This window comes from Ranitomeya imitator, chromosome 2 (genome assembly GCF_032444005.1).
Source record: "Ranitomeya imitator isolate aRanImi1 chromosome 2, aRanImi1.pri, whole genome shotgun sequence".
In the NCBI taxonomy this organism is placed as follows: Eukaryota; Metazoa; Chordata; class Amphibia; order Anura; family Dendrobatidae; genus Ranitomeya; species Ranitomeya imitator.
This window is the reverse complement of record NC_091283.1, coordinates 728,950,972-729,023,060: the sequence shown is the minus strand read 5'-3', so window position 1 is coordinate 729,023,060 and position 72,089 is coordinate 728,950,972.

Here is a 72,089-nt window from a genome sequence, read left to right as displayed (position 1 = left end):
TAGCAGAATATAGCAGGCCATATGGCACCAGCAATGTAGTAAAGTCCAATGGAGTAGTAAATGGTGGAACCACGACAAACTACCTGAATACTAATGTGCCATCACCTGAATCAGCCTGTAAACCTGAGTGCATATGTGTTGGTTTGCAAAAGAACCAAGATAGTCGGATGACAAGGTGGAAAGATGGAGATCCAAAAGTTAAAGCCCAAGTAGGTGAGTAATACTTTAAATAGCCCTTAAATAAATGACTTAGCCTACATGTGATACAAGTATAGATGAGCACATTTTTTGGAGTCCAATTGATTTCGCCACAAAAAAATCTGATTCTGCTGAATCAGTGGGATTATTAGTATAAGTAGGTACTTGGACATTATTACTATAGGGGGCTATATAACTATAATGAGGAATAGGAGAAGATTATTACTATGCGGAGTTATGGATTTGTGCATATAATACACACAATTAGGTTTTGTCATGCTGCACTGCTTACATAAAATCTACTAAGTTGTGCACAGCCTCCTTAGGAAACCTGTCACATAATATAATGCTATTAACCACCAGAAATGGCATTAATCCACAGGTTAATAGTGTATTGATATCAAGAAACGCTTGTACTGAGAGCCTCACTACAGGTAGTAATTGAACGTTATTCCTCCCTGCAGGCTTACCCTTTCAGTCACAGTGTATAGAGCATGGTAGCTGTTACCATGCTCCAGTACTGACTGACAGCAGGCTCAGCATTAGGGTGTGCTCACACTAGCATATATTCTCTCATGCGAGAGAATAGGGAGAAATTTGCTAATGACATTCAGCACAAATTCTGCACAGATTAAGCAACTGTGACCTGACCCCAATTATTATTATTATTATAATTTATTCCAACACATCAGACTCTCGCCTACCATGGAAACCTTCAAAAAGAACCTAAAAACCTACCTATTCTGACAAGCCTACAACCTGCAGTAACCACCAATGGACCAAACCGCTGCACGACCAGCTCTACCCTCGCCTACTATATTCTCACCCATCCCTTGTAGATTGTGAGCCCTCACGGGCAGGGTCCTCTCTCCTCCTGTACCAGTCATGACTTGTATTGATTAAGATTATTGTACTTGTTTTTTATTATGTATACCGCTCCTCGCATGTAAAGCGCTATGGAATAAATGGCACTATAACAATAAATAATAATAATAATATGCCACAGTAGAAACATATATATATATACCCTTGAAAATGTTTAATAAAATGAAGTATTACTCCAGAAAATGAATTCAAAATTTAAATTACAAGTTTTGTTATACACATATTTTTTTCCTTTGTGTGCATTGGAACAACAAATTGAAAAAAGGCAAATTGGACAGAATTTCACACAATACCATACGAAAGGTCTGGACAAAATTGTTGAAACATTTCCAAAATTGTGGGTAAACCACTTTTTTCTCAAGCATGTGATGCTCATTCAAACCCACCTGTGGCTAGCGATGAAGTTGGGGCAATGGAGGCAGGGCCACTGCTGCAGAAGGCCAGCAGTGGTGCTGGGAGTGGGACAATGCTGCTAGACCCAGCAGGGAGGAGCGGGTGTTCCGGTGGTGAGACTGTGAGCTGTGTTTTTTTTTAAATGTCAGCGGTGAGCTTAGTCCCCTTTTCATTGATGTCCCTGCCATAGGTTTCGGGTAAATGGCCACTGGGTGACGAGATGTCAGTTCCCAAGATGTCAATCTGTGCATGCGTCACCTCTGCCGGCCGTTCCCAAAGCCCACAACAGGGAAATCAAAGGGAAGGAGCTATGTTGACCATAAACATTTTATGAAAGCCTTGGGCTCGCTGCCTTGCACTACCTGTACAGCCTTCCTCCCAGCATAGGGCCCACAGCATCACCCCACTCCTGCCACCACTAACTTCTTGTGACCACGCTCCACCACAGATGCCACCTCCCCCTGTAAGTTCCTGCAATCAGACTATAATGCACACCACTATTTTATTTTTTAAAATGTTTTTCATATTTTTCTCCCCCAAATTTGGGGTGTGTCTTTTGGTTTGTTGAGTTTTATAGTCTGCAAAATATGGTACACATTTACAGGCTAGCCTGGCCTTCCTTCACTTGTGCTGATCCCAGGACAGCCATGGAGGGATCAGACATAATGATGAGAAGGGGAACACATGACAGGGCTGTGGGCAGCATTATACACTATAAGTAATGCTGTCTGTCCACTTTCATGTTGGAGTTCCAGAAGCAGGGAGCTCACTTTGTGGATAGTGATCCTGGGCAATTGCCTGCTTTTTCTACCTCTAATGCTGGTCCTGAGTGGTAGATGGGGCAGCATGGGCCTGAGCGCTCTTTAATGCCATGCCTAATTTTTTGCCTTAGTCCAGCTCTGCCTTTAATGACGATTTTTTACTTCTACTTGTATTTAATCAGCAGTAATTGGCAATAAATTACAAACCTTTGAGACCGTGCGGCAATACTGTAGTGGTTTAAACACTGTTCACTCTTGTTTTTCAATTACTATTGTTTAAACCTTATGGTTATTTTTAATAGCTAATTCTAAACATGCTTTTGAGATTAGCAAAATATCTCTGATTTCTCTGGAAAAAGCAGATTTTTTCTAAATTTGACGTCTTTCCTTAGTTTTAAAATACCATGAGATTTAAAATAATGTAGATTTTTAATGTCACACATACAGAAAAACATTTTACTAAACTTGTAAAGCTAATTTCATAATGTTTGTAATATCTGTCCTTGTGGATATTTTTCTATTGGGAAAAAGATACAATGCTTGCAATTATGTTTCAGTTAACATTTTAAGTCTACTGCAACTGAGGAGGAATCAATATGCTTCATTCATCATATGAAATATGTGCAAAAAGGGGATTCTACTATAATTAGATTTCCGGTAATTGAACATGTTGCCCAGGAAGGTAATCAACATAAGGTGTTATTACTACAAGACGTGAAATGGATGCTGTGCAATGGGTAGGATAGGCTCCAAAGATAGAATTGTCTTTACGTACAGTATACTATATACAGAGTCAAAGACAATATTGTAATTTCTCTTTTTATAGTAAGGAATAATAGTTAATGCTTAATACAGCATGATTGATATGTAAACCTATTAGAAATTTAGCTGCCATGTCAGCATTCTCAGTGTATTCAAATGTAACACCATGACATAGTAGAGCAGACAAAGCAGTTATCCATGAAACAGTCATGGACTGCCAAGTTTCTTGATTTTTATCCTCAGTTGTATGTGATCCTCATGTTTGAAAACTAATAAAGTAAAATATTTAACCCACAGTTGAGACAAATGAAAAAATCTATTTCAAATTCACTTTAGAACTGATATTTGTAGAATGTAAGCTCGCAAGGGCAGGGTCCTCGCCCCTCTGTATCAGTCTGTCATTGTTAGTTTGTTTACTGTAAGTGATATCTGTAACTTGTATGTAACCCCTTCTCATGTACCGCACCATGGAATCAATGGTGCTATATTAATAAATAAATAAATAATAATAATAATAATACCTTGTGGCAAGAGTAACATTGTGTACTCAAACGTTCTTGTCGTCAAAAACACAGAAAGGCTGACTTTAAAATCTTATCGTGTTTCAGTATCAGGAGGGGAGAGGCGCTGATGTTGCTGCATAAACATGTCACTAAAACAACACTTGCATGATTGACAGGTATCACCATACATTTCAACAGTCCTATTCATCAGAATGCCTAAGAGAATAACAGAGTATTATTCAATTCTCTAAACTGTCCCTTGATGCCTGTGCTACAGAATTGGTGTATTGTGAAATTGTGTTTCCATCGCTGGTCAATTACCAAAGTAAATTAATCATTTTTTAAAATTAATTACATGTTAGTGTAATGCACTTATAAACGGTATACAGTAGTACGAGTATATAGAGAAATGTCATTATTTCACATCTACTTCCTTAATTTTTCTGACGTATTAAAAAATGTAAAAAAAAATAGAAGTACAAGTCAGACACTTTCTTCAATTTACAGAAGAAATGCGAAAAGTCACATTTCATGCAGATTACTTTTCTGAACATAGTAAAATGAAAACTGCTGAGTGCACTTGAACAGACCTGCATTTTTATGGCGTGTTTGACAATTCACCTCTAATGTTAACTAAAATACTTCTTAGTAATCTCCAAAATCTATTTCTATTTATTGGGATATGACAAGTTTTAGTGACTATGGGCAGGATAAGCAAACATTTTCTTTTTTTTTTATATCTGCTGAGAAGGTTAAAACATCCTTCTCTTAGGTAACAAAATTATATAACAATGTTTTACATTTCATTATTTCTACAGTCAACTTATGACAACCATTAACCCCTTATTTTCCATGCTCTTAAGGGACCAAAGGCAATGTACTGTAATATTTCCTTCAGTCAGCTAAGTTAGATTATTTTGCATACATTGTTTTCTAAAACATTTTTTTCTCATTGAGGTTTCTCATAATAAAATAGTCCACGCTTTCTGAACCAGCATTTCTGCACATAGGATTTTTATGAACAAGCTAAAATTGTCCTTTTTAAAAGTGGAAGGTGCTTGAGAAATCTTTTCTTTGCAGCTTTTTTTTTGCCCTTAGCATCTTATGTTAGTTTTTTTTATCAATTAATTTTTTTATGAGGATTTCTACTGCCAGCAGTTTATCTTGAGCTTTTTGAGTGCTTTTTTGTGCATTTTATGGTCATTTTTTGGAAGTTTTTTAAAATCTCGATCAATGAAAAAGACACTTGTGTTTTTAAGTAAAAAGGACATTTGGTCATCTTCCAGCTACATTTTAGACTTTTTACTGACTTCTATAATAAATGATTGAGCATCTTCCGAGTTGTTTTTGAAGTGATTTTAAAGCAGACCTTTTCCAAGTCCACCTGAAAAATAAAAATAAATGCTTTGTAAAAATGCGCTAAATTTCCCTTCATAACTGCATGAAAGCAGATCTGTACTATTACATTTTCTTTGCCATGCTTCAAAAAGTGTATCAAACATTCCTCTATTTTTTTCAATAGTATTGAAAAGTAACATTAATATGATAAAGTTAAATAATAAACAGAAAATACACAATTCTTTTGCATGCGCCTCAGGAGATCATTCATAACTTGACAGAAAACATCCGAAATTTTATAATACAGAGAAGGAGATAATTTTACTGCTCTCTCTTCAATAGGAAACTATAAATAAGTCTTTTCCCTTTGCTAAATTCAACTCCTCTAGCTGAATGCACTTTAAATATGAAAACGATCACAAGGATAACAATAACTTATACTGTCTCTGAAATTATTGAAATTATTTCAATCACATGCAGAAAATGATGTCTAAAGAATGAGAAAATAGGCACATTTTTCATTTTTTTCATCTTCTGGGTCATCTCGATATGACGAATTTCTGTTTTTATCTTTGGTCTTCTTATTACATATTTTTATTTTGTCTGTCAATATAGTCGCTTGATAACTTGTTTTTTGAGGGACAAGTTGCAGATTTGAATGGTATCTTTAATTTCACCTTTTAATTAGAGACAAGCAGATCAGAGATTCAAATTGTGTAGATCTTACTGGGAAATTCGATTTGCAGCCAATATATTCGCCACTGATTGAATGTCCCTTATTGTACCAGGGATTGTGGAGACCTCATGGAATTATAACTGTAAGATGTAGAAATGAAAACTAATGAAAAGAAACTCCAGTCATCTTCATGATATTCTGGAATTTCTGTCAATGAAAAGGCCTGGGATGTCCCTGCACACGATCAGAGACATCCCAGTTCTAGTCACGGCTCGACATCGTGGCCTAGAGTCGGTGTTGAAAGGTTGTGTGCACGACATGACTATGATCAAATGTGTTTGGAAAACTATCGTCAAACATAAATTTGGCGCAAATATGGCACATTCATGATCGGAAACATGAGCAAATTTTCATAAAACCGAGAATAATTGGTAACATTTGGTAAAAGTGCGGGAAAATATTTCTGTTGTTACCAAAGTATGTTTAGCACTTTGGCTAGGATAGTATATATTTGATGAGAAGAGAGGGTGGGGACAGCTCAGAGGAATGGCATGCGTATTAATTTCTATTTTTCTAACTTTATGCACATTGCGGCTCGCCAATCAGGGCACAGAAAACATCCACACTGTCCAGACACAATGGCTTGTGCCATTGGCTGATGATATCACATGTCCCTCTCTACATAAAGAGTGGACATCTTGTTTTAGCTCGATTTTGTCAGCATAACAGCACAAGGAGGATGCTCCAGATGCTGGTCCTGGGTGCTGATAGATTTTAGCTAGTTAGCTAGGCGGTTGTTGTAAATAAGATAGTTTAGATAGCTATTGGCCTGTGTGGCTGGGAAATTGACCCTCCAGCAAATTTTTTTCTTGTGCCATTAGTTAGGTCCACAGACAAAAACAGCAGTGTAGAATGTATTGTAGTATTATAGAAGTGTGTTGTGCACTGCTTCTGTTGTGCTCCATACACAAGTAGACCTTTCAAAATCATTTTTTTTCAATTGCTAAACGTGATTCAGCAAGGCATATGTGATCTTGTCATTTAGTGGTGGTGAAACTCATTTTTGTGCAGAGCTGTAAATAAAAACTTTGTTTTTCTGTTACAAACATGATACAGCACACCATATCTTACCTTCTAATTTTGTGGAGGTCAAATTCATCAGTATCAATTTGCTGAGGTAATCTGAAGAAATTTCACCCCATGCTTCCCCTCCCACAAGTTGGTTTGGCTTGATGAAGGCTTTTTGCGTGCCATATGGTATTGAGATCTGGTGACTGCGCTGGTCACTCCATTCCAGATAGAATACCAGCTGCCTGCTTCTTCCCTAAATAGTTCTTGCATAATTTGGAGGTGTGCTTTGGGTCATTGTCCTGTTGTAGGATGAAATTGGCTCCAATCAAGCGGCTGTCCCCATGGTATGGCATGACATTGCAAAATGGAGTGACAGCCTTCAAAATTCAAAATCCATTTTACCTTGTACAAATCTCCCACTTTACCAGCACCAAAGCAACCCCAGACATCACATTACCTCTACCATGCTTGACAGATGGTGTCATGCACTCTTCCAGCATCTTTTCAGTTGTTCTTTGTCTCAAAAATGCTCTTCTGTGTGATACAAACACATCAAACTTTGATTTGTCTGTCCATAACCCTTTTTTTCAATCTCCCTCTGTCCAATGTCTGTATTCTTTTGCCAATATTAATCTTTTCCTTTTATTAGCCAGTCTCAGATATGGCTATTTCTTTGCCACTCTGCCCTGAAGGCCAGCTTCCCGGATCGCCTCTTCACTGAAGATGTTGACACTGGCATTTTGCGTGTCCAATTTAATGAAGCTGCCAGTTGAGGACCTGTGAGGCGTCAATTTCTCAAACTACAGACTCTAATGTACTTGTCTTGTTCCTCAGTTGTGCAGCGGGGCCTCCCACTTCCCTTTCTACTCTGGTTAGAGCCTGTTTGTGATCAGTTCTGAATGGAGTTTGTAAACATTGTTGTAGGAAATCTTCAGTTTCTTGACAATTTCTCGCATGGAATAGCCTTCATTTATGTGAACAAGATTAGACTGTCTAGTTTCACATGAAAGTTCTTTTTTTCTGGCCATTTTGAGAGTTTAATTGAACCAACAAATGTAATTATCCAGATTCTCTACTAGCTCAAAGGAAGGTCAGGTTTATAGGTTCTCTAATAGTCATTTACTACATTATTAATATATGCAGTGTATTTCTGAATCATTTAATGTTAGCTTCAGTGGAAAAACTGTGCTTTTCTTTAAAAAATAAGGAAATTTCTAATTGACCATAAACTTTTGAATGGTAGTGTAAAAGTCATTATACAAGACAGAATGTTTCTAAACATTTTTTGCTTGCAAACTCCAATTTTCTGTGGATTTTGAATGTTTTATTGCCAGTCTTTACAGTGGAGAAAAAGTGTGACACCATTGCTCTTAGCAGCATTCTGGGAGTCAGAAATGCTTCTAGGGGTCTTCCACATCCTTTTCTCCTTCCACTCAGCACTTTTTCCATCCATTTAAACATTTTCACTGACCCTTTGTAGGGTCTTCTGGAAAAATGTTCAGATTTTCCATTGACTCCCATTACACTTGTTACTCAAAATAAGCATTCGAGCATCAGGAATTGCTCTTTTGGAGTAATGAGCATCTGAGAGTTTTAGTGCTTGCTCATCTCTAATGGAAAGTTCTGTAAATTTTGTCACAGGTACACTTGCAGCAGGGATTGTGCACACACTGCAGCAGGGATTTTGGCCTCTCCTCCATACAGATCTTCAAATCTTTCAGGTTTTGGGGCTGTAGCTGGGCAATTTAATGTTTCAGCTCACTCCATTGATTTTCTAATGAGTTCAGGTCTGGAGACTGGCTACACCACTCCAGGACCTTCAAATGCTTCTTACAGAGCCACTCCTTAGTTGCCCTGGCTGTTTTTTGAGTCATTGTTATGCTGGAAAACCCAGCCAAAGCCTATTTTCAATGCTATTACTGAGAGATGGAGGTTGTTTGTTGGCCAAAATCTCGCTATACATGATCCCATCCATCCTTCCTTCAAAATGGTGCAGTCTTCCTGTCCCCTTTGCATAAAAACACTCCCAAAGTATGATGTTTCCCCCACCATGCTTCACAGTTCGGATGGTGTTCTTGGGGTTGTACTCATCCTTCTTTTTCATCCAAACACGGCTAGTGGAGTTGACATGAAAAAGTTCTATTTTGGTCTCTGACCACATGCCTTCTATATTTATCCTCTGGATCATCCAGATAGTCATTGGTGAACTTGAAATGGGCCTTTGAACTTTGTTCAAAGTAATCTGAGCACACAAATCTCCGATTTTGCATTGGCCCACTTTCCTTTTTGTTACTTTTAAGATAAAAAAATTATATATACAGTATGTGTGTATATATATATATATATATATATATATATATATATATATATATACACATGCTGTATATATATATATATATATATATATATATTTATTGTTGCCTTAAATACAAAGGAAATGTGCTATCTTTATCTTTAGGCCTTTTGGAAAATATTTCATCTTCAACTTGATAAAACTGTTCACAATTATAGCAATTTTGACCAGGGGTGCTCAAAATTTTGCATGCCACTGTAAATACAGTGGTCACTTGCAGATGTTTTTGAGAAATGATTTTACCTAGGCTTTCTTTTATCATCCAATTTTGTAAATGACACGTAGCTGTTTTATTCTTTTTTTAAAAAGAGAGGTTTCTTTATTTTAGAATACCTGTTTTAATTTTCTACTTTAGATGTTGTCTTGATTACCTTAAATTATGTTTCAGCTTGGTTAAAAATAATAATAATAATAAAAAAAAATATATATATATATATAAGTATAAAAAAATCAATCAATAAATAAACAGAATGTAGAGGTGTGACAATTGTTTTAACAATTACAGCTGTCAGAACATTTCTAATGGCTAATATCGCAAATTGCTTTCAGAGAGTGTACCTACTTAGTGACACATAATTATAGCTTCAAAAGAAAAGAGAAAAAATAATAAACACAGATATGCTTGATTTCTTTTATGCCTACTTATGTTATTATTCCATTTTGGCAAGGGTACACCACATAATAGTAGTGTTCTCTACTGTAGCATTTTTAGGTAATGTTAGTGCTTTTTGGCATTATTTTTATGTGGTCTTTTTAGGGCACAGGAAACATATTGTCCCCAAAATTTGTACATAAATAATTTTATTGAATCGTCATATCTAGAAGGGTGTTTTGGAACCTAAAATTTACACCCTAAACATTTTGTAATGAGCTTTATTACACAATGCCCAACACTTTTTCCTATCTACCTAATCTCTAACCGTTTTTTTTTTTTACTGTGTTTGCTTTGACACTTTCTTTGAGAGGAGTCTCAAACTCAAACTCAAAAATATCACAAGAGGCCAGGGCTGCATTCGTTACTCGCAGCATACATCTTCACTCCTGGAACAGGACATTACAGGGGCAGTGCTGTAGTTACTCACTAGTTTTTTTGCATGGCAACCTTCTCTGAAGACATCCTGGACCCTGAGAGATGTACGCCTTTGTAGATGTGAGTGCAGTGATTTTTGCTTTTGTCTTCAATGCAGTAGCTTTTGTGAAAGAAGATGTTGCCATCAGGGGTGGTGATAGAAACAGTGAGTGACACCAGTGACACCCCCCTGATGACTGTTTATCTGAGGGTGTTGCTAGAAGCTAAAGAGCAACACTGGTGTCACTCACTGCTTCTATCTCCATTCTTGATGGCGACACACTTGCTATCTATGTCCCGTACGCGGCATGTGGATGAAGGTGCTCTGGTCAGATGAGACCAAAGCAGAACTTTTGGAGCTAAATGCAAAACGCTGTATAGAGTGGGAAAAAAATTGCAGATCACCTTAAAAACACAATCTCTATCATCAAACAAGGTGGTCCCAGCATCAGGCTGTGTGGATGCTTTTCTTCAGAAAGGACAGGGAAGTTGGTTAAAGTTGATGTGAAGATGGATGGAGCTAAATGCAGGGTTAATCCTAGAGGAAAATATGTTGTAGGCTGCAAAACCTTTAACACTAGGGTGTAGGTTCACCTTCCAGCAGAAAAACAACCATAAACCTGCAGCCAGAGCCACAATGGAAAGTTTAGATCAAAGCATATTTAGGTCTCTGACTGGTATAGTCAAAGTCCAGACCTAAATCTCATGGAGAATCTGTGGCAAAGACTTAAAAATTGCTGTTCATGGGCACTCACAGTCCAATTTCACTGAGCTTGAGCTAGTTTGCAAAGAAAAATGGACAAGCAATTCCTCCTTTAGATGTCCAAATCTGGTAGAGATATAACCCAAAAGACTTGTAGCAGTAATTGTAGTGAAAGGTGGTCTTACAAAGTATTGACTCAGGTGGGATAATTACAAATGTATGTCACAATTTTAAGATTTAAAATTTTGAAATATATAGAAAACCCAGTATCATTTCCTTTACACTTCACAAATTCTTGCCACATTGTGCTGTTAAAGTACATAAAATTAATTTAAGTTTGTGTGTACAATGTGAAAAAACGTTTAAAAAATTCATGGGGAAGTAATACTTTTTCAAGGCACTGTATGTGATAAGATAGATAGACCTATATTTAATCAGACAATAGATTGATTTGAGATAGACAGATATTTGACAGGATGGATTGATTTGAGATAGACATATCTGTGATAGGTATCAAACAATAGAACCACAACGGAAGCTTAGATGCCAATAAAAAACTAAATTTTATTAATAGTACAATTAAAAATTCTATTAGAGTCCAATTACAGTCAGTGGAGATACATGAGACAGAATTATACTGTCTGCTGAGGAAAATACATACAATACCTAATATAAATCATATGATCCCAAATAAATACATATAAAATCCACAGGAATCAATAAGGCATGAGTGTTACACAGTACATCTATATATAAAGGCCATAAGTGTGCCATAAAAGGAGAAATGCCTAAGGGATATGAGCTGGATTAATATGCCTACAAGAGCAATGGCTGCTGACAAATGTCACAGATACCAAGGGTTAAATCAAATGTATGTTGGCAGACAAAGCTAGCCTAACACATAAGGTGTATGAACCTAAAAAATCCCTGAATAATACTACTGTATCTATTCACATAGTAGCCAAAAAGTGCATGCTGTGCAAAAGTGCAAATATATATCCACAGGGGTCAATAAGGCATGAGTGTTACACAGTACATCTATATTATAAGGACCATAAGTGTGCCATAGAAAAAGAAAAAGAAATGCCTAAGGGGATATGGGCTGAATAAATATGCCTAAGAGAGCAATGGCTACTGAAGAGTGTCACAGATACCAAGGGTTAAATAAAGTGTATATTGGCAGACAAAGCTAGCCTAACACATAAGGTATATGAACCTAAAGGATCTCTGAATGATACAGCTATATCTATTCACATAGTAGCCAAAACATGCATGCTGTGCTAAAGTGCAAAGGCATAAATGGAGGTAGGAATGTATTTACCTATAGCAGCAGACCAGTAGATGGATCCCGACGCGCGTTTCGCGGTTAAGCTTCGTCCAGGCTTCGTCTATAGTGAGACTATCCCCCTGGACGAAGCTTAACCGCGAAACGCGCGTCGGGATCCATCTACTGGTCTGCTGCTATAGGTAAATACATTCCTACCTCCATTTATGCCTTTGCACTTTAGCACAGCATGCATGTTTTGGCTACTATGTGAATAGATATAGCTGTATCATTCAGAGATCCTTTAGGTTCATATACCTTATGTGTTAGGCTAGCTTTGTCTGCCAATATACACTTTATTTAACCCTTGGTATCTGTGACACTCTTCAGTAGCCATTGCTCTCTTAGGCATATTTATTCAGCCCATATCCAATTAGGCATTTCTTTTTCTTTTTCTATGGCACACTTATGGTCCTTATAATATAGATGTACTGTGTAACACTCATGCCTTATTGACCCCTGTGGATATATATTTGCACTTTTGCACAGCATGCACTTTTTGGCTACTATGTGAATAGATACAGTAGTATTATTCAGGGATTTTTTAGGTTTATACACCTTATGTGTTAGGCTAGCTTTGTCTGCCAACATACATTTGATTTAACCCTTGGTATCTGTGACATTTGTCAGCAGCCATTGCTCTTGTAGGCATATTAATCCAGCTCATATCCCTTAGGCATTTTTCCTTTTATGGCACACTTATGGCCTTTATATATAGATGTACTGTGTAACACTCATGCCTTATTGATTCCTGTGGATTTTATATGTATTTATTTGGGATCATATGATTTATATTAGGTATTGTATGTATTTTCCTCAGCAGACAGTATAATTCTGTCTCATGTATCTCCACTGACTGTAATTGGACTCTAATAGAATTTTTAATTGTACTATTAATAAAATTTAGTTTTTTATTGGCATCTAAGCTTCCGTTGTGGTTCTATTTTGTGATATTTGTTGAAATTTGGGAGTGCTTTATTTTTAGGCTATTGCTTTGGATAATATCTGTGATAGGGTAGATTAATAGTTTGATTTTAGATAGACAAATATTTGATAGATAGATATAGATCAATGTCATATAATAGATACATAGACAAATATGTTGATAAATAGATAGATAATATGTGATAATAAAGATAGATATTTATTTTTCACAATTTGTCCAACAAAAGCTCGTAGCTAGTGTTGAGCGATACCGTCCGATACTTGAAAGTATCGGTATCGGATAGTATCGGCCGATACCCGAAAAGTATCGGATATCGCCGATACCGATATCCGATACCAATTCCATTCAATGGGACACCAAGTATCGGAAGGTATCCTGATGGTTCCCAGGGTCTGAAGGAGAGGAAACTCTCCTTCAGGCCCCTGGGATCCATATTAATGTGTAAAATAAAGAATTAAAATAAAAAATATTGATATATTTTCCTCTCCGGCAGCCCCTGGACATCACCGCGGGTAACCGGCAGGCTTCTTTGTTTAAAATGAGCGCGTTTAGGACCTGAGAATGACGTCGCGGCTTCTGATTGGTCGCGTGCCGCTCATGTGACCGCCACACGACCAATCAGAAGCCGCGACGTCATTCGCAGGTCCTAAAATTCCTAGAATGAGGAGTTTAGTGCCTGAGAATGACGTCGCGGCTTGTGATTGGTCGCGTGGCGGTCACATGAGCGGCACGCGACCAATCAGAAGCCGCGATGTCATTCTCTGGTCCTAAAGGCGCTCATTTTAAACAAAGAAGCCTGCCGGTTACCAGCGGTGATGTCCAGGGGCCGCCGGAGAGGTGAATATATCAATATTTTTTATTTTAATTCTTTATTTTACACATCACTATGGATCCGATACCGATTCCCGATACCACAAAAGTATCGGAACTCTGTATCGGAATTCCGATACCGCAAGTATCGGCCGATACCCGATACTTGCGGTATCGGAATGCTCAACACTACTCGTAGCAGATCTCTGGGGGACTAAAAATTATTTTTTCTTTACTGTACATATTTTCCTCTTTAGCTGATGCATCCCTAGGAACACCACCTATAGGGGAAATATCCGGTGATAAGTCGGTGGCAGAGGTGACCTGGGTCTGCTAGGACCCGGCAGCTCTGTGTCAGCCAAGTAAACGCAGAGGGTAACAGTAGCCTTGCTTGTGTGGAAGCTTCTAATTGGCACTTTGTGCCTGAAGAAAAGAAGTCAAAGAAAGGAGATAAACCACTTTTGACATCTCAGGGGACACTCAGCACTGTGCAGTGTGAGCTCAGACGGTCAGTGTTCACGCTGTGCAGCACTATTCTAAGGAGCGCAGAAGGGACATTTAGATCACTGCTCGGGTCAGCAGGACAGAGACCCAAATCCGGCACTGTCCCACTGGATCCAGGACAGTTTGGAGCACTGCTTTTTATGGTTAATAATTGCATGAAATTTAACTCACACTAGCAATTCTTAAACTACTAGCCCCAACAGGTGTTACCATAGCTCCCTTGTTATACAAGATAACGTAGCAGTAAGTTTCCCTACCTAGCTTCCCCAAATAAACAACTAACAATTAATTAAACACTGAATCAGGAGCATGATTATTAATGAGTAATTAAATAGAGATTAAAGATCAATTAACCTGAAGTTCTGTCTTGGAGATTTAGCTGTCAGAAGATGCAGAGGCTGGCTGTTCTGAAGGAGTTGATGAATTCAGGCTCATGGGAGGCCGTCAGAATGATGAAACAAGCAGAAAGCAGGCTAATAGATTTATCTATTTCTACCTGGCAGATTATAATAGGATATGGAGTCATCCTACTGATCTGTGGGTGTCTGCAGAAAGTATATACAAAGCTATACAAAGAATGTCATTAGGCGAGACGAGGAGAAGTCTCAACTGCAAATTTAGACAAGGAGGTTAGTTGACAGAAGTGCAGCTAACTTGGTTGCTAAGAGCAATTTGCTGTGTACTCGGATAGCTGTCAAAATTGCTTCAGGCACCCATATAACTTCATAATAGAAGAAAACTGTTTCTCATTTTATTGGTTACTTTTACTCGTTGACCCCTTAAACACTATATTTAGTAATTAAATGTAAGTCTTTATTAAATTTCAATTATTTTGTTTTGTGATTCATCCTTAAAAGTAATATGTCAAAAGATTTTAATTACCCCATCTGACTCCAATTCCAGAACTTACTGGGCTGCTAGATGAAGTTATGATAAAATATATATTTTTTTACTGTCTGCTGCAGATCTAGCAGTTCTCTAGATGCTGATCTCTTTATAACCCTGCACAGACCGCTGATTGACAGTTTTTTGTGTACACTGAGCATAGGTAGCAGGTTGCAATTCAGTATTAATGGGGCTGGGCCAGTTTTAGACAAAGTGGGGCACTGTTCAAAAATTAAACATACTGTATTGCACCAATACACAGTGATATTGAGACTACACTTACGTCAGCTGAGTTCAGGCCATAAAATAAGCGCAATTGACAATATTCAAGACGTTCGGTGCTTGTTTACTGGCCCCGTTACATGGGCTAACAAAGAATGATGAGCACACAATGATCAGTAGTAGATCAATCTGTCCCATACAGTATCATGTTATTAGTAGTGATGGGCGAGCACTAAAATGCTCGGGTGCTTGTTGCTCAGGTTGAGCAATATGGGATGCTCGGGTGACCCGAGCAAAGAACCAAATATAAGTCTATGGCAAAACTGAGCGTTTTTGCCGCGACCCCCCCCCCCCCCTCCTCGGGGGTCCAATTAGGGTCTGAACGTCTGAAATCGATAGGAACTGTGCTCAAATAACATGGGAACATCATGGGGAAGACCCCTGGAAGCATTTCTGACTCACAGGTCACCGCTGGGAACAAAGTTGTCAGAGTCTTACGTCACTTTTACAGGAGCACAATAACACAAACAAAAGCGAAACCAAAATGGATTTTCCTGGGATTTATGTAAAGGGACATCATTTCCAGGGTAATCAGTAGCATAGCTATCGGGGGGCACCCTGAGGGGGCCAACCTAGAGCTACGCTACTGTAACTGCTGATACAGTTACATTCTGCAGCAGAGCAGGGAGAATCGATCTCCCTTCTCTGCCACCTGGTCACTATGGGGCCCTTGAGCAGGCAGGGGGCCCCGGTGCTAGCTGTGGGCCCCCGCCCGTCATTGCAGGTTCAACTGTATCGGCATCTATCTGATACAGCTGACCACATTGATGAGAGAAGGAGCGTAATGCTCCCTCTCCCATCATCCCCCTCTCAGCTTCTGACATCACAGATGCCAACACTGTCAGGAGGCTGCAATGACGTCAGCGGTCCGGAGACGTGCAGGTGTTCAGAGCAGCAGAGGAACAGGAGGAAGAGAGATGAGCATTGGATTTATTTTTTTATGGAGCTGCATCGTGCTATAGAGGCTGCATATGGGGCCTGCAGTATACTATACAGGCTATCTATGGATGGGGGTGCATGTAGACTTCTAGCTTCAGCTGTACTTAACGTGTGCACATCCACAATAGGGAGAACAGAATTAAAAGGAACCTGTCACACCCCCAGGCATTTTTAACTAATAGAGCCACCTTGTGCAGCAGTAATGCTGCATTCTGACAAGGTGGCTCTTTTTGTTCTGGGTGCTGTAACTGCCGAAATAATCAGTTTTGTAATTTGTCCTAAATACCTTTTCTTCAGTCAAGAAGGCATGCCTTTCCCCCCTGCTGCAGATGCCACATAGCCGTCACTCAAATCTTCTTGGCGCCGGGCACCGCCTCCTCACCGCTGTTTTAAAATGAGACGGCACCTGCGCTCTTTTCTCCTGCCTTGGGCAGGTGCAGTGAGCGCTGCTCGTCTGTCCTCATATGCAGTCCAGCTGACTGCACCTGTGCGGACACCCTGCCTGTGAATCCCAGCCCCATAGTATGAATTAATAAGAAGACACTGCGTGGCTGGGATTCACAGGCAGGGCGTCCGCACAGGCGCAGTCAGCTGGACTGCATGTGAGGACAGACGGACAGCACTCACTGCGCATGCACAAGGCAGGAAAAAAGAGCGCAGGCGCTGACTCATTTCAAAACAGTGGCGAGGAGGTGGCGCCCGGCGCCAAGAAGATCTGAGTGATGGCTGTGTGGCATCTGCAGCAGGGGGGAAAGGTCTGCCTCCTTGACTGAAGAAAAGGTATTTAGGACAAATTACAAAACTGATTATTTCGGCAGTTACAACACCCAGAACTAAAAGAGCCACCTTGTCAGAATGCAGCATTACTGCTGCACAAGGTGGCTCTATTAGTTGAAAACTCCTGGGGGGTGACAGGTTCCCTTTAAGGCGTAGATGTCATGCCTATAGCCTTTGGGTGGATCTTCTCACCATTCTTTAAGCTCATGGCTTATTATTGGTAACTGTTGACTGCTAGTGTAAGGCAGTGAGGTAAAAGAGCTCTGCAAGGCTTGTTTTACTCCATTGGATTATGGGATAGAGCTTTAAAGGGAATCTGTCAGCAGGTTTTTGCTATGTAATCTGACGAGAGGAGGAGATAGAGGCTGAAACACAGAATTCAGGGATGTGTCACTTGTCAAAGTGTATGTTGTTTAATAACTGTAAAGGATTTATCACTAATACATTAACTTTAGTGCAGCAACAACCCTACTTATGATAAGCACCTCTCTGTCTCCAGAGAGCAAAGTATGGGTGGGGTTAGCTTTCTCAGCTCTGCTTCATTCTAAATCTAAAAGCTCTGATTGTGTTAGAATGTTTGCAACCAGTACATCATTGGATTCAGCTTCTCTTTACCTTCATTATACTACTCTTGGAAGAGGTAGCAAAACCTGGTGACAAATTCCCTTTAAACAGTTGCATATTTTAAAAATCCATAGAGAGAGAGCCACAAAGTGAAACAATAGCTTCATTTTAAAGACAGAATAAAAACATATTGAATAGTGATAAAGTGTAGTGAATGTTGTCTTAGGAATCTATTTGAATGGGTGCAAAAAGCCACACCTAGGAGTTAACCTGAGACCAAAACTGTCTATTCAGGCATTTATTTCAATATGATTTGAACATTGTTAGGAAAACTCAGATAATTTAAATGAGTGCAAATTATGTTCCTTATCCCCCAAAAAATCATAACAGTCTTTTATAGTGTAATAAAAAATGTATTCCTCCCATGATAGCATAACTTATTATACTTTCATGCCCTGCTCCCTTGTCATTGCAGAGACTTGCATGTGACGTCTACAATTTAGCTTGTTTTTTGTGTGTCATGGTCTCTTGTTTTCTATCCTGGGAATTGAAAACATTCTGTGTGCTTTACTGAGGAACACAGAATGGAAAGCTTGTCAGTGCTTAGGCAATATATATAGCCTTAATGTGCATAAAAATATGGTAATGCACATGTCAGTTTATCAGCATTTCTATTTAAGTCATCCAGTTCCATCTCTTTTGAGAAGTAGAGGTTTTAGTGTTAACATATTTAGAATATGCATGAATAATAAATGCCTGAAGTGCGGAGGAAAATGAAATCTGCAGTTCAAATATTTGCTTCATTCCTTTTTAGAGAAGAGATAACTTCTTACATAAAGTTAAGCCATCTGCATTGTTATGATGCCTAACCTCTATCATCAAACAATTGATGAGTGTGACTAATGTTCAGTTTATTAAATTTTAGAAAATGTAATATTGGCCATACAGACTTATACCTACTGTATGGATGAATGCAATCAATCAGATATTGATCTATCTACTTCAAGTTATAATCTACAGATGTTTTGTTTGTGCAGCAAAGTCAGTTCTTCACCTCAATGACTTGCGGTCCAAAAAATGTAATAAGAAAGATATACTAGCAGTGTTATAGGATGCATACATTAACATATTGTAGCAAATTATGACAAATTTATCAAAATGGCTATCAGTATGTTCACAGGACATACAGTACAGACCAAAAGTTTGGACACACCTTCTGATTTAAAGATTTTTCTGTATTTTCATGACTATGAAAATTGTTCGTAGTAATAGAGGACACGGCACTCATGGCTTGTTGGAGGTGCACAAGTTAGGTATCCAACCCATCAATCATAAATAATAAATTACTTGGCACTCAGGAGATAGTTTTTGCGAGATAAGAAGTGAACAATTTGTTTATTAGGTGCATCCAGTTCCACATATAAACGTTTTCGGTCTAATCATAAGACCTTCATCAGAAATGGTTATTGAGTACTGTAATACATGCGTAGAAAAACACAAAGGAATGTTTTAGAAAAATGATGCACAGAGTAAATACAAATCTAATACATATTGCTCGACGAAATAAAAAAAAAAATAGACATCAATTGTTGGATGAAAGACAAAAACAGTGGCGGTCTAAACGGATCCGGCCTGGTGCTCCGTGAGTTGTGAGCTTCGTAGAAGAAATGCTAAAGACTGTGGACGTGTATAGGAATAATAAAAAGAAGAATATCAAGGCCTGCTAAGGAACCGGGCGAGTGGACTGCGGATTGACCACCCCCAAAAGGATACAGAGAGTGCGGTGACCTTCATGACTAGTGGTCGATGGGCTAAGGTGCAAAGTGAACAGCCTAAAATATAAAAACACGAGAATGTAAATAATACATTGATGCCATTGTGCAGGGATTGTGCAATATGCCTGGGCAAAAAGCCCCGTGGGACCTTAAGGGCATAAGGACCAGTCCTGAAGTGTGACCACCTAGAGCCTGCAAACATTGATCAAAGAATAGCCAGTAAAATCCACAGAACACCATGTACTCTGGAGGGATAGTCTAAGAGAGTCCCAAAAATAACTACCTGGATGACGTAGAAAATCTGAAAAGGCCCATAAGTTGCCAGCATCAGAGCAGTCCTGGGAGAGGGAAGGCGCCTAGGGAGGACAGGGAGAGACAGAGGAATACATTGCAAGATGCTGCCTATGTAGCCCAGTGTAGGAATACCCCCCTTAAAATAGTCACTGTTACCTGTGAATCTGAGGGTAGGAGAGGTGAGCGCTGTGGGAAGCGAGATAATCGCAGGAGCAGGAGCGCTGTGGAATGAAGGCAGGTAATGGGTAACTAAGTGACTGGGCCGAGGAAAATGCAGAAAAAGGTGAGCGACGCTGGACTGGGAAACTGTAACATACATAGTAACATAGTAACATAGTTAGTAAGGCCGAAAAAAGACATTTGTCCATCCAGTTCAGCCTATATTCCATCATAATAAATCCCCAGATCTACGTCCTTCTACAGAACCTAATTGTATGATACAATATTGTTCTGCTCCAGGAAGACATCCAGGCCTCTCTTGAACCCCTCGACTGAGTTCGCCATCACCACCTCCTCAGGCAAGCAATTCCAGATTCTCACTGCCCTAACAGTAAAGAATCCTCTTCTATGTTGGTGGAAAAACCTTCTCTCCTCCAGACGCAAAGAATGCCCTCTTGTGCCCGTCACCTTCCTTGGTATAAACAGATCCTCAGCGAGATATTTGTATTGTCCCCTTATATACTTATACATGGTTATTAGATCGCCCCTCAGTCATCTTTTTCTAGACTAAATAATCCTAATTTCGCTAATCTATCTGGGTATTGTAGTTCTCCCATCCCCTTTATTAATTTTGTTGCCCTCCTTTGTACTCTCTCTAGTTCCATTGTATCCTTCCTGAGCACTGGTGCCCAAAACTGGACACAGTACTCCATGTGCGGTCTAACTAGGGATTTGTACAGAGGCAGTATAATGCTCTCATCATGTGTATCCAGACCTCTTTTAATGCACCCCATGATCCTGTTTGCCTTGGCAGCTGCTGCCTGGCACTGGCTGCTCCAGGTAAGTTTATCATTAACAAGGATCCCCAAGTCCTTCTCCCTGTCAGATTTACCCAGTGGTTTCCCATTCAGTGTGTAATGGTGACATTGATTCCTTCTTCCCATGTGTATAACCTTACATTTATCATTGTTAAACCTCATCTGCCACCTTTCAGCCCAAGTTTCCAACTTATCCAGATCCATCTGTAGCAGAATACTATCTTCTCTTGTATTAACTGCTTTACATAGTTTTGTATCATCTGCAAATATCGATATTTTACTGTGTAAACCTTCTACCAGATCATTAATGAATATGTTGAAGAGAACAGGTCCCAATACTGACCCCTGCGGTACCCCACTGGTCACAGCGACCCAGTTAGAGACTATACCATTTATAACCACCCTCTGCTTTCTATCACTAAGCCAGTTACTAACCCATTTACACACAATTTCCCCCAGACCAAGCATTCTCATTTTGTGTACCAACCTCTTGTGCGGCACGGTATCAAACGCTTTGGAAAAATCGAGATATACCACGTCCAATGACTCACCGTGGTCCAGCCTATAGCTTACCTCTTCATAAAAACTGATTAGATTGGTTTGACAGGAGCGATTTCTCATAAACCCATGCTGATATGGAGTTAAACAGTTATTCTCATTGAGATAATCCAGAATAACATCCCTCAGAAACCCTTCAAATATTTTACCAACAATAGAGGTTAGACTTACTGGCCTATAATTTCCAGGTTCACTTTTAGAGCCCTTTTTGAATATTGGCACCACATTTGCTATGCGCCAATCCTGCGGAACAGACCCTGTCGCTATAGAGTCCCTAAAAATAAGAAATAATGGTTTATCTATTACATTACTTAGTTCTCTTAGTACTCGTGGGTGTATGCCATCCGGACCCGGAGATTTATCTATTTTAATCTTATTTAGCCGGTTTCGCACCTCTTCTTGGGTTAGATTGGTGACCCTTAATATAGGGTTTTCATTGTTTCTTGGGATTTCACCTAGCATTTCATTTTCCACCGTGAATACCGTGGAGAAGAAGGTGTTTAATATGTTTGCTTTTTCCTCGTCATCTACAACCATTCTTTCCTCACTATTTTTTAAGGGGCCTACATTTTCAGTTTTTATTCTTTTACTATTGATATAGTTGAAGAACAGTTTGGGATTAGTTTTACTCTCCTTAGCAATGTGCTTCTCTGTTTCCTTTTTGGCAGCTTTAATTAGTTTTTTAGATAAAGTATTTTTCTCCCTATAGTTTTTTAGAGCTTCAATGGTGCCATCCTGCTTTAGTAGTGCAAATGCTTTCTTTTTACTGTTAATTGCCTGTCTTACTTCTTTGTTTAGCCACATTGGGTTTTTCCTATTTCTAGTCCTTTTATTCCCACAAGGTATAAACCGCTTACACTGCCTATTTAGGATGTTCTTAAACATTTCCCATTTATTATCTGTATTCTCATTTCTGAGGATATTGTCCCAGTCTACCAGATTAAGGTCATCTCTAAGCTGGTCAAACTTTGCCTTCCTAAAGTTCAGTGTTTTTGTGACTCCCTGACAAGTCCCCCTAGTGAAAGACAGGTGAAACTGTACAATATTGTGGTCGCTATTTCCTAGATGCCCGACCACCTGCAGATTTGTTATTCTGTCAGGTCTATTAGATAGTATTAGGTCTAAAAGTGCTGCTCCTCTGGTTGGATTCTGCACCAATTGTGAAAGATAATTTTTCTTGGTTATTAGCAGAAACCTGTTGCCTTTATGGGTTTCACAGGTTTCTGTTTCCCAGTTAATATCCGGGTAGTTAAAGTCCCCCATAACCAGGACCTCATTATGGGTTGCAGCTTCATCTATCTGCTTTAGAAGTAGACTTTCCATGGTTTCTGTTATATTTGGGGGTTTGTAACAGACCCCAATGAGAATTTTGTTACCATTTTTCCCTCCATGAATTTCGACCCATATGGACTCGACATCCTCATTTCCTTCGCTAATATCCTCCCTTAAAGTGGACTTTAGACAAGACTTTACATAGAGACAAACCCCTCCTCCTCTCCGATTTTTACGATCCTTTCTAAACAGACTGTAACCCTGTAAGTTAACTGCCCAGTCATAGCTTTCATCTAACCATGTCTCGGTTATTCCCACTATGTCAAAGTTACCTGTAGATATTTCTGCTTCTAGTTCTTCCATCTTGTTTGTCAGGCTTCTGGCGTTTGCGAGCATGCAGTTTAGAGGATTTTGTTTTGTTCCAATCTCCTCGCTGTGGATTGTTTTAGAAATGTTCTTACCTCCCTTCTGAGTATGTTTTCCTGGATCTTCTTTGTTCAAGTCTAATGTTTTTCTTCCCGTCCCCTCTTCTTCTAGTTTAACGCCCTCCTGATGAGTGTAGCGAGTCTTCTGGCGAATGTGTGTTTCCCAGGTTTGTTGAGGTGTAGTCCGTCTCTGGCGAGGAGTCCATCGTACAAGTAATTCACACCGTGGTCCAGGAATCCTGTTACACCGGAGGACGCCGATGCCGTGCTGCAGAGGCTGCGAGACTCCCGGGGCTGGTGCCAGGCGGCGGCACTTCCGGGTTTAAGTGCGCGCCGCCCGGCGATCACCTGACCCGTCGCGTCATAGGAGACACGTGACCGGGTCGGCTGCGTGTGTGCAGAAGGGATGAGACGATCAGGGCTGAATGGCGCCTGCGCATGAAAAGCGCAGCAAAAACTATCTCCTGAGTGCCAAGTAATTTATTATTTATGAAAATTGTACATTCACACTTATGGCATCAAAACTATGAAAAAACACATATGGAATTATATACTTAACAAAAAAAGTGTGAAACAACTGAAATTATGTCTTATATTCTAGTTCTTCAAAGTAACCACCTTTTGCTTTGATGATTGCTTTGCACACTCTTGGCATTCTCTTGATGTGCTTCAAGAGGTAGTCACCGGGAATGGTCTTCCAACAATATTGAAGGAGTTCCCAGTGATGCTTAGCACTTGTTGGCCCTTTTGCCTTCACTCTGCGGTCCAGCTCACCCCAAACCATCTCGATTGGGTTCAGGTCTGGTGACTGTGGCGGCCAGGTCATCTGGCGTAGCACCCCATCACTCTCCTTCTTGGTCAAATAGCCCTTACATAGCCTGGAGGTGTGTTTGGGATCATTGTCCTGTTGAAAAATAAATGATGGTCCAACTAAATGCAAACCGGATAGAAGAGCATGGCGCTGCAAGATGCTGCGGTAGCCATGCTGGTTCAGTATGCCTTCAATTTTGAATAAATCCCAACAGTGTAACCAGCAAAGCCCCCCCACACCATCACACCTCCTAATCCATGCTTCATGGTGGGAACCAGGCATGTCCATCCGTTCACCTTTTCTGTGTCACACAAAGACATGGTGGTTGAAACCAAAGATCTCAAATTTGGACTCATCAGACCAAAGCACAGATTTCCACTGGTCTAATGTCCATTCTTGCGTTCTTTAGCCCAAACAAGTCTCTTCTGCTTGTTGCCTGTCCTTAGCAGTAGTATTGAGCCACCTCCCTAGTGTTCGGGTTCGGTTCGTCGAACAGGGACGTGTTCGACGAATGTTCGTCGAACGTTCGACGAACACCGTCGAACCCCATTGAAACCAATGGCAGGCAAACACAAACACATACAAACACAAGGAAAACACATAGAAAACACCTTAAAAGGTGTCCAAAAGCTCACAAACTGCTCAGAAGACACAAAAAACACATGGAAAAGTCACAACTACATATAGTGATGGGAAAAGAAAAGAGGTGGAGGAGTAAAAGGAGGAGGAGACACAGATATAGGCATGTCATGCCCTTCTAAAATCAAGAAAGAATGGATTAAAAATCTAAAATCACTCTACCAACACCCAGACGTCTTGCCAAAAAAAATCAAAAAATAAATATTTTTAGGTAGAATGGTGGCAGGTCCATTCAGAACACTTTCCTTAGAAGACGCAGTGGTACCCCCATTGGGAGTTGTGCCAAAAAATGAACCCAATACATTCAGACTAATCCACCATTTGTCATGTCCAAGGGGCAGGTCAGTAAACGACAACATCGACGCAGAACCAAGTACAGTACTATGTATTGTACCTCCTTTGATGAGGCAATCAGGTGGGTCAAGAAGTTGGTAAGGGGCACCCTAATGGCCAAAACAGATATTGAGGGGGCGTTCTGGTTACTACCTGTGCCTCCGAATAGTGTCCTCCCATTGGGCTGCTTCTGTGAAGGAGCATACTACATATATCGTTGTTTGCCTATGGGGTGCTCCATATCCTGCTCACTATTTGAGGCGTTTAGTTGCTTCCTCTAATGTGTCGTTATGGACGTTTGTAAGGTGGCACATATTATCCATTACCTCAATTACTTCTTATGCCTGGGCCCAAAAGATTCGCCACAGTGTGAAAACACGCGTTAGTCCACCTGTGAGAAGGATAGAGCTGGAGGGAGAGTGGACACCCCAGAGCCGAGGGGTTAGATTGAGAAAGAAAGAAGGCGATGTAGCTTGCTTCATGGGTGGGGTACTCTGCTGAGTAGCAGAAATTGCTACTAGGCCCAAAAGGATTTCCTGGGCCAAATGCCTTTAAAAAATAGTACTTAGGTAAACAGGCATTGTAGCTTGCTTCACGGGTGAAGTACCCTGCTGAGCAGCACCAAATTCTACTAGACCCAAAAGGATTTCCTGGGCTAGATGCCGTTACAAAATAGTAGTTAGGTAAACAGGCGGTGTAGCTTGCTTCATGGGTGGGGTAGGCTGCTGAGCAGCACTAAATTCTACTAGGCCCAAAAGGATTTCCTGGGCTAGATGCAGTTACAAAATAGTAGTTAGGTAAACAGGCGGTATAGCTTGCTTCATGGCTGGGTACGCTGCTGAGTAGCACTAAATTCTACTAGGCCCAAAAGGATTTCCTGGGCTAGATGCCATTACAAAATAGTTAGGTAATCAGGCGGTGTAGCTTGCTTCATGGGTGGGGTACGCTGCTGAGTAGCACTAAATTCATCTAGGCTCAAAAGGATTTCCTGGGCTAGATGCCTTTAAAAAATAGTACTTAGGTAAACAGGTGGTGTAGCTTGCTTCATGGGTGGGGTACTCTGCTGAGTAGCACAAAATGCTATTAGGCACAAAACGATTTCCTGGGCTAGATGCAGTTAAAAATTAGTCATTAGATCAACAGGTGGTGTTGGTTGCTTCATGGGTGGGGTACTCTGCTGAGTAGCACAAAATGCTATTAGTTACAAAACAATTTCCTTGGCTAGATGCAGTTAAAAATTAGTCATTAGATCAACAGGCGGTGTAGCTTGCTTCATGCGTGGGGTACGCTGCTGAGTTGCACCAAATTCTACTAGGCCCAAAAGGATTTCCTGGGCTAGATGCCATTATAAATTACTAGTTAGGTAAACAGGCGGTGTAGCTTGCTTCATGGGTGAAGTACGCTGCTGAGTAGCAATAAATTCTACTAGGTCCAAAAGGATTTCCTAGGCCAGATGCCGTTAAAAATAGTACTTAGGTAAACAGGCGGTGGATGGCTGGGCTACTCTGCTGACTAGCAGACACTGAAGCTTTGGAGCAGACCTCTGAATCCCAGGCCATAGTATGAGTAAACAACTCTGCAGATGACCCCACCCACCTGGAATTGATGATGGCAATGTCATGTAGAACTCAGCAGGGGAGCTAAATAAAAAGTCTCCATTTTTTCCAAAAATTCGGCCACAGACACCACTTAAGTGGCATCAATTTCACCAGAGTTTTTTTTTAAATGGTTGGTGAGGTGATTTTCAAAAATCATCAAGCTTTTAGTCTCCCCAAGATGACACAGGGGTAGAAAAGTCCTTGCGGATCCAGGATTTGTTCATCTTGATGAACGTTAGACTGTCTACATCGTCACTGGACAGCCGCGTGCGCTTATCTGTCAGCATACAACCAGCATCGCTGAACACACAGATAGAATGCTGGCTGCAGGGCACGGCAAGATCTCCAAGGCGTGAGTGGAGTGTTCAGGCCATTTTTCAAGATTGGAAGCCCAAAATGAGCAAGGGTCCAGTTCCACAGTCATGGCATTGATGTTAACTTGGAGATACTCTTGTACCATCATCTCTAGGCGTTGGCTGTGCGTCAGACTTCTTGTCTCCTGTGGCCTTGCAAAGGATGGTCTAAAAAAATCTTGAAACGATTGGAAAAAATTGCTGTTGCCACCAGATACGATGTTACTGTTACGGTTTGAGTGATGACTCGATAGTCCCACGGTTGGCAAGTTAGAACTCAGAGATTCACTACGTTCACCACTGGTGCTTTGTGGAAAAGCAGATGTTAGATTCTGTAACAGTCTCTGCTGATACTCCTGCATGCGTGAATCCCTTTCTATGGCAGGAATTATTTCGCCAAATTTACTTTTGTACCGGGGATCTAAGAGTGTGGCAACCCAGTAGTCGGCATTACTTTGGATTCTGACAATCCGACGGTCATGTTGCAAGTAGTGCAGCAAGAAGGCACTCATGTATCTTGCGCATCCAGAAGGACCAAGTCCTTGTTGTCTTGGTGGTGGCAAGGTGAGAATCATGCTTCCTTTGTCTGCCCTCTCCCCCCAAACTCACACAACAGAAATTTGATCAAGGTCTCCCTCATCTGATGAATCTTCCATGCCCAGCGCCAGTTCGTCCTACACTTCTTCCTCGCCTCCTGCACCTTCCTCAAAAGTTTGGCTGCTACCATGCACTCTCGGTAATCCCTCTGCCCCAGCCTCCAATGCCAGCCGCCTTGGTGCTGCCAACCTTCTTGGCCTTGGAGATATGATCCCTTCGGCATACGACTCCCCCTGTTCCTCCTCCTCCTCCTCTTGTTCCACCACCTGACTCCGAACACAGTTTAAGGTGTGCTCCTGCATGTAAATCACCAGAATGGTCATGCTGATAATGGCATTGTCAGCACTAAACATTTTCGTTGCTATTTCAAAACTGTGCAGAAGGGTGCATAGGTCCCTGATCTGAGACCACTCCTGCAGCGTGATTTGCCCCACCTCTTGATCTTGTTGGCCCAGGCTATACGTCATAACGTATTGCACCAGGGCTCGTCGTTGCTGCCACAGTCGATGCAACATGTGCAGAGTTGAATTCCACCGTGTGGGCACATCGCATTTCAGCTGGTGAACTGACAGTCCCAACGACTTCAATAGAGATGTAAGTCGTTGAGCTGCGGGATGCGAATGGCGGAAGTGAGCACACAGCGACCGTGCCCCCTGCAGAAGCCCATCTAGTCTGGGATAGTGGGATAAAAATTGCTGGACAACCAGGTTCAAAATGTGAGCAATACAAGGCACGTGTGTGACATTGCCCCGGTGAAGGGTCGCACCCAGGTTTGCAGCATTGTTGCACACAGCCTTCCCTGGCTGCAGGTTGAGTGGAGACAACTATTGATGGAACTCGGTCTCCAGAGCTGACCACAACTCCTCAGCTGTGTGACTCACATTTCCCAGACATTTCAATGTAAACACTGCCTGATGCCGTTGAGCCCTGGTGACAGCATAAGAGGTGTGCAGGGTTCCTATGTGCTGTTACAACGCGGGTGGCATTACCAGACAGGCTTTGTTTGCAGGTGGAGGACCGAGAGGAGGTTGAGGAGGCAGAAGCAGTGGAGGAACTTCTAGATACAGAGGAGTGACGAGCAACTCATGGGGACGGCAAGAATTGGACAGCAGCCCCTTCTGATTTCGCCATAGTTACCCAGTGCCCATTCACCGACATGTAACGCCCCTGTCCATGTCTACTCGTCCAAGTTTCTGAGGTATAATGCACCCTGTCACACACAAAGTTTCTCAAGGAAGCGGTAATGTTGTGTGCGACATGCTGGTGTAGCGCAGGCACAGCTTTCTTTGAGAAGTAGTGGCAACTGGGCATCTGGTACTGGGGCACTGCGACGGACATAAGGTTTCAAAAATCCTCTGTGTCCACCAGGTGGAAAGGCAGCATTTCTGTAGCCAACAGCTTGCAGATGGAGAAATTCAACCTCTTAGCTTTGTCATGGCTAGGAGGAAATGGTCATTTACTTGTCCACATCTGAGGGACTGTGGGCTGGCTGCTGTGCTTAGACAGAATTGAGTTGGGTGTCCCTGGCAAACTGCTGGTCTGTGAGGAAGGTGCAGGTGGAGATGTTATGTTGCTTTGATCAAAATGTGGTGTCGATGTTGGAGAGTGCTCAACAACAGCAGGTGTTTCCACTTGCAAATCTCCTGACAACCTGCCAATCACACTGGTTGTTGCGGGTAAAAAGGTGTAAGGTCTCTGTCCAAAACCATGTGCGACTGCTGTCCCCACAGTCACAGAGGATGAAGAGGACGCGGATGCTCTTGATGGGGCAGACAGTGGTTGATCCTGCCCACTAGGCCGCATTGTAGCACAGTGAGCTTCCCACTGCAACTTATGCCTCATATCCATGTGACGGTTCATGCATGAAGTACTCAAGCTAGTGATTTTTTGGCCTCTACTGAGATTTTGCTGACAAATCTTACAGACAACATGAGTTGGGTCATCCTTTGCGATGTCAAAAATTGCCCAGGCTATGCAAGGCTTAGAGCCCGTGCGACCTGAAGAGCCACCACGACTTCTGGTTTGAGGCACAGTTGGGGTTGAGGATTTAGTTGTTGACGTGCTTCCAGTACTCCGTCTCTGTCCAGGAAGGTGCACCGTTACCTTGTCTTCAGACTCATCACTAGCATCCTCCTCCACCTCCTCTGCTGACCTCATGGACTGGCGGACTGGGGGTTGAAAGATAGTGGGGTCTACAACCTCGTCACCATCGTCCTTTGTGTTCTCACACCCGTCGTCCTCAGAGCCAACCTCTTACTTCCCTGTTCGAAAACTCAAGTTTTTGTTCCAATCAGGTATCTCAGTCTCATCATCATCTTCCTAATTGTCTCCACCAACAGGAGTTACAGTTTGGGAACGAGGGTCTACATTATACTCAGAACCTTCTTCATCTGGGCCTGGATCCGACTCACAAAGATTCTGGGCATCAGTGCAGATCATTTCCTCCTCTGGATTCACAGAAGCTCTGGAGCAGACCTCTGATTCCCAGGCTATAGTATGAGTAAACAGCTCTACAGACTCAACCATGTGTGTAACCCCATGCTCAGACAGGCGGCTGGAGACTTGGGAGCTGTGAGGAAGCAAGTGCGATTGGGGTGACAACTCTGAGGAATGGAGTAGTTGTGATGTTGAAGTTGACATGGAGGAGAGCCCACTTGAACGAGCACTTGATATCCGTTCAAGCACATGCTTGTTTTGTGCCTCATCTGGAATTTTTGGCGATGCTTGTAGCGATGGTCGTAAGAAAGGGATCATATCAGATTGTCCACGAAAAGAAGTAGACATCTTACCTTGGCTGGAAGATGGTTTTCCTTCTGCAGATGTTACTGGTGCTTTACCACCTACCCCACGGACACAACATTTTTTCCCTTTCCAACACACCTATTCCCCTTTCCACCATTAGCAGCAGTCCTTTTGTCACTCATTAACTGGGTTAGATGCAGTAAAAATTTTGAAACAAAGGTGGTGTAGTTAGTTTCACAGGCGGGCTACTCTACTGACGCGCCGACACTGCTCCTAGGCCCAAACTATTAACTGGATTAGATGCAGTAAAAATAGAGATACACAGGCGGCATAGTTAGTTTCACAGGCGGGCCACTCTGCTGACGTGCAGACACTGTTCCTAGTCCCAAAAATATTAACTGTATTAGATGCAGCAAAAAATTGAGATACACAGGCGGCGTAGTTAGTTTCACAGGCGGGCTACTCTGCTGACGTGCAGACACTGCTCCTAGGCCCGAAACTATTAACTGGATTAGTTGCAGTAAAAATAGAGATACACAGGCGGTATAGTTAGTTTCACAGGCGGGCTACTGTGCTGACGTGCAGACACTGCTCCTAGGCCCGAAACTATTAACTGGATTGGTTGCAGTAAAAATAGAGATACACAGACAGTATAGTTAGTTTCACAGGTGGGCAACTCTGCTGACGTGCAGACACTGCTTCTAGGCCCCAAACTATTAACTGGATTAGATGCAGTAAAAATAGAGATACACAGGTGGTGTAGTTAGTTTCACAGGCGGGCTACTGTGTTGACGTGCAGACACAGCTCCAAGGCCCAAAATTATTAACTGGATTGGATGCAGTAAAAATTGAGATACACAGGCGGTATAGTTAGTTTCACAGGCGGGCTACACTGCTGACGTGCAGACACTGCTCCTAGGCCCGAAACTATTAACTGAATTAGTTGCAGTAAAAATAGAGATACACAGGCGGTATAGTTAGTTTCACAGATGGGCTACTCTGCTGACGTGCAGACACTGCTCCTAGGCCCAAAACTATTAACTTGATTAGATGCAGTAAAATAGAGATACACAGGCGGTATAGTTAATTTCACAGGCGGGCTACTCTGCTGACATGCAGACACTACTCCTAGGCCCAAAATATTAAGTGGATTAGATGCAGTAAAAATTTAGATACACAGGCGGTATAGTTAGTTTCACAGGCGGGCTACTCTGCTGATGTGCAGACACTGCTCCTAGGCCCAAAATTGTTAACTGTATTAGATGCAGAAAAAATTAAGATACACAGGTGGCGTAGTTAGTTACACAGGCGGGCTACTCTGCTGACGTGCAGGCACAGCTCCTAGGCCCCAAAATACTAACTGGATTAGATGCAGTAAAAATAGAGATACACAGGCGGTGTAGTTAGTTTCACAGTCGGGCTACTGTGCTGAAGTGCAGACACAGCTCCTAGGCCCAAAACTATTAACTGGATTGGATGCAGTAAAAATTTAGATACACAGGCGGTATAGTTAGTTTCACAGGCGGGCTACTCTGCTGATGTGCAGACACTGCTCCTAGGCCCAAAACTATTAACTGGATTAGCTACAGTAAAAATAGAGATACACAGGCGGTATAGTTAGTTTCACAGGCGGGCTACTCTGCTGACGTGCAGACACTGCTCCCAGGCCCAAAACTATTAACTTGATTAGATGCAGTAAAAATAGAGATACACAGGCGGTATAGTTAGTTTCACAGGCGGGCTACTCTGCTGACATGCAGACACTACTCCTAGGCCCAAAACTATTAACTGGTTTGGGTGCAGTAAAAATTTAGATACACAGGAGGTATAGATAGTTTCACAGGCGGGCTACTCTGCTGACATCCATACACTGCTCCTAGGCCCAAAACTTTTAACTGGGTGAGATGCAGTAAAAATAGAGATACACAGGTGGTATAGTTAGTTTCACAGGCGGGCTACTCTACTGACGTGCAGACACTGCTCCTAGGTCCAAAAATATTAACTGGATTAGATGCAGTAAAAATTTAGATACACAGGCGGCATAGTTAGTTTCACAGTCGGGCTACTCTGCTGATGTGCAGACACTGCTCCTAGGCCCAAAAATATTAACTGGATTAGATGCAGTAAAAATTTAGATACACAGGCGGTGTAGTTAGTTTCACATTCGGGCTACTCTGCTGACGTGCAGACACTGCTCCTAGGCCCAAAAATATTAACTGGATTAGATGCAGTAAAAATAGAGATACACAGGCGGTGTAGTTAGTTTCACAGGCGGGCTACTCTGCTGACGTGCAGACACAGCTCCTAGGCCCAAAACTATTAACTGGATTAGATGCAGTAAAAATTGAGATACACAGGTGGTATAGTTAGCTTCACAGGCGGGCTACTCTGCTGACGTGCAGACACTGCTCTTAGGCCCAAAACTAGTAACTGGATTAGATGCATTAAAAATTTAGATACACAGGCGGTATAGTTAGTTTCACAGGCGGGCTACTCTGCTGATGTGCAGACACTGCTCCTAGGCCCAAAACTATTAACTGGATTAGATGCAGTAAAAATTGATTTAAACAGGCGGTATAGTTAGTTTCACAGTCGGGCTACTCTGCTGATGTGCAGACACTGCTCCTAGGCCCAAAAATATTAACTGGATTAGATGCAGTAAAAATTTAGATACACAGGCGGTGTAGTTAGTTTCACATTCGGGCTACTCTGCTGACGTGCAGACACTGCTCCTAGGCCCAAAAATATTAACTGGATTAGATGCAGTAAAAATAGAGATACACAGGCGGTATAGTTAGTTTCACAGGCGGGCTACTGTGCTGAAGTGCAGACACAGCTCCTAGGCCCAAAACTATTAACTGGATTGGATGCAGTAAAAATTTAGATACACAGGCGGTATAGTTAGTTTCACAGGCGGGCTACTCTGCTGATGTGCAGACACTGCTCCTAGGCCCAAAACTATTAACTGGATTAGCTACAGTAAAAATAGAGATACACAGGCGGTATAGTTAGTTTCACAGGCGGGCTACTCTGCTGACGTGCAGACACTGCTCCCAGGCCCAAAACTATTAACTTGATTAGATGCAGTAAAAATAGAGATACACAGGCGGTATAGTTAGTTTCACAGGCGGGCTACTCTGCTGACATGCAGACACTACTCCTAGGCCCAAAACTATTAACTGGTTTGGGTGCAGTAAAAATTTAGATACACAGGAGGTATAGATAGTTTCACAGGCGGGCTACTCTGCTGACATCCATACACTGCTCCTAGGCCCAAAACTTTTAACTGGGTGAGATGCAGTAAAAATAGAGATACACAGGTGGTATAGTTAGTTTCACAGGCGGGCTACTCTACTGACGTGCAGACACTGCTCCTAGGTCCAAAAATATTAACTGGATTAGATGCAGTAAAAATTTAGATACACAGGCGGTGTAGTTAGTTTCACATTCGGGCTACTCTGCTGACGTGCAGACACTGCTCCTAGGCCCAAAAATATTAACTGGATTAGATGCAGTAAAAATAGAGATACACAGGCGGTGTAGTTAGTTTCACAGGCGGGCTACTCTGCTGACGTGCAGACACAGCTCCTAGGCCCAAAACTATTAACTGGATTAGATGCAGTAAAAATTGAGATACACAGGTGGTATAGTTAGCTTCACAGGCGGGCTACTCTGCTGACGTGCAGACACTGCTCTTAGGCCCAAAACTAGTAACTGGATTAGATGCATTAAAAATTTAGATACACAGGCGGTATAGTTAGTTTCACAGGCGGGCTACTCTGCTGATGTGCAGACACTGCTCCTAGGCCCAAAACTATTAACTGGATTAGATGCAGTAAAAATTGATTTAAACAGGCGGTATAGTTAGTTTCACAGTCGGGCTACTCTGCTGATGTGCAGACACTGCTCCTAGGCCCAAAAATATTAACTGGATTAGATGCAGTAAAAATTTAGATACACAGGCGGTGTAGTTAGTTTCACATTCGGGCTACTCTGCTGACGTGCAGACACTGCTCCTAGGCCCAAAAATATTAACTGGATTAGATGCAGTAAAAATAGAGATACACAGGCGGTATAGTTAGTTTCACAGGCGGGCTACTCTGCTGACGTGCAGACACAGCTCCTAGGCCCAAAACTATTAACTGGATTAGATGCAGTAAAAATTGAGATACACAGGTGGTATAGTTAGCTTCATAGGCGGGCTACTCTGCTGACGTGCAGACACTGCTCTTAGGCCCAAAACTAGTAACTGGATTAGATGCATTAAAAATTTAGATACACAGGCGGTATAGTTAGTTTCACAGGCGGGCTACTCTGCTGATGTGCAGACACTGCTCCTAGGCCCAAAACTATTAACTGGATTAGATGCAGTAAAAATTGATTTAAACAGGCGGTATAGTTAGTTTCACAGGCGGGCTACTCTACTGACGTGCAGACACTGCTCATAGGCGCAAAACTATTAACTAGGTTAGATGCAGTAAAAATTGAGATACACAGGCGGTGTAGTTAGTTTCACAGTCGGACTACTCTGCTGAAGTGCAGACACTGCTCCTAGGCCAAAAACTATCAACTGGGCTAGATGCAGTAAAAATTGAGATACACAGGCGGTGTAGCTAGCTTCACAGGCGGGCTACTCAGATGACTATCAGACAATGCCACTTGCCCAAAGGATTGGCTGAGCTAGGTTACACCAAATGCTGTGACAAACACTTGTACAGTACTGGCACAGACCTGCCTGGCAAACCGTGCTATGAACTGCTGTAACCTACCCTGAAAAGGGCTGATATTACAACTAGTCCCAACTCCTCCCGCCTCCCTAAACTTATCTCTCTGACAATTCGCTCCAAAAAAACACTCTTAGTCTGTATAGCACCCACAGCAGCGGTGCCATCTAACACTAAGCTGCAGCAGTGAGGAGATGGTGGTGACGGGGCAAATGGCTGGTTCTTATAGGGCAAGGACATGTGACATACACAGCCAATGACACATGTCCTTGCTTGTGTGCATCACATGCATATTGCTGTGTGTGTGCACTGCTGATAGGCTGAGAGACTGCACCGCCTCACTGTAAATGCGGGTAAGAAAAAAAATGGAGATTGGCGTTATTTCAGCACAGATCTATCCCCCGCCCAACTACACAATGAAACAGTCTATTAACAATGATAAACAGTTTTAATGTGCAAATCAAGCTAGGCTTTTGGTGAATGAACAGTTATCGAACATAAACTCGAACAGCTGAATTTTTAGCTAATTGTTTGGGTTCGTCGAATGACTAGAAGACCGCCAAAAACAGCTCGAATTTGAAATTGGCGAACAGTTCGACTCGAACACCACTCATCTCTAATGTTCACATGACTTTGTTATTACATATTCATTCAATTTGTTTCAGAAATGCTAAAAATTAATTCATGTTATTTAAAACAACTACTGAGAAAGCTTAGAAAAGTAAATGGATGGGCCAAATTCACTTTTATAATTGCTCTAATGCATTTATGTTTTCTTTTAAACTGTTATAGCATACTGATATCTTGGTGCTTTTCAGGCACAGACCAGTCTACCAGTGTGTCTTGGTTTGCAATTTTGCATCACACTGAAATTCGATACTCTATATGTACAGATTCTAGTGATGATGGATTGTATCATGCAGCAAAATAACTAGAGTATAGGTTATTTTAAGGTTTTCCATTAGCAGCTGATGAGGGACACATGTTGCCTAATGAAACCCTTCAAACAGTTGACAAAATTTGTCAGTAGGGACAATTCTTGAATCAAATATATAATCCCCCTAAAATTTATCCTGAAAAAAAACACTTGCTGGTATGGAAGAAGAACAGCAACTTGTACATGTTCATTGCTACTCTGTATCATTTTGAGGACCCTGAAGGTCCATGATAAATGCTGTAGGATGTCAAAAGAAATGGAAGTAGCAGAAGAAGATGGATGTGTGACAGGAAATAGAGTTGGCACAGTCAAGGAAAAAGGCTAATTGAATGAAAATGATGATGACGCTGATACTGACCATGACAACCAAACATCACACTAGGGTGATGAAAGTCAAACAACATGGTCCTTGGTTGTGCTTGTATACAATATCAAACTTTATGCTGATATGCTTGTGGGATTGTGGGATGACAGGTGTATTGCTATGATCAAGCAAAGGAATAAATAATTTATAGTCATGCTTGTCATCTATTGCTATCAAAGGTAAATGGGGGCATTTTCCTATTTTTAAAAGGGAATAATAATTGATTTATTACCAAGATAAGCTGTGTTATTTCTCATTTGAAGATTACATCAATCGCACAACTCCGATTAAACAATTGATTAGGAGACCCCTCTAGCGATCGCGAGAGTTCTGACATTCCCTACCTGGGCCAGAATTAGGGCTACCACAAGTATCTGAGGCAGAAACAGCTATAGCATATTTGACATGATCAACCAGGTGTTTTATCTGTCACTGCACCTACCTGAAACACTTCAGCATACTGGGTTGCACTGACTGAAAATTTAGGTTCACGTGTGCCTAGTGTCACGGACAACTGCGGCCACAGATGCGGCCCAACCCATAGACGCCCCCAAGCCGACCAGCCTCAGAAGGCATGGGGCGCGCATCCCCTGGGGACACAATATGGACCCTTTAAACCACAGAGGGCGACGCAGCCTACCCAAACTAGGGGAGGGCAGAGTCCGGGGTTCTGTGGCAGCTGAGCATGTGGACAAGGAAAGAGACATGTAGGACTTCAGGTATAGATAAAGTAAAGTTTACTAAAGTAAAGTCACACAGTACATAAACACCACATGACGATGCCAGGATCCCGATTCCCCACCTCAGAAGAGAACCACCTAGTGGACCCCAAGGCACCAACGGATCACCGAGGCACACATAGGCGGGAAATCAGGACACAGGCAGGACATCAGGATACACGAGGACATCAGGGCGCAGGCAAGAAATCAGGATACAGACAGGACATCTGGACTCAGGAAAGACCTCAGGACATCAGGACACAGGCAGGGCATCAGGACACAGGAATACTGGACAGACATCTGGGACACTGGCGTGGCAGCCCAGGTCATCAGCTGGGACACTGGTGTGGCAGCCCAGGTAATCAGGTTAAATCAGGACATCAGGGATACCTGATAGACATCTGGGACACTAAGGTGGCAGCCCAGGTCATCAGCTGGGACACTGGCGTGGCAGCCCAGGTAATCAGGTTAAATCAGGACATCAGGGATACCTGATAGACATCTGGGACACTAAGGTGGCAGCCCAGGTCGTCAGCTGGGACACTGGTGTGACAGCCCAGGGCATCAGTTACATCAGGATATCAGACACAGGGAGGACATCAGGGAACAGACAGGATATCAGGGCATCAGGGTCCATGAGGTCATCAAAACACAGGCAGGACATCAGTGTACAGACAGGACATAAGGACATCTGGACCCAGGGTCACGGCAGACATCAGACAGGAGTCGTTCGGTTTCGGATATCTGACACGACCTACAGGCACCACCAGAGTCATCAGGCTCCAAGCTCCAGACAGCGGTCATCAGGTTCCAGACTGTGGTCGTCAGGCTCCGGGCATTGGACCTAGGAAAGAACTCAAGCATGATGGTGTAAGCACCGCCAAACTGGACATGAGCCACACGGGGTTAACACCGCATGGTAGTCAGAGCACAGAGTAGTAGATGCTCAGCAGAAACACCGGTTTCAAGAGACTCAAAGTTACTGGGAATGAGGCTCCAGATGCAGAGGGATTCCAGGAACATAATCACAGCAGACACAGTTCAGACAGGTTCAGGTACAGGACAGGTACAGGATCAAGGATTCGGGCCTGAATATACAACCTCCAGGACAGGCACCAGAACAGGACAAAACAGGAATCAAGGCAAGGACTTTGGTACCAAAACATAGACAGGAGAGGTGCAGGAACACAAACACACATAGCAAAGTTCAGGAGCTTTTTGAGTATCTCAGGCCCCGCCCATAGGGCAAGGGGAACTTTATATAGGAGCTGCCCCTCAGCAATTGGCTGTGGACAGCATTTGAAGTACACACCCTCACCCTGATAAAAGCAGAGGTGTGGCCGGGCACGCCCTAAGCACAAACAGAAACCACTACAGCACAAACAGTGCAGGATCTGAGGCTCAGGGCACCTGACTGAAACTGCATGCACTGACCCACGTGGAAAGACATGCACCAGCTTCAAATGACATCACAACCCGCGGACAGCTTCACAGCAGCAACCAGGGACCGCACATGAGGAAGGTATGCAGCAGGGCAAATACCTAAACACCCTTGTACGACTGCGCAGCAGAGCATGGAACTGAGAAGGCTCCATCCAGGTAACAGCCAACAGTATCCCAGCTCAAATTAGGGGGAAAAGAGTAAAGGGTTAAAGCAAACATATGCATTGTCATGCCGAAAGCCAGAAACAGACAGATATGGATCAGTTCAGAGTTTCATTCACCTATGGCTTATGCCAGTGATTAAATAGGCCATACCATCTGCCTTCCAGAATTTCACTTATGTGTTTTCCACCTTGTTCTGCTACTGCCAGATATAATAGCCCACTATTAGCATCTAATCCTTATTCACTATGTCATCTACACTGTAGTACTACTCCTGCAAGAGCTGGCCATAAACTGCCAGACATATCCTTGCCTCATATCGTTCTACCATGCAGATCGTGTTGTTGATATTGCTCCTAGATTCTATGTAAAAATTCGATAACTTTTGGACAAATTTATAAAATGCCTTTCTAATTGTCTAATCATTTTGAGAATAGCAAACCTTATCTTGCTGATCTTAACAATGGGATATTTTCTCTCCTTGTCGAGAAGCTATTACTTTCTCGCTTTGAAAGCACATATTGTTTTTGATTCTTAGCAATAGTGATTATTTTTGGGCAGCTTATGAAAAAAACTATCCCTACTTTGTTTAGCAAGAAAAAAGGAGCACTATAAACAGGGATAACTTTGCAACGCTCAGTTTGAAAAAGGCTGCACCACCTGTGTGGGAACAGCAAGTCAGGTAGCTTGTCTCAAAAGTAAATATTTTTTTACGTCTTTTCCAATTCAATCAGCCTAAAAAGTCTGCTATTTCATTGTATTATTCCATAGTCTTTTGGTTACCATCCATTTTTCCCAGCCAGGCAGCAAAGTTCAAATTATCTTAAATTAAAGCCTGTGTTTGCTTAACCCCTTTACCCCCAAGGGTGGTTTGCACGTTAATGACCAGGCCAATTTTTACAATTCTGACCACTGTCCATTTATGAGGTTATAACTCTGGAACGCTTAAACGGATCCCAGTGATTCTGACATTGTTTTCTCGGGACATATGGTACTTCATGATATTGGTAAAAATTATTTGATAGTACCTGCGTTTGTTTGTGAAAAAAATGGAAATTTGGCGAAAATTATGAAAATTTCGCAATTTTCCAACTTTGAATTTTTATGCAATTAAATCACAGAGATATGTCACACAAAATACTTAATAGGTAACATTTCCCACATGTTTACTTTACACCAGCACAATTTTAAAACCAAAATTTTTTTTTGTTAGGGAGTTATAAGGGTTAAAAGTTGACCAGCAATTTCTCATTTTTACAACACAATTTTTTTTTAGGGACCACATCTCATTTGAAGTCATTTTGAGAGGTCTATATGATAGAAAATACCCAAGTGTAACACCATTCTAAAAACTGCACACCTCAAGGTGCTCAAAACCATATTCAAGAAGTTTATTAACCCTTCTGGTGCCTCACAGGAATTTTTGGAATGTTTAAATAAAAATGAACATTTAACTTTTTTTCACAAAAAATTTACTTCAGCTCCAATTTGTTTTATGTTACCAAGGGTAACAGGAGAACATGGACCCCAAAAGTTGTTGCACAATTTGTCCTGAGTACACTGATACCCCATATGTGGGGGTAAAACACTGCTTAGGTGCATGACAGAGCTCGGAAGCGAAGGAGCGCCATTTGACTTTTCAATGCAAAATTGACTGGAATTGAGATGGGACACCATGTTGCGTTTGGAGAGCCTCTGATGTGCCTAAACATTGAAACCCCCCACAAGTGACACCATTTTGGAAAGTAGACCCACTAAGTAACTTATCTAGAGGTGTGGTGAGCACTTTGACCCACCAAGTGCTTCATAGAAGTTTATAATGCAGAACCGTAAAAATAAAAAATCATATTTTTTCACAAAAATTATATTTTTGCCCCCAATTTTTTATTTTATCAAGGGTAAGATAAGAAATTGGACCCCAAAAGTTGTTGTACAATTTGTCCTGAGTACGCTGATACCCCATATGTGGGGGTAAACCACTGTTTGGGCACATGGGAGAGCTCGGAAGGGAAGGAACGCCATGTTGCGTTTGGAGAGCCACTGATGTGCCTAAACATTGAAACCCCCCACAAGTGACACCATTTTGGAAAGTAGACCCCATAAGGAATTTATCTCGATGTGATTTGAGCGCTTTGACCCACCAAGGGCTTCACAGAAGTTTATAATGTGGAGCCGTAAAAATAAAACAAAAATTTTTTCCCACAAAAATTATTTTTTAGCCCCCAGTTTTGTATTTTCCCGAGGGTAACAGGAGAAATTGGACCCCAAAATTTGTTGTACAATTTGTCCTGAGTGCGCTGATACACCATATGTTGGGGGAACCACTGTTTGACCGCATGGGAGGGCTCGGAAGGGAAGGAGCGCCATTTGGAATGCAGACTTAGATGGAATGGTCTGCAGGTGTCACATTACGTTTGCAGAGCCCCTAATGTACCTAAACAGTAGAAACCCCCCACAAGTGACACCATTTTGGAAACTAGACCCCATAAGGAACTAATCTAGAAGTGTGGTGAGCGCTTTGACCCACCAAGGGCTTCACAGAAGTTTATAATGCAGAGCTGTAAAAATAAAACAAAAATTTTTTCCCACAAAAATTATTTTTTTAGCCCCCAGTTTTGTATTTTCCCGAGGGTAACAGGAGAAATTGGACTCCAAAATTTGTTGTCCAATTTGTCCTGAGTGCGCTGATACCCCAAATGTGGGGGGGAACCACTGTTTGGGCACATGGGAGGGCTGGAGGGCTCGGAAGGGAAGGAGCTCCATTTGGAATGCAGACTTAGATGGAATTGTCTGCAGGTTTCACATTGCGTTTGCAGAGCCCCTAATGTACCTAAACAGTAGAAACCCCCCACAAGTGACACCATTTCTGGAAACTAGACCCCCTACGGAACTCATCTTGATGTGTTGTGAGAGCTTTCAACCCCCAAGTGTTTCACTACAGTTTATAACGCAGAGTCTGAAAATAAAAAATCCTTCTTTTCCCCACAAAAATTATATTTTAGCCCCCAGTTTTGTATTTTCCCAAGGGTAACAGGAGAAATTGGACCCCAAAAGTTGTTGTCCTATTTGTCCTGAGTACGCTGATACCCCATATGTTGGGGTAAACCCCTGTTTGGGCACACGGGAGAGCTCGGAAGGGAAGGAGCACTGTTTTACTTTTTCAACGCAGAATTGGCTGTAATTGAGATCGGACGCCATGTCGCGTTTGGAGAGCCCCTGATGTGCCTAAACAGTGGAAACCCCTCAATTATAACTGAAACCCTAATCCAAACACACCCCTAACCCTAATCCCAACAGTAACCCTAACCACACCTCTAACCCTGACACACCCCTAACCCTAATCCCAACTGTAAATGTAATCTAAACCCTAACCGTAACTTTAGCCCCAACCCTAACTTCAGCCCCAACCCTAACTGTAGCCCCAACCCTAACCCTAACCCTAGCCCTAACCCTAAACCTAGCCCTAGCCCTAACCCTAACCCTAACCCTAACCCTAGCCCTAACCCTAGCCCTAACCCTAACTCTAGCCCTAACCCTAACCCTAGCCCTAACCCTAGCCCTAACCCTAGCCCTAGCCCTAACCCTAACCCTAGCCCTAACCCTAGCCCTAACCCTAGCCCTAACCCTAACCCTAGCCCTAGCCCTAATGGGAAAATGGAAATAAATACATTTTTTTAATTTTTCCCTAACTAAGGGCGTGATGAAGGGGGGTTTGATTTACTTTTATAGTGGGTTTTTTAGCGGATTTTTATGATTGGTAGCCGTCACACACTGAAAGACGCTTTTTATTGCAAAAAGTATTTTTTGCGTTACCACATTTTGAGACCTATAATTTTTCCATATTTTGGTCCACAGAGACATGTGAGGTCTTGTTTTTTGCGGGACGAGTTGACGTTTTTATGGGTAATATTTTCGGGCATGTGACATTTTTTGATCGCTTTTTATTACGATTTTTGTGAGGCAGAATGACCAAAAACCAGCTATTCATGAATTTCTTTTGGGGGAGGCGTTTATACCGTTCTGCGTTTAGTAACATTGATAAAGCAGTTTTATTCTTTGGGTCAGTACGATTACAGCGATACCTCATTTATATCATTTTTTATGTTTTGGCGCTTTTATACGATATAAACTATTTTATAGAAAAAATAATTATTTTTGCATCGCTTTATTCTCAGGACTATAACTTTTTTATTTTTTCACTGATGATGCTGTATGGCAGCTCGTTTTTTGCAGGACAAGATGACGTTTTCAGCGGTATCATGGTTATTTATATCTGTCTTTTTAGTCGCGTGTTATTCCACTTTTTGTTCGGCGGTATGATAATAAAGCATTGTTTTTTGCCTCGTTTATTTTTTTTTTACGATGTTTACTGAAGTGGTTAACTAGTTGGCCAGTTTTATAGGTGGGGTCGTTACTGACGCGGCAATACTAAATATGTGTACTTTTATTGTTTTTTTATTATTTAGATAAAGAAATGTATTTATGGGAATAATATTTTTTTTCATTATTCATTATTTAGGAATATATATATATATTTTTTTACACATTTGGAAAAATTTTTTTTTACTTTTTTACTTTGTGCCAGGGGGGGACATCACAGATCGATGATCTGACAGTTTGCACAGCACTCTGTCAGATCACCGATCTGACATGCAGCACTGCAGGCTTCACAGTGTCTGCTCTGAGCAGGTTCTGTGAAGCCACCTCCCTCCCTGCAGGACCCGGATGCTGTGGCCATCTTGGATCCGGGGCCTGCAGCGAGGAAGGAGGTAGGAGACCCTCGCAGCAAAGCGATCTCACATCGCGTTGCAGCGGAGGGCTCAGGGAAGCCCGCAGGGAGCCCCCTCCCTGCGTGATGCTTCACTATACAGTTAGGGCCAGAAATATTTGGACAGTGACACAATTTTCGCGAGTTGGGCTCTGCATGCCACCACATTGGATTTGAAATGAAACCTCTACAACAGAATTCAAGTGCAGATTGTAACGTTTAATTTGAAGGGTTGAACAAAAATATCTGATAGAAAATGTAGGAATTGTACACATTTCTTTACAAACACTCCACATTTTAGGAGGTCAAAAGTGATTGGACAAATAAACATAACCCAAACAAAATATTTTTATTTTCAATATTTTGTTGCAAATCCTTTGGAGGCAATCACTGCCTTAAGTCTGGAACCCATGGACATCACCAAACGCTGGGTTTCCTCCTTCTTAATGCTTTGCCAGGCCTTTACAGCCGCAGCCTTCAGGTCTTGCTTGTTTGTGGGTCTTTCCGTCTTAAGTCTGGATTTGAGCAAGTGAAATGCATGCTCAATTGGGTTTAGATCTGGAGATTGACTTGGCCATTGCAGAATGTTCCACTTTTTGGCACTCATGAACTCCTGGGTAGCTTTGGCTGTATGCTTGGGGTCATTGTCCATCTGTACTATGAAGCGCCGTCCAATCAACTTTGCAGCATTTGGCTGAATCTGGGCTGAAAGTATATCCTGGTACACTTCAGAATTCATCCGGCTACTCTTGTCTGCTCTTATGTCATCAATAAACACAAGTGACCCAGTGCCATTGAAAGCCATGCATGCCCATGCCATCACGTTGCCTCCACCATGTTTTACAGAGGATGTGGTGTGCCTTGGATCATGTGCCGTTCCCTTTCTTCTCCAAACTTTTTTCTTCCCATCATTCTGGTACAGGTTGATCTTTGTCTCATCTGTCCATAGAATACTTTTCCAGAACTGAGCTGGCTTCTTGAGGTGTTTTTCTGCAAATTTAACTCTGGTCTGTCTATTTTTGGTATTGATGAATGGTTTGCATCTAGATGTGAACCCTTTGTATTTACTGTCACGGAGTCTTCTCTTTACTGTTGACTTAGAGACAGATACACCTACTTCACTGATAGTGTTCTGGACTTCAGTTGATGTTGTGAACGGGTTCTTCTTCACCAAATTAAGTATGCTGCGATCATCCACCACTGTTGCCATCCGTGGACGCCCAGGCCTTTTTGAGTTCCCAAGCTCACCAGTCAATTCCTTTTTTCTCAGAATGTACCCAACTGTTGATTTTGCTACTCCAAGCATGTCTGCTATCTCTCTGATGGATTTTTTCTTTTTTTTCAGCCTCAGGATGTTCTGCTTCACCTCAATTGAGAGTTCCTTTGACCGCATGTTGTCTGTTCACAGCAACAGCTTCCAAATGCAAAACCACACACCTGGAATCCACCCCTGACCTTTTAACTACTTCATTGATTACAGGTTAACGAGGGAGACGCCTTCAGAGTTAATTGCAGCCCTTAGAGTCCATTGTCCAATTACTTTTGGTCCCTTGAAAAAGAGGACGCTATGCATTACAGAGCTATGATTCCTAAACCCTTTCTCCGATTTGGATGTGGAAACTATCATATTGCAGCTGGGAGTGTGCACTTTCAGCCCATATTATATATATAATTGTATTTCTGAACATGTTTTTGTAAACAGCTAAAATAACAAAACTTGTGTCACTGTCCAAATATTTCTGGCCCTAACTGTACCACCGGCACATCGCGATCATGTTTGATCGTGGTGTGCCGGGGGTTAATGTGCCGGGGGTGGTCCGAGACCGCTCCTGGCACATAGTGCCGGATGTCAGCTGCGATAGGCAGCTGACACCCGGCCGCGATCGGCGGCGCTCCCCCTGTGAGCGCTGCCGATCGCATATGACGTACTATCCCGTCGAGGGTCAGATAGGCCCACCCCACCTCGACGGGATAGTACGACTAAGGTCAGAAAGGGGTTAAATATTCACAAAACGTGTTCAATAGAGTCCTAGCAGACCTCAGAGTGTTAAATAAGCATTGTCTAGGCAATTAGAAACTTTATAGTATTGAAATTCAAATCATGTTTTGGGGGAAATATTGGCATAGCTGAGAAATTTGAATTGATTTGTTCATTTCTGGTGGTAGGAACTAATAGACGAGATCAAGAAAAAAAGCATAGAATATTATAGAATTGATTTAACAGGCTTAATGCTCACAGCTAATTAGAGCGATGTATATTTTGAAGAAATATTGGTGTGCAGAGAAAGATTTTAATAGAAGCCTCATTTCATGGCAACGTCTGTTTTTCTGATGTATAATGCCAAGAGTTAAATACTAGCACTAATATGTAATGTTTCCATTCTCTGCATTTACTTTTAAAAACAATTCTGAAGCTTTAAGATTGACCCGACTTAAACTAACTAATTTGATTATATTTTCTTTCATGTAATTATAATTAAGGCAATCATTGAAGCTTCACTTCACCATGGAGCTTCAAATCAGGACTATGCCAAAAAAGATAGTAATGATTCTTTCCAATTGTCTAAAACTATAAAAAAAAAATTGTTATGTTTCACAAATTAATTGCATTTAGTCTGTTTTTGAATTTCCTATCTACCAAAAAGTATTGAAAGAAGAATATTTTGAACATGGATAAAAGAAATAAATGTTAGCTGTGTATTATTTTGGATCCATAATTTAACAAAAATAAATAGAAAAACTTTATCTTTATAATGTTTTAATTTGAAATCCTGCGCCAGCCGCCGTTTCCACAATGGTTCTTTGTAATGTTGCAATTAAGCTGTAAAACCTCAGAAATTTAGATTTTTTAATTTATTTATTTATTTATTTATTTATGTATTTATTTTTTTTTGGGGGGGGCAATTTAATAGTGCAGCACAGTGAAGTGTTTTGATGCAGCTCAGCTGAATTTGTCACATTGCTTAGTCATATACATATATGCTAAGTATATATTACATATATATACAGGTCCTTCTCAAAAAATTAGCATATAGTGTTAAATTTCATTATTTACCATAATGTAATGATTACAATTAAACTTTCATATATTATAGATTCATTATCCACCAACTGAAATTTGTCAGGTCTTTTATTGTTTTAATACTGATGATTTTGGCATACAACTCCTGATAACCCAAAAAACCTGTCTCAATAAATTAGCATATCAAGAAAAGGTTCTCTAAACGACCTATCACCCTAATCTTCTGAATCAACTAATTAACTCTAAACACATGCAAAAGATACCTGAGGCTTTTATAAACTCCCTGCCTGGTTCATTACTCAAAACCCCCATCATGGGTAAGACTAGCGACCTGACAGATGTCAAGAAGGCCATCATTGACACCCTCAAGCAAGAGGGTAAGACCCAGAAAGAAATTTCTCAACAAATAGGCTGTTCCCAGAGTGCTGTATCAAGGCACCTCAATGGTAAGTCTGTTGGAAGGAAACAATGTGGCAGAAAACGCTGTACAACGAGAAGAGGAGACCGGACCCTGAGGAAGATTGTGGAGAAGGACCGATTCCAGACCTTGGGGAACCTGAGGAAGCAGTGGACTGAGTCTGGTGTGGAAACATCCAGAGCCACCGTGCACAGGCGTGTGCAGGAAATGGGCTACAGGTGCCGCATTCCCCAGGTAAAGCCACTTTTGAGCTACAGAGAAGCAGCACTGGACTGTTGCTAAGTGGTCCCAAGTACTTTTTTCTGATGAAAGCAAATTTTGCATGTCATTCGGAAATCAAGGTGCCAGAGTCTGGAGGAAGACTGGGGAGAAGGAAATGCCAAAATGCCTGAAGTCCAGTGTCAAGTACCCACAGTCAGTGATGGTGTGGGGTGCCATGTCAGCTGCTGGTGTTGGTCCACTGTGTTTCATCAAGGGCAGGGTCAATGCAGCTAGCTATCAGGAGATTTTGGAGCACTTCATGCTTCCATCGGCTGAAATGCTTTATGGAGATGAAGATTTCATTTTTCAGCACGACCTGGCACCTGCTCACAGTGCCAAAACCACTGGTAAATGGTTTACTGACCATGGTATTACTGTGCTCAATTGGCCTGCCAACTCTCCTGACCTGAACCCCATAGAGAATCTGTGGGATATTGTGAAGAGAAAGTTGAGAGACACAAGACCCAACACTCTGGATGAGCTTAAGGCCGCTATTGAAGCATCCTGGGCCTCCATAACATCTCAGCAGTGTCACAGGCTGATTGCCTCCATGCCACGCCGCATTGAAGCAGTCATTTCTGCCAAAGGATTCCCGACCAAGTATTGAGTGCATAACTGAACATTATTATTTGTTGGTGTTTTTGTTTGTTATTAAAAAACACTTTTATTTGATTGGATGGGTGAAATATGCTAATTTATTGAGACAGGTTTTTTGGGTTATCAGGAGTTGTATGCCAAAATCATCAGTATTAAAACAATAAAAGACCTGACAAATTTCAGTTGGTGGATAATGAATCTATAATATATGAAAGTTTAATTGTAATCATTACATTATGGTAAATAATGAAATTTAACACTATATGCTAATTTTTTGAGAAGGACCTGTATAATGTCAGCTGTGCAAATATAAAGAAAATAACTAGCTCACCTGTCTAGTGGGTGCACTGATCAATGTCGACAATAATAGAAATCCAAATGCAATCCAGAGATAGCAGATGATCTACGGTAAAACTCCTGTAAAAACAGACTTTTATTTGAAATGTCATAGTAACATAGTTACATAGTAACTGTTGTGAATTCCGCTCTTGGGCTCCCTCCGGTGGTTGTAAGTAGCATTTTTGTGAGTTCTGCTCTTGGGCTCCCTCCTGTGGTTTTGAGTGGTATGGCTGCTTCTTGGATTTAGCTTCAGCAGCTGTTTTCACTGATCGTCTTTTTGGCTCGGATATATTAGTCTGGCCTTATCCCTCATTCAATGCCAGTTGTCAATTGTTCCTGCCTGGAGTCATTGCTCTTAGGATTTTCCTGACACTCTGACCAGTTCAGCAAAAGCTAAGTCCTTGCTTGTCCTTTTGCAGTTCACTTGTTGTGGACTATGTTGTTCAGCACTTTCTATGTTTTGTTCATTTGTCCAGCTTATCAGTATGGATCTATTCAGCTAGGCTGGAAGCTCTGGGCAGCAGAGTTTGCCCTCCACACCTTTAGTCAGGTGTGGAGATTTTTGCATTCCTCTGCGGTGGACTTTTTCTAGTTTTTATTACTGACCGCACAGCATTCTGTCCTGTACTATTTCTATCTAGCTAGAAGTGGCCTCCTGTGCTTAATCTTGTTTCATACTACGTATGTCATTTCCTTCTCCTCTCACAGTCATTACTTGTGGGGGGCTAATCTATCCTTTGGGGATTTTCTCTGAGGCAAGATAGTTTTCCTACTTCTATCTTTAGGGGTAGTTAGCTCTTAGGCTGTGACGAGATGCCTAGGCAGAGTTAGGAGCATCCACGGCTACTTCTAGTGTTGTGTCGAGCTTAGGGACTGCGGTCAGTATAGTTACCACCTGCTCAGAGCTAGTCGCATGTCGCTCCTTAATCACCAGACCATAACAAGTAACATAGGTTGAAAAACAACTTAGGTCCATCAAGTTCAACAATTCTCTTTGCTTTTTTGCCACTAAATTAACTGTAACTCGCAATGTTATGTGCATTGAGGAAATAATCCAACCTTTTTTAAAAGCTGTTATAGTGTCTGCCTAGTATTACTATTTTTTGTGATAGGCATTCCACATTCTGACTGCTCTAACTTTAAAGAACCCTTTCCTATTTAGCTGTCGGAATCGCCTTTCTTCCACCTCTGTAATGAATGCCCCCTGATAATTAGTATGGTGTTTGAAAGGAATAAGTCATGCGCCAGTCCTCTGTGCTGATCACACATATATTTATACATTTAAATGAGATCCCCTCTGAGGTGTCTTTTTTCGAAGTTAAACAATCCCAATTTTTTCAACCTCTCATCATATGAGAAGCCTTCCTACCCCTGTAGTAATATAGTTGACCGCCTTTGAACTCTAATATCTGAATGTCCTTTTTTATAAGTCAAAACATATATGACATGATAAGATCAGAGACAGAGGATAAATGTCCCACAAAAAGTTTTTATTGATGACTAGGGTTGAGCGAAACGGGTCGTTCATTTTCAAAAGTCGCCGACTTTTGGCAAAGTCGGGTTTCATGAAACCCGATCCGACCCCTGTGCGGGGTCGGCCATGCGGTACGCGACTTTCGCGCCAAAGTCGCGTTTCAATGACGCGAAAAGCGCCATTTCTCAGCCAATGAAGGTAAACGCAGAGTGTGGGCAGCGTGATGACATAGGTCCTGGTCCCCACCATCTTAGAGAAGGGCATTGCAGTGATTGGCTTGCTGTCTGCGGCGTCACAGGGGCTATAAAGGGGAGTTCCCGCCGACCGCCATGTTACTGCTGCTGATCTGAGCTTAGGGAGAGGTTGCTGCCGCTTCGTCAGAAGCAGGGATAGCGTTAGGCAGGGTCCATTAACCACCAAACCGCTTGTGCTGTAGCGATTTCCACTGCCCAACACCACCTTCGGTGTGCAGGGACAGTGGAAGCTACTTTTTTTTTTTTTTTCCCCCTCAGCGCTGTAGCTCATTGGGCTGCCCTAGAAGGCTCCCTGATAGCTGTATTGCTGTGTGTACGCCGCTGTGCAAACCAACTGCTTTTTTCAAAGCACAAATTCTCTTGTTCCTTCCTTTCTGCACAGCTATCTTTTTGGTTTGAACACACTTTTTATTTAATTTGTGCATCAGTCCACTCCTTATTGCTGCCTGCCATACCTGGCTGAGATTACTGCAGGGAGATAGTAATTGAAGGACACTCCCTGTTTTTTTTTTTTTTTTGTGGGAGATTAAGATTGACATTTCTGCTAGAGTGCCATCCCTGTCTGTGTCATCTCTCACTCAGTGGGCCATAGAAAGCCTATTTATTTTTTTGCTTGATTTGGGTTATAAAATCTACCTGAAAAAATCACTACATTAATCAGTGGGAGAAAAATATTGGCCTCAGGGCTTGTGTGCCACTCTTGACTCCTGTGTGCATCATCACTCACTCAGTGGGCCATAGAAAGCCTATTTATTTTTTTGCTTGATTTTGGTTCTAAAATCTACCTGAAAAAATCACTACATCAATCAGTGGGAGAAAAATATTGGCCTCAGGGCTTGTGTGCCACTCCTGACTCCTGTGTGCATCATCACTCACTCAGTGGGCCATAGAAAGCCCTTTTTTTTTTTTTTTTTGCTTTATTTGGGTTCTAAATTCTACCTGAAAAAATCAATAAATCAATCAGTGGGAGATTAATATTGGCCTTTGGGCTTGTGTGCCAGTCCTAAGCGTGCCATCTCTCTCTCTCAGATAGTGGGCCATAGAAAGCCTATTTATTTATTTTTTTTTTTATTGGGTTTATAAATTTTCCCTGGAAAAAAAAAAAAGTGGGAGATTAATATTGGCCTCTGGGCTTGTGTGCCAGTCCTGAGCGTGCCATCTCTCTCACAAATAGTGGGCCATAGAAAGCCTATTTATTTATTTTTTTTTGGTTTTATAAATTCTCCCTTAAAAAAAAAGGGAGATTAATATTGGCCTTTGGGCTTGTGTGCCAGTCCTAAGCGTGCCATCTCTCTCTGTCTCTCAGATAGTGGGCCATAGAAAGCCTATTTATTATTTTTTTTATTGGGTTTATAAATTTTCCCTGGAACAAAAAAAAAAAAAGTGGGAGATAAATATTGGCCTCTGGGCTTGTGTGCCACTCCTGACTCCTGTGTGCGTCATCTCTCACTCAGTGGGCCATAGAAAGCCTTTTTTTGTTTTATTTGTTTTCTAAATTCTCCCTGAAAAAATCATTTTATTTTATTTGGTTTCTAAATTCTTCCTGAAAAAATCATTTTATTCTATTTTTTTTTTCCTAAAGTCTCCCTGAAAAAAAACAAAAACAAAACAAATCAGTGGGAGATTAATATTGCCCTTTCTGCTTGTGTGCCAGTTTTGACTCCTGGGTGTGCCATCTCTCTCTCTCTCTCCAATTGTGGGCCATAGAAAGCCTATTATTTTTTTTAGCTTGATTTGGGTTCCAAAATCTACCTGAAAAAATCACTACATCAATCAGTGGGAGATAAATATTGGCCTCTGGGCTTGTGTGCCACTCCTGACTCCTGTGTGCGTCATCTCTCACTCAGTGGGCCATAGAAAGCCTTTTTTTGTTTTATTTGTTTTCTAAATTCTCCCTGAAAAAATCATTTTATTTTATTTGGTTTCTAAATTCTTCCTGAAAAAATCATTTTATTCTATTTTTTTTTTTTTCCTAAAGTCTCCCTGAAAAAAACAAAAAAAAAACAAATCAGTGGGAGATTAATATTGCCCTTTCTGCTTGTGTGCCAGTCTTGACTCCTGGGAGTGCCATCTCTCTCTCTCTCTCTCTCCAATTGTGGGCCATAGAAAGCCTATTATTTTTTTAGCTTGATTTGGGTTCCAAAATCTACCTGAAAAAATCACTACATCAATCAGTGGGAGATAAATATTGGCCTCTGGGCTTGTGTGCCACTCCTGACTCCTGTGTGCGTCATCTCTCACTCAGTGGGCCATAGAAAGCCTTTTTTTGTTTTATTTCTTTTCTAAATTCTCCCTGAAAAAATCATTTTATTTTCTTTGGTTTCTAAATTCTTCCTGAAAAAATTATTTTATTCTATTTTTTTTTTCCTAAAGTCTCCCTGAAAAAAACAAAACAAAAAACAAATCAGTGGGAGATTAATATTGCCCTTTCTGCTTGTGTGCCAGTCTTGACTCCTGGGTGTGCCATCTCTCTCTCTCTCTCCAATTGTGGGCCATAGAAAGCCTATTATTTTTTTTAGCTTGATTTGGGTTCCAAAATCTACCTGAAAAAATCACTACATCAATCAGTGGGAGATAAATATTGGCCTCTGGGCTTGTGTGCCACTCCTGACTCCTGTGTGCGTCATCTCTCACTCAGTGGGCCATAGAAAGCCTTTTTTTGTTTTATTTGTTTTCTAAATTCTCCCTGAAAAAATCATTTTATTTTCTTTGGTTTCTAAATTCTTCCTGAAAAAATCATTTTATTCTATTTTTTTTTTTTCCTAAAGTCTCCCTGAAAAAAAAAAAAAAAATCAAATCAGTGGGAGATTAATATTTACATTTGTGCTTCAGTGACAGTCCTGCGTGTGTGGCATCTCTCTCATTTGTTGCCACCAACAACAGAGTGTGTAACATTGTGCCTGATTTTCGTTGTGGTCTCACTCACCTGTAAAGGGGTAGCTAAATCATACTGAAGTTATAGCTCACCGTGTAATTTGTGTGACAGCAACAAATACCGTTAGTTTGTTTACGTTTTTAAAACAATGAGGAAGTATGGTGGAAGAGGTCGTGGCCGGGGGCGTTCATTGTCAGCTGGTAATGAGGGTAGTGGTAGTGGTGGAGCATCAGCTGGTCGTGGGAAAAAAAATATTGCACCTAAGTCTGGAGCTGTGGAGCCAGGTTCGTCGTCTGGCTACACAAGGCCTCGAACGCTCCCTTTTCTGAGAGTAGGAAAACCGCTTTTAAAGCCGGAGCAGCAAGAGCAAGTTTTGGCTTATCTTGCTGACTCAGCCTCTAGCTCTTTTGCCTCCTCTCGTGAAACTGGTAAATGTCAAAGCAGCGCGTCGTTAGTGGATGTTCACGGTCAGGGACAAGTCGCTTCCTTGTCCTCTTCAGCAAAAACAACAACAGAGAAGAATGCAGCAGGCGACACAACGGGTTACTCCATGGAGCTCTTTACACATACCGTCCCTGGCTTAGAAAGTGAAGCAGTTAACAGTCCATGCCCATTACAAGTTGAATCTGACATGGAGTGCACTGATGCACAGCCACAGCCAGACTACTATGCTGGTCCTTTGACTCAGACCACAACAGGTGCTGATCGCAGGGTGCTGATCAAGAATCAGACCCTGATGAGACTATGTTGCCCCATCACGAACGCTATACCACCGACCGACACGGTGACACAGACGAAGTTGCACACGAGCTACAAGAAGAGGTAATAGATGACCCAGTTCTTAACCCCGATTGGCAGCCATTGGGGGAACAGGGTGCAGGCGGCAGCAGTTCTGAAGCGGAGGAGGAGGGGCCGCAGCAGGCATCAACATCGCAACAGGTTCCATCTGCCGGGCCCGTATCTTGGCCAAAACGCGTGGCAAAGCTAAAACCTGTTGGAGGACAGCGTGGCCATCCGGTTAAAGCTCAGTCTGCAATGCCTGAAAAGGTATCCGATGCTAGAAAGAGTGCAGTCTGGCATTTTTTTAAACAACATCCAATTGATCAGCGCAAAGTCATCTGTCAAAAATGTTCAACTACCTTAAGCAGAGGACAGAATCTGAAAAGTCTCAATACAAGTTGCATGCATAGACATTTAACCACCATGCATTTGCAAGCCTGGACTAACTACCAAACGTCCCTTAAGGTTGTAGCACCCTCGGCCAATGAAGCTAGTCAGCAACGCAACATCCCTTCCGGCAGTGTAGGGCCACCATTTTCCGCACCACCTGCAGTATCTGTGCAGGTTTCTTTGCCAGGCCAAAGCCGTCAGGGTCAGGGAATCACCAGTTTCGTAGTAGGAAACACTGCATCTAGGGCACCGGTGGCAACAATACCATCTCCCACCGTCTCTCAGTCTGCCATGTCCACCGGCACCCCCGCTAGTTCCACGATCTCCAGCTCTCCAGTCCAGCTCACCCTACATGAGACTATGGTTAGAAAAAGGAAGTACTTAGCCTCTCATCCGCGTACACAGGGTTTGAACGCACACATAGCTAGACTAATCTCGTTAGAGATGATGCCCTACCGGTTAGTTGAAAGCGAAGCTTTCAAAGCCCTGATGGACTACGCTGTACCACGCTACGAGCTACCCAGTCGACACTTTTTTTCCAGAAAAGCCATCCCAGCCCTCCACCAGCATGTTAAAGAGCGCATCGTCCATGCACTCAGGCAATCTGTGAGCACAAAGGTGCACCTGACAACAGATGCATGGACCAGTAGGCATGGCCAGGGACGTTACGTGTCCATCACGGCACACTGGGTAAATGTGGTGGATGCAGGGTCCACAGGGGACAGCAAGTTTGGGACAGTTCTGCCTAGCCCACGGTCTAGGAAACAATTGGCTGTAGCCGTTCGCACCCCCTCCTCCTCCTCTTCATCCTCCTGCAGAAGCGAGAGCTCGTCCACAGACCGCAGTCGCACAACCACTCCATCCGCAGCTGCCACTGTTGCACACCAGGTCTCCCATTATGGGGCAGCTACTGGCAAACGTCAGCAGGCTGTATTGGCTATGAAGTGTTTGGGCGACAACAGACACACCGCGGAAGTTCTGTCCGAGTTCTTGCAGAAAGAAACGCAGTCGTGGCTGGGCACTGTAGATCTTGAGGCAGGCAAGGTAGTGAGTGATAACGGAAGGAATTTCATGGCTGCCATCTCCCTTTCCCAACTGAAACACATTCCTTGCCTGGCTCACACCTTAAACCTGGTGGTGCAGTGCTTCCTGAAAAGTTATCCGGGGTTATCCGACCTGCTCCTCAAAGTGCGTGGACTTTGCTCACATATCCGCCGTTCGCCCGTACACTCCAGCCGTATGCAGACCTATCAGCGTTCTTTGAACCTTCCCCAGCATCGCCTAATCATAGACGTTGCAACAAGGTGGAACTCAACACTGCACATGCTTCAGAGACTGTGTGAACAGAGGCGGGCTGTTATGTTTTTGTGGGAGGATACACATACACGGGCAGGCAGTAGGATGGCAGACATGGAGTTGTCAGGTGTGCAGTGGTCGAAGATTCAAGACATGTGTCAAGTCCTTCAGTGTTTTGAGGAATGCACACGGCTGGTTAGTGCAGACAACGCCATAATAAGCATGAGCATCCCCCTAATGCGTCTGCTGATGCAAAGTTTGACGCACATAAAGGATCAGGCGTCTGCAGCTGAGGAAGAGGAAAGCCTTGATGACAGTCAGCCATTGTCTGGCCAGGGCAGTGTACAGGACGAGGTAGCGGGCGAAGAGGAGGAGGAGGACGAGGAGGATGATGGGGATGATTATATTTTTAATGAGGAAGCTTTTCCGGGGCCACTGGAAATTGGTGGCGCGGCAAGGCCGGGTTCTGGTTTTTTGAGGGACACAAGTGACGTGGATTTGCCTGAAACTGCCCCTCAACCAAGCACAACCGCAGATTTGAGAACTGGAACTTTGGCCCACATGGCGGATTATGCCTTACGTATCCTCAAAAGGGACACACGCATAACTAAAATGATGAATGATGACGATTACTGGTTGGCCTGCCTCCTTGATCCTCGCTATAAAGGCAAATTGCAAAATATAATGCCACATGAGAACTTGGAACTAATATTAGCAACCAAACAATCAACTCTTGTTGACCGTTTGCTTCTGGCATTCCCTGCACACAGCGCCCGTGATCGTTCTCACACGAGCTGCAGGGGCCAGCAGACCAGAGGAGCTAGAGGGGCAGAAATCAGAAGTGGCGTTGGCCAGAGGGGTTTTCTGACCAGGTTGTGGAGTGATTTTGCTATGACCGCAGACAGGACAGGTACTGCAGCATCAATTCAAAGTGACAGGAGACAACATTTGTCCAGTATGGTTACAAACTATTTTTCATCCCTTATCGATGCTCTCCCTCAACCGTCATTCCCATTTGATTACTGGGCATCAAAATTAGACACCTGGCCAGAATTGGCAGAATATGCATTGCAGGAGCTTGCTTGCCCGGCAGCTAGTGTCCTATCAGAAAGAGTATTCAGTGCTGCAGGTTCAATACTAACAGAAAAAAGGACTCGTCTGGCTACCCAAAATGTAGATGATCTAACCTTCATTAACCCCTTCGCGCCAGCCGCCGTACTAGTACTGCGCTGCCGGCACTGCATAAGTGCCAGCAGCAGTACTAGTACGGCGCACCGATCACCGCGGTCTCGCGCTGAGCGCCGCGGTGATCGGGTGCGGGTGTCAGCTGTATATGACAGCTGACACCCCGCAGCAATGCCCACGATCGGCGCTATCGCCGATCGCGGGCATTTAACCCCTCTGATGCCGCTGTCAGTAGTGACAGCGGCATAGAGGGGGATCGCGCAGGGGCGTTGCTCCGGTGACCCGGAAGGAGTCCCCGGATCCAAGATGGCCGCCGGACTCCTTCCGGGTCATGAAGTGACCTGGCTAGCCGGCGCCTGCTAAGAGCAGGCGCTGGAAAGCCAGCTAAGCTGCCTGTCAGATCGTTGATCTGACAGTGTGCTATGCACAGTGTCAGATCAACGATCTGATCTAATACAGAGATGTCCCACCCTGGGACAATGTTAGAAAGTAAAAAAAAAAAAATAGAATGTGTAAAAAAAAAATTTAAAAAAATCCCCAAATTAAAAAAAAAAAAACATTTCCCAATAAATACATTTATTTATGTAAAAAAAAAAAAAACAATAAATGTACACATATTTGGTATCGCCGCGTCCGTAACGACCCGCTCTATAAAACTATCACACTAGTTAACCCCTTCAGTGAACACCGCAAAAAAAAAAAAAAAAAAACAAGGCAAAAAACAACGCTTTATTATCATACAGGCGAACAAAAAGTAGAATAACACGCGATCAAAACGACGGATATAAATAACCATGGTACCGCTGAAAACGTCATCTTGTCCCGCAAAAAAAAAGCCGCCATACAGCATCATCAGCAGAAAAATAAAAAAGTTATAGCTCTCAGAATAATGCGATGCAAAAACAATTATTTTTTTATATAAAATAGTTTTTATTGTGTAAAAGCGCCAAAACATAAAAAAATTACATAAATGAGGTATCGCTGTAATCGTACTGACCCGAAGAATAAAACTGCTTTATCCATTTTACCACACGTGGAACGGTATAAACGCCCCCCCTAAAAGAAATTCAGGAATTGCTGGTTTTTGTTCATTCCGCCTCCCAAAAATCGGAATAAAAAGCGATCAAAAAATGTCATCTGCCCGAAAATGTTACCAATAAAAACATCAACTCGTCCCACAAAAAACAAGACCTCATATGACTCTGTGGGCCAAAATATGGATAAATTATAGCTCTCAAAATGTGGTGATGCAAAAACTATTTTTTGCAATAAAAAGCGTCTTTTAGTGTGTGACAGCTGCCAATCATAAAAATCCGCCAAAAAAACGCTATAAAAGTAAATCAAACCCCCCTTCATCACCCCCTTAGTTAGGGAAAAATAATAAAATGTAAAAAAATGTATTTATTTCCATTTTCCCATTAGGGTTAGGGCTAGGGTTAGGGCTAGGGTTAGGGCTAGGGTTAGGGTTAGGGTTAGGGCTAGGGCTAGGGTTAGGGTTAGGGTTGGGGTTAGGGTTTCAGTTATAATTGGGGGTTTCCACTGTTTAGGCACATCAGGGGCTCTCCAAACGCGACATGGCGTCCGATCTCAATTCCAGCCAATTCTGCTTTGAAAAAGTAAAACAGGGATCCTTCCCTTCCGAGTTTTCCTGTGTGCCCAAACAGTGGTTCCCCCCAACATATGGGGTATCAGCGTTCTCAGGACAAGTTGGACAACAACTTTTGGGGTCCAATTTGTCCTGTTACCCTTGGGAAAATAAAAGCATAGGGGATAAAATATCATTTTCGTGGAAAAAAATTTTTTTTTATTTTCACCGCTCTGCGTTATAAACTGTAGTGAAACACTTGTTGGTTCAAAGCTCTAACAACACATCTAGATAAGTTCCTTGGGGGGTCTAGTTTCCAATATGGGGTCACTTGTGGGGGGTTTCTACTGTTTAGGTACATCAGGGGCTCTGCAAATGCAACATGACGCCTGCAGACCAATCCATCTAAGTCTGCATTTCAAATGGCGCTCCTTCCCTTCCGAGCTCTGCCGTGCACCCAAACAGTGGTTCCCCCCAACATATGGGGTATCAGCGTTCTCAGGACAAGTTGGACAACAACTTTTGGGGTCCAATTTGTCCTGTTACCCTTGGGAAAATGAAAGCATAGGGGATAAAATATCATTTTCGTGGAAAAAAATATATTTTTTATTTTCACGGCTCTGCGTTATAAACTGTAGTGAAACACTTGTTGGTTCAAAGCTCTCACAACACATCTAGATAAGTTCCTTGGGGGGTCTAGTTTCCAATATGGGGTCACTTGTGGGGGGTTTCTACTGTTTAGGTACATCAGGGGCTCTGCAAATGCAACATGACACCTGCAGTCCATTCCATCTAAGTCTGCATTTCAAACGGTGCTCCTTCCCTTCCGAGCTCTGCCATGCACTCAAACGGTGGTTCCCCCCCACATGTGGGGTATCAGCGTACTCAGGACAAATTGGACAATAACATTTGTGGTCCACTATCTCCTGTTACCCTTGGGAGAAAAAAAAATTGCGGGCTAAAACATCATTTTGTGGAAAGAAAAAATGATTTTTTAATTTTCACAATGCTACATTCTAAACTTTAGTGAAACAATTGGGGGTTAAAAGTGCTCACCACACATCTAGATAAGTTCCTTAGGGGGTCTTCTTTCCAAAATGGGGTCACTTGTGGGGGGTTTCCACTGTTAAGGCACGTCAGGGGCTCTCCAAATGCGACATGGCGTCCGATCTCAATTCCAGCCAATTTTGCATTGAAAAGTCAAATGGCGCTCCTTCCCTTCCGAGCTCTGCCATGCGCTCAAACAGTGGTTTATCCCTATATATGAAGTATCGACGTACTCAGGACAAATTGCAAAACAACTTTTGGGGTCCAATTTATCCTTTTACCCTTGGGAAAATAAAAAATTTGGGGCAAAAAGATCATTTTTTGTGAAAATTAAATATAATTTTTTTTTTACGGCTCTACATTATAAACTTCTGTGAAGCACTTGGAGGTTCAAAGTGCTCACCACACATCTAGATTAGTTCCTTAGGGGGTCTACTTTCCAAAATGGTGTCACTTGTGGGGGTTTCCACTGTTTAGGCACATCAGGGGCTCTCCAATCGTGACATGGGCTCCGATCTCAATTCCAGCAAATCTCGCATTGAAAAGTCAAATGGCGCTCCTTCCCTTCCGAGCTCTGCCATGTGCCCAAACAGTGGTTTACCCCCACATATGGGGTATCAGCGTACTCAGGACAAATTGTACAACGTCTTTTGTGGTCCAATTTCTCCTGTTACCCTTGGTAAAATGAAACAAATTGGACCTGAATTAAAAATTTTGTGAAAAAAAAGTTAAATGTTCAATTTTTTTAAACATTCAAAAAATTCCTGTGAAGCACCTGAAGGGTTAATAAACTTTTTGAATGTGGTTTTGAGTACCTTGAGGGGTGCAGTTTTTAGAATGGTGTCACTTTTGGGCATTTTCTGTCATATAGACCCCTCAAAGTCACTTCAAGTGTGAGGTGGTCCGTAAAAAAATGGTTTTGTAAATTTTGTTGCAAAAATGAGAAATCGCTGGTCAACTTTTAACCCTTATAACGTCCTAACAAAAAAAAATTATGTTTCCAAAATTGTGCTGATGTAAAGCAGACATGTGGGAAATGTTGTTTATTAACTATATTATGTGATATAACTCTCTAATTTAAGGGCATAAAAACTAAGAGTTTGAAAATTGCTAAATTTTCATAATTTCCGACAAATTTTTGTTTTTTTCACAAATAAATGCAAGTCGTATCGAAGAAGTTTTACCACTATCATGAAGTACAATATGTCACGAGAAAACAATGTCAGAATCACCAGGATCCGTTGAAGCGTTTCAGAGTTATGACCTCATAAAGTGACAGTGGTCAGAATTGTAAAAATTGGCCCTGTCACTTAGGTGAAAACAGGCTTTGGGGTGAAGGGGTTAAAATGAACCACAACTGGATTTCGAAATCTTTTGCCCCACCTTGCCCGGCTGACACCTAGCTTTCCTATGAAAAGGTCTTGCCTGTGGACTATTCTGAATGCCTTTTCCAATCTCGTAATTTTCTGCACCTGATTGTCCAGCATACGACATGTTTACACCTCACTAAATGGCCAAACTCCCCACACGGGGCCGTGGTATCGACACTTGGCGACAGCACCCGTGAGAGTGCAGTTTGTCTGAAGAGGTGGGTGAGCCCGCTTTTGGTCGACGGCACTGCCACTGGGTCCCTCCTAGTACAATAAAGTGTCTCTGGCGGTGGTGGTGCGCACCCAACGTCAGACACACCAATGTAATATGAGGGGCCCTGGGCCTGTACCGCCGGCCACAAGACAGTTTCCCCCCACCCCAGCTCAAACAGTGCTCTACCACTTGCAAAATTATCTCACAGCTCCACCAATGTTTAGTCTATGCGCTGACATCCTTCAATGCCTGCCACTGACAATACCATTGTATTGACATTTTTGTTATGTTAGGCCTTCGATGCCTGTCTGTGGTCACTCCTTCCACTAGGCCTCCACTGACCACACCACTGCTGCCCGTGTACCCCTGGAACCAATTTAAAATTGCCTACAGCCATGTGTTATTATTTTAGGCCTTCGATGCCTGTCTGCGGTCACTCCTTCCACTAGGCCTCCACTGACCACACCACTGCTGCCCGTGTACCCCTGTAACCAATTTAAAATTGCCTACAGCCATGTGTTATTATTTTAGGCCTTCGATGCCTGTCTGCGGTGAATCCTTCCACTAGGCCTCCACTGACCACACCACTGCTGCCCGTGTACCCCTGGAACCAATTTAAAATTGCCTACAGCCATGTGTTATTATTTTAGGCCTTCGATGCCTGTCTGCGGTCACTCCTTCCACTAGGCCTCCACTGACCACACCACTGCTGCCCGTGTACCCCTGTAACCAATTTAAAATTGCCTACAGCCATGTGTTATTATTTTAGGCCTTCGATGCCTGTCTGCGGTGACTCCTTCCACTAGGCCTCCACTGACCACACCACTGCTGCCCGTGTACCCCTGGAACCAATTTAAAATTGCCTACAGCCATGTGTTATTATTTTAGGCCTTCGATGCCTGTCTGCGGTGACTCCTTCCACTAGGCCTCCACTGACCACACCACTGCTGCCCGTGTACCCCTGGAACCAATTTAAAATTGCCTACAGCCATGTGTTATTATTTTAGGCCTTCGATGCCTGTCTGCGGTCACTCCTTCCACTAGGCCTCCACTGACCACACCACTGCTGCCCGTGTACCCCTGTAACCAATTTAAAATTGCCTACAGCCATGTGTTATTATTTTAGGCCTTCGATGCCTGCCTGCGGTCACTCCTTCCACTAGGCCTCCACTGACCACACCACTGCTGCCCGTGTACCCCTGGAACCAACATCAGAAAATATAAAAATAAGTATTTTGCTTATAAAAAAGAAAATACTGGAGAGATATCAAATGCAGACATTTTAACATTAAAAACAAACACATACAACAAAAATCTGGTACAGTACTAAAAATGGCCACCAGCTACAATAACTTTCTCCTGCAAGTAGTTAACTGAAAGGTTTTTTCAATTTTAAACACAGATATGGCATCCACCGAGTGTTGTCCTGTCGCGTCTTCTTTATATTATTGCCAAGAAGATGCAAAACAATGAAAATAATAAAATCATTATTTACCAAAAAAATAGAGTAAGTCAAAACCACATTGCAAATAAACATTCATTACAAATAAAGAAGCAGGGCGCGTCCGAGGGTGAGTATATACCTAATAAGAATATAATCACCCTCGGACGCGCCCTGCTTCTTTCCGACAGCCTTCCTTCCTAAGAATCAGCCCTTCCGTGGTGTAGAGAGAGGGTTTGTTACACTCCAAGGTGTTCCCCAGGTTGCCTTTCCTGAGCTTCGATCTTCCGGCTCTCGTTTAGTAGTTGTTGGAAACTACGCTGCATTGGGCCTACAAATTGGGTATGGGGTGTAGAGAGATGGTGTGTTCCACTCCAAGGTGTTCCCCAGGTTGCCTTTCCTGAGCTTCGATCTTCCGGCTCTCGTTTAGTAGTTGTTGGAAACTACGCTGCATTAGGCCTACAAATTGGGTATGGGGTGTAGAGAGATGGTGTGTTCCACTGTAGAGAGATGGTGTGTTCCACTCCAAGGTGTTCCCCAGGTTTCCTCTCCATTGCTTCGATCTTCCGGCTCTCGTTTAGTAGTTGTTGGAAACTACGCTGCATTAGGCCTACAAATTGGGTATGGGGTGTAGAGAGATGGTGTGTTACACTCCAAGGTGTTCCCCAGGTTTCCTCTCCATTGCTTCGATCTTCCGGCTCTCGTTTAGTAGTTGTTGGAAACTACGCTGCATTAGGCCTACAAATTGGGTATGGGGTGTAGAGAGATGGTGTGTTCCACTGTAGAGAGATGGTGTGTTCCACTCCAAGGTGTTCCCCAGGTTTCCTCGCCAATGCTTCGATCATCATGCTCTCGTTTAGTAGTTGTTGGAAACTACGCTGCATTAGGCCTACAAATTGGGTATGGGGTGTAGAGAGATGGTGTGTTCCACTCCAAGGTGTTCTCCAGGTTGCCTTTCCTGAACTTCTATCTTCAGGCTCTCATTAAATTGTGGTTAAACGGAACAACTGCATTTGGCGTACTAGTTGGTTTGGGGCCTACTATCGGTGTCTGCCGCTCCTTGCTGTTCTCCTGGTTTCCTGTCCTGAAATTCCGTTTTCAGGCGCTCGTTAAGTAGTTGTTAATGTTAGACTGCATTTGGCCTACTAGTTGGGTTGGGGCCTACTATCGGTGTCTGCCACTCCTTGCTGTTCTCCTCCACTGAACAAAGCTGTGCCGCCTGTTTACTACTGTTGCCAATTTTGAACTGCATTTCGACTACTTACTGATTTGGCCCTACTCTCTGTGTCAGCCTCTCATTCCAGTTGTCCTCCACTGCAATGCCCCCTGATTAGTCCTGTGTTACCAATTTTGAACTGCATTTAGCCCACTTTATTCTTTGGGCCTATATCTGTGTTTCCTCCTCATCCTGCCCATTGCCCAGCCAGTGATAGATGAGTCTGCTGGTACATTGACCCATAACGCAACATTTCCCGTGCACGCTACACTGCAAGATTGTGACCCTGCTGAAAGTCAGGTCCCCCTTCCCGCATACCATACCACCTTACACGGGGACAAACAGGAAGGTGCAGATGAAAGTGCAGGTTCCTTCATCAGGTGGGGGGAGGAATACTAGTTGGCGACGTCACTGGCACAGGGCCTCTCATGGTACGCAAAAGTGTTGCTGCCGGTGGGAGGCGCCCCCGCCGTGCAAACACACCGCTGTACTTTGAGGGGCCCTGTGCCAGTGCCAATGCCAACGAGTGGGCCCCCCCTGCTTGCTCAGGTTCACAGCACTTGCAAAGTTGAAATACTTACCTCTCCCTGCTCCACTGCCGTGACGTGGTCCAGATTTCCTGGGCCCACTAATTACTTGAACCAGCCCTACCCACCACAACTTTAGCCAAATGACCCCCAATTTTAAATGCCTTCCAATTATTATAAGGTAAATTACGCTTGACAAGCTTCATTAAGAAGAATGGATGGTTTTGACATTAAAATGGGCACTCTAGGTGTTTTCCTGGCCCCCACTCACTGCCGACTATGCTGCCCCATTGACTTGCATTGGGTTTCGTGTTTCGGTCGATCCCGACTTTACGTCATAATCGGGCGATTTCACTCGACCCGACTTTTGAGATAGTCGGGTTTCGCGAAACCTGGCTCGACTCTAAAAAGGTCAAGGTCGCTCAACTCTATTGATGACGTGTGTTAGGGGTCGAGTTCCCGCTTCTGCACAGGGGGAATCTCGAGCCACCTCCGCTGCGGTCTCCCATTCTTGTCCAGCCGCAGTGGAGTCTGCTCAGCAAAGACGTCGGTCCCAGCGTCTTGCTCATTCTCACTCTGTTCTGAGAGTTACTGCTGCTTCTCCAGTCTCTGCCATTAAAGTCAGTGCTGGTCAGCAGCGAGCGGACTTCTCTGGGACTAAGTCCTTGTCTGCACGTACTGAGCATGTCCAGGGTAAGATCTCCCGTTGGAGATCGAGGGTCATGTGCTCAGGCTCTGCAGCACATTCCATTGGTCCTTTTGGCAGGTCTTGGAAGGGCAAAGGTACTGTAGCCACTTCCTGTGCTGCTGCTATATAAACTGCGCATGACCGCACGGCCATGCGCTAGTATTGTCTTACAATTGAATACGTGTGTTTGTTGTGAGTGCAAGTCGTTCATTAAATACCCCTACCCTATTGTATGACTATTCGCGTATGGAGTATGGCTGCTATCTAGCGCCCGACTAATCACTCAACGTGTCACACACGTATCAGTGTCTATTGCTGTGACCGCCAGTGCGGCGCCACGCGCCAGTAGTGCGCTTCCTGACCCACGTCTGGGTGCTTAGTGGTGCCTGCCAGCACGGCACAGTTCGCACTTCGGTGCTCTAATTATAAGAGTTGCCTAACACACCCTGTTGCGGTGTTGTGTCAGCAAGTGGTCTAATCGGACTTCAATCCTGTGTCTTGGGGTTGTGTTCGCTGACTCCTTGCTTGCACTCTTTAGTGCGGTATTGCGGACCTGTGGTTTTACCGGGTTCACTTCCACCGCCATATTACGCTGCCATTTACTAGCAGCAGGTTTTTACCTGCACGGTGGACCCCGGACTGCGAACGCATCTATTACATCTTTCTTGGTGCGTTCTGCCAGTCCTAACAACGTGTTTCGAAGAAACACTTCTTATACATAGTTTTTTCCCTTCTGTTTCTATTCTTGCCATTTCATACTATACATTTTTTAACATTTCAAATAAAAACCTGTTTTTATTAACGTGTTGGATCACCTGCTATCTCTGCATTGCAGTTGGATTGCTATGATGTCCGCTATGTTTTCCATATAATAGCAGATTAGAGATACTGTATTTTTCAGATTATAAGACACACTTTTTTCCCAAAAAATTTTGGGTGAAAATGGGGGTGCATCTTATAATGCGTATATACCTTACTGGCTGCAGGCTGGGATGAGGGGGTGTTCTGATGTGTGGTGCAGCGTGCCACTGCGGGTGTCCGGGGCTGCGAAGGCTCTGCCGACATCTTGCAAAAGTCCAGAGCCCCTACAGTGACATGGTTTCCTATGCGGTTGACTGGACTTCAGGAAAATGGAGATCTCGGCACTAAGATCTTGGGAGATGAGATCTCAGGGCTAATATCTCATCTTCCTAGATCTTGGTGCCGAGATGTCCATCTGCGCATGCGCCACCCCCGGCTGGCAGCCATTTTTTCGGATTCCAGTCCACCGCATAGGAAACTATGTCACTGCGGGGGTTCTGGGCTTTCAAAAGATGTTACGGCAGAGCCCCGGCAATTTTGATCTCCTGGTACTCTTCAGGAAAGTGGAACTGGTGGCTGCGCATTCCCAAATTGTTCAATGCCACCAGCACCATTTTACCGGAGCCTACCACGAGATCACACCTGTGCCAGTGCAAAATTTTAAACAGGAAACTGATAAACACCAACGTCAACAGAGGGGTCACAGCATAGCTAAGGACAATACCCTCAGTTCCCCCTCACAGTGTTGCCCTGATGAGCAGAGATATGATTATAAGAAAACTTAGAACACAGGTTAAACAAAATCAACAAAACAAATTTCTTAACAGCAGGTATCATTTTAATCAACGTAACAGATTCAATATGACAATGTCTACACTTTACTTCCTGCCGGAAGGTTCTCTTTCAATGCTGTGCTCACTTTTCATCAAGGTGGAGTTATGTGCTGTGCTCCCTACCAGATATCAATGAGGTTTATTTTCTGCCATCATGTTTATAATAAAGGTGTTAACTTTCATTTTTATATGAAACACAAAACTGAATTGTTTGAATATAAATGTGCAAAGATACACACGTGGTCAAAATTGTTGGTACCCCTCGTTTATTGACAGAAAAACCCACAATGATCACAGAAATAACTTGAATCTGACAAAGTAATAATAAATAAAAGCTCTATGAAAATGAACAAATGAAAGTCAGACTTTGCTTTTCAACGATGCTTCAACAGAATATTTTATAATATGAAACTTATGAAATAGACCTGGACAGAAATGATGGTACTCTTAACTTAATATTTTGCTGCACAACCTTTTGAGGCAATCACTGCAATTAAAAGATTTCCAAAACAGTTTGTTAGGTGTCGAGTTCCCACTGCTGCACAGGGGACATCTTAAACCACATCTGCTGCGATCTCCTATTCTACTACAGCCTCAGTGGAACCTGCTTAGAGGAGACAATGGTCCCAGCGTCTGGCTCAAGCTGACACTGTGCAAATGGTTAGTACTGCCTTTCCAGGCTCTGCCTTTGTAGCCAGCACTGATCAGCAGCAAGCAGGCCTTTCTGGGACTAAGTCCTGCTTTTCCCATACTGAGCATGCCCACGGCACGACCTCCCATTGGAGGTTGGGGTCACATGCTCAGGTCCTGTTGCTGCTCCTATTGGACCATCAGGAAGGTCCCGGAGTGCTATTGCTATAAAAAGTTTGCATGGCCACTCGGCCATGCGTGTTGTGAATTCTGTTGTCGGGCTCCCTCCTGTGGTCATGAATGGTACTTCGGCTGGTTCTGTCCATGGACTTCCTCTGGTGGGTGTTTCTGAGTTTCCTTCCACAGGTGACGAGGTTAATTCGTTAGCTGGCTGCTCTATTTAACTCCACTTAGATCTTTGCTCCATGCCACCTGTCAATGTTCCAGTATTGGTCTCGTTCACTCCTGGATCGTTCTAGTGACCTGTCTTCCCAGCAGAAGCTAAGTTCCAGCTTGTATTTCTTTGGTTTGCTATTTTTCTGTCCAGCTTGCTATTTTTATTGTTGTCTTGCTTGCTGGAAGCTCTGGGACGCAGAGGGAGCGCCTCCGTACCGTGAGTCGGTGCGGAGGGTCTTTTTGCGCCCTCTACGTGGTCTTTTTGTAGGTTTTTGTGCTGACCGCAAAGTAACCTTTCCTATCCTCGGTCTGTTCAGTAAGTCGGGCCTCACTTTGCTAAATCTATTTCATCTCTGTGTTTGTATTTTCATCTTTACTCACAGTCATTATATGTGGGGGGCTGCCTTTTCCTTTGGGGAATTTCTCTGAGGCAAGGTAGGCTTTATTTTTCTATCTTCAGGGCTAGCTAGTTCCTTAGGCTGTGCCGAGTTGCATAGGGAGCGTTAGGCGCAATCCACGGCTATTTCTAGTGTGTTTGATAGGATTAGGGATTGCGGTCAGCAGAGTTCCATCGTCCCAGAGCTCGTCCTTATTATCAGTAACTATCAGGTCATTCCGTGTGCTCTTAACCACCAGGTCCATTATTGTCCTGACCACCAGGTCATAACACATGCGCTAGTGTAAACTTGTTTACTTGTGTGTGTGTAGATGAATACCTGTCGATGGATGAAAGCTCTGAATCATTCACATAAATTATTATTGTAAGTTCAGTTCTATCTCTGACATCACAGTAACGGTGTCGAGTGTAAGATGTCTAGAGGAACTCTTTCCCCGTGTCTTGGGACAGAGTTCTGTGAACCTTTACTTGCACTCTCTGTGCGGTATCGTGGCCCTGTGACGCAACAGGGTTCGCTTCCTTCATACAGGGTGAAGCTAAACTGTGTGTGTATTCACATTATACCGCCATCTAGTCCGCCACTACCGAGCAGCAGGTGTCCTTTCTGCACGGTGGACCCCAGACTGCGAATGCACCTCATATCCTCTCTAATTGTTATTTGGTGTGCTCAGCCAGTCCTAACATTACACTAGCACCAGGGTCTGGTTAGTAATGGTGGACGAACAGCGACTGCAGTGGTACATACAACAGCTGGAGGGCAAGTTGGCTGCTCTCAAGCGCACAACCTCAGCTGTGGATGTTACCGCAGTAGCTGTTCAGGCTGCTACAGCGGCTGCAGCCACTTTGCCCAGTGCTACCCATGTTCTGACCTTATCCTGCCTCCTGCTGACAGATAAATTCCCTGGTGATAGCAAGTCTTGTAGGGGATTCATGAACCAGTGTGCGATTCACCTTGAGCTCCTGGCTGCACGTTTCTCCTCAGAGCGGGCTAAAGTGGGATTCATTATATCTCTCCTGTCGGACAGGGCTTTGGAGCGGGCTATGCCGCTGTGGGAGCGTGATGATTATGTGGTGCAGAGTGCTCCATGGTTTCTGAGCACTATGAAACATGTCTTTTTGGGACCCCACATCACCCATGATACGGCGCTCCAACTGCTGGCATTGACACAGGGTTCATCCATGGTCAGTCATTTTTCCGTCCACTTCCGGACTGTAGGGTCTGAGCTGGAGTGACTGGATAAATCCCTCATCCCTGTATTTTGGAGGGAGCTGGCAGACCATGTGAAGGACGCCTTGGCCACTAGGGAGATTCCTGCCACACTGGAGGAGCTAATAACTGTATCTACCCACAACGACCTTTCTTTTTTATCAGCGAAAGTTGGAGCTAGCCCAGTGTAGGTAGAGGTTGTCACTGGCTCCCACATTCACCAAACCTCTTGGATCTCTGGTCCAGGCATCTGAGCCATATGAGGCCATGGAGGTGTCACAAGTGGGGTCTAAGTCCCGGACCGCTCGTGCACTCAAGGTCTGTCCAGTCTGCCAGCAGTCAGGACATTATGCCAGGGAAGGTACCCAGAGGTGGGGAAATTGTCAGCGTCTAATGGTAGTAGGAGGAGGTACACTAGACACAGCAACGTTTAACTCCAAATTGTCCTTCAAGTGGACAATTGCCTTAGGCCCATCCACTCATATGGTAGAGCTTTGTGTGGATTCCAGGGCGGAGGGGAACTTCATGTCTTCTGCCTTTGCCCAATGGCACGCAATACCTCAAGTGATGCTCGCCAAACCAGTGACCATACGTGTGGTGAATGGATCGACACTGCCTTCACAGATAACACACCAGACCATCCCATTTACTCTTTCTATGTCACCATCCCATCAGGAGATTATCTCTTTACTCGTCATTCCTGAGGAAATTGATGAGTTCCTGTTAGGGATACCTTGGCTACGGTGCCAATCCTCTCATATAGAGTGGTTCAAGGCAGAATTTTGGGATGGAGTGAATCTTGTGAGGGTAGATGTCAGAGGGAGTTCGTACAGGTTGCTACTACTGAGGTACCCACAGATCTTTCCTCTCTCCCCAAGCACTATAGGCCCTATGCAGACGTGTTCTCCAAAAGAGCTGCGGAGACCCTTCCGCCTCACCGCCCCTATGACTGTCCTATTGACCTCTTGCCTGGTGATGAGCCTCTCCGGGATCGAGTCTATCCATTATCTCTCCCGGAGATGGAGACAATGCCTCAGTACATCCAGGAGAATCTGGCAAGAGGATTCCTTAGGAAGTCAATGTCACCCACAGTGGCTGGGTTCTTCTTCATGCAGAAGAAGAACAGAGAACTACGTCCATGCAAAGACTACAGGGGTCTTAACGCCATCACCATTAAGAATAAGTACCCACTACCCTTGATATCTGAGCTCTTTGATAGGCTTTGGGGAGCAAGGGTGCCTACTAGGGTTGAGCGAAACGGATCGGACAAATTCAAAAATTGCCGACTTTCGGCAAAGTCAGGTTTCATGAAACCCGACCTGATCCTAGTGTGGGATCGGCCATGAGGTCGGCAATCTTCGCGCTAAAGTCGCATTTCGAATGACGCTTTCAGCGCCATTTTTCAGCCAATGAAGGAGGAGTGTGGGCAGCGTGATGACATAGGTCTCGGTCCCCACCATCTTAGAGAAGGGCATGACAGTGATTGGCTTGCTTTCTGCGGTGTCACAGGGGCTGTAAAAGGGCATGCACGCTGACCACCATCTTAGTTCTGCCGATCATAGCATAGGGAGAGGTTGCTACAGCTTCATCAGAAGAAGGGATATAGTTAGGGAGAGAAGATTAAGCCCTGAAACTGCTTGTTCTGTAGCGATTTCCACTGTCCAACACCACCTTTTCTTTGCAGGGACAGTGGAGTTCATATTTTTGTGCATCAGCTTATTAGGCTGCCTTATAAGGCTCACTGATAGCTGCATTGCTGTTTGCACGCCGCTGTGCAAACCAACTGCTTTTTTAAAAGCAAAAATCCTGTTGCTCCTTTCTGCACAGTTATCTTGTTTATTTGTCCACACTTTTGTGTGTAGCAGTCCTTTTTATTGCTGCCATACTTGTCCTGAGATCATTGTAGGGAGATTGAAATTGTACTACAGTCCTTGTATTTTTTCATATATCTTCCAGCCACTTTCTTGTGTTGTTTTATGCACAGGGCCTGAGGTTTGGTTTAGCCTCTCCCCCAAAAACTTGAGATTCAAATTATCACAAAGTAGATATACTGCAGACCTGTTAGTTTGTGGTATATCAGCCAGCCACTTTCTGCCACTTACATTGTGTTGTTTTATGCACAGGGCCTGATGTTTGGTTTAGTCTCCCCCCCAAAAAAAAGTGATATTCAAATTATCACAAAGTGGATATATTTCAGTCCTGTTAGTTTGTGGTATATCAGCCCGCCACTTTCTGCCACTTTCTGCCACTTACATTGCCTCAAGCAGGGCACAAGGCTGACTGTTTCTGTGAGATTATAAAAGGTTCTACTGTTGGTCAGTTGACCAGTCAACAACCTGTGTTACTTTCTTTACATTTTTCTACCAATAGTACTCTATGAAACTTATGTTTGTGCCATCTGAGTGCAGCTGGGAAATAAATTGGAGCTGTTGCATGAGGTATCAGGACTTACAGCAAATAATACTTACACTGCTTCCTTATCCATCAGGTCTTCATTGAAACTTCAATTTAAAGCTGTGAATGCTTTTCTAGATCATAATTCCCCATGCCTAGCCCATAGTTGACTCTGACAGACCAACACCCACAGCTGGGGATGCGGCTCCAGCTGACACTTTAACTACTGACAGCAGCGGGGTGGAAGACAGCTGCTTTTGCTAATTTTTCTTCATTCCCACCCGCTGCTCGAGCATCAGCACCAGTATAAAATGTGAGGTCCTCTCAATGAGGACCATGCCCTAGCACCTGCGCCCTCAGTACCGCTCCTGCCTGCCGCCGGGCCACTTGTCACATAACCAGTGTATGACTTTACTGCCTCATCTCTTTAATTGCAGCCTCTGCTACCACAAGCAGAGATGGCACCTTTGGTTACACAGGCTATGCTCTCCTCACCACTTGCTGCAGACCAACAGCAGGGTCCAAGCCAGGGTCGGCAGCAGTTCCATACAGCGGGATATGGGGAACTCAGACAGAGAGAAGTGCATAAGCTTTTCAGACCTCATCCCTACAAGCAAATTTGTTAAAGCTTACTGGAAATTCAAGCTGACCGATCTGCTGCATGACGAGACAACCCCCCTCACTGATAATTCCATCCACTTTACTGTCATCACTCCCATCATAGAATCATAGAATGTTAGAGTTTGAAGGAACCTCAAGGGTCTTCATGCCCAAACCCTGCTCAGTGCAGTGCAGGATTCAATAAACCATTTCAGACAGATGTCTTTATACCCTCTGAATATTTCCATTGATAAAGAACTGACCACCTCTCTTGGCAGCCTGTACCACTCACTGATTATTCTCACTGTCAAACAGTTTTCTTCTAATATCTAAACTGTATCTTTACCCTTTCAATCTCATTCCATTTCTTCTCATCTTTCCATATGCAAATGAGAATAAGGATGATATCTCAACACTGTGACATCCCTTCAGATATTTGTAGACAGCTATAAAGTATCCTCTTAGCCTTCTTTTTTGCAAGCTACACATTCACAGATCCTTTAATTGTTCCTCATAGGATATACTTTGCAGTCTGCTCACCATCCTGCTCTTCTATGAACTTGCTCCAGTTTTTCAATGTCTTTTTTAAAATGTGGTGCCCAGAACTTGACACAGTAT